Source organism: Pan paniscus, chromosome 5 (genome assembly GCF_029289425.2).
Source record: "Pan paniscus chromosome 5, NHGRI_mPanPan1-v2.0_pri, whole genome shotgun sequence".
NCBI classification, from domain to species: Eukaryota; Metazoa; Chordata; class Mammalia; order Primates; family Hominidae; genus Pan; species Pan paniscus.
Genome location: NC_073254.2, coordinates 61,280,612 through 61,347,108, shown reverse-complemented (window position 1 = coordinate 61,347,108; position 66,497 = coordinate 61,280,612). Strand labels below are relative to the sequence as shown.

The following is a 66,497-nucleotide window of genomic DNA, read 5'->3' as shown; positions in this document are numbered from 1 at the left end:
AAGGTCAAGGCATAGTGGATAACAGAAACCAGGAATGAAAAAAATCTCTTTCACTCCCGCCTCCTAACACTTTTATATTATGATCCTTGCAGAGGAAAGGGTAGTCAGAAAGCAACGTAGGACTGTGGAGGGAGGGAAATCCCAGTCATGTAGTTTCAGTGTGTGAAAGGCAAAGGAAATTTCAGGCCCCCAATTCACTATGCAAAAAGGAAAAAATTAAGATGGAAGCTGAGTCATGCAAGAAACAGCCTTTTCCGTCTGTTGCTAAGCGAATAGCTAACAGATGAAAGGCCAGATACCTCCACAGATAGCTACGCTAGGTTCACCTTTTATGTAAAGTGCCGATTTACTGAGATGAATACATCACTGACTATTCCTCTACCTGCTCCTTTTCTCCTGCAATGCATGGATTATGCATTGTGACCATACCCTCCCTCTTCGCCTCCACTTTTCCCCTTTAAATACTGAAGCCCTCAAAATATCTTTGCAGAAAAACAGACCACAGACTGTCTCTGTGATTCTGTGTTCCTTTCTTCCAGTCGTGTTCTTAACCTTGGCAAAATAAACTTCTAAGTTGATTGAGACCTGTCTCAGAGACTGTTCGGTTTACAAGTGTGCATTGCACATCCGCAGGCAGGCATACATTTCTGAGGCATACTCGCTGGGATAGCTCCTTCCTTTCTCTGTCCCCCCTCACTGACTGAATCTCATTTATGGCACTAACAACAAAACTGAAAGCCCCAGAAATGATCTGGTTCACCCATTCCAGATAGGTTGCTGGAAGGTCGTTTGAGGAAGAAAAATGGGTGCCTTCCATGTTTCATGGGAACCTAATACTTTTTCTATCAAGGCAGCTGCAAAAGGATTAACATAGGTGGCCCTATTCCCTTTCCTAATTCATCCATTCAAAGCCACTGCTGGCCTGGATTTTCATTTTCAATCCATGATGAATCTGCAGATGAATCTGCAGCTATCCCAGGGCAATCTGACAGACCAGCCAGCAGCTGAGGCTGGATGACAAGTTCCTACCCTAGCTTCTGAGCACACATTGCTAACGTGTGATCCGAGAAGACCCAGGAGAAGTCAACAGGGCCAACTGCCAGCAGGGTTGGTCCTTGGAGTAGAGGGACAAGCTGAAATGGCCTTAAGTAATAAGGCAGACAGCTTCCCAGTTTGGGGGGATGTCACGCACCTTGGCCTGTTGCTCCTATCCCCTCGGAATAGCTCTCACACCTTCTCCCTCATGTTGGACATTCCTTTTACAAAAACAGAAATCTCAAGGACAGATAAGGTTAAGAAGGTTAATCTCAGGTTAATCTCAAGGAGAGAAAAGGTATGCAAAGATACTTCTGGGTGAAACACAGTAACTTAAATTTACCCTCGAATGAAAATGGCTGGTAACTATATAACTATGTTAACCAACAGTTTTTGAGCCCTTGCTGTGTACCTGGTCCTGTTCTAAGATTTTTATGTGTATAATTTCATTTAAACTCTACAGCAAACCAAAAGTAACTAAATATTCTTTTTCTTTGCATTTTTAGACGAAAAAACTAAGCACAGAGAGGTAAATAACTTGTCCACAGTCACACAGCTGATGACCAGTAGAACCAGGATCTAAGTGCAGTGTCTGACCTAGAACATGGGCATGTATCCACCTCCTTATGTTGCTTCTCTATGCAACCTGATGCCAGTTACTTGCTTAAAAGTAGGCTTCCATAGCAGGAAAAGTTTCAAATGCACAAAATGAGAGGGGAGAACAATGGTGACAGAGAGGGTGGAGGAGTTAAGGCTTCTCCCAGCTTCAACTCACTTTATAATTCTACCTTGGGGCAGCCCAGGACATAATGACCAATGTTCTGGGCAAACTTCAGAGTGTGCCTGCTTCCTTTTTAAGTCTCTGATGAAACATCAAAGAATTCCTGCTGTGTTGCTTTATTGAAAGTAGATCTCAACTTAGCTATCTCAACCCCCCAGCTTGAGTCTTCATTCAAGTGAGCTTCTTGTAAGGTCTCAATCACCAGTGTTGTTGTTTTTATTTTCGTCTCGGATCTATCAAGAATTCTCAGAGTGTTGGATGGCATTTAGACATGTAGGAAGAAAATATGGCTTCCCAGAAATGAAGAGTGATTCTGAGGCTATGTTTAAACATATCAAGTGGAGAATTGGGACATTTGTCCTAATACATTTAGCTAAGTCATGATTTTCCTTATGATATGCAGACTGAAACAGCAGCTGATTTGCTACTTGAATGCTTTGCACTCTTTGCTTCATTTTGCATGGACAGGTGTATTGGGCTGTTCTTCAGCATTGATTGACAGCCAGTTTGGTAAATGTGGTATGGTGGTTAAGAGCATTGGTTCTAGAGCCAAACTGCGTGCTTTTCAATTGGAGGTCCACCACTTCTTAGTTTGACTTTTGGTAAAATAAATCTTTCTGCCTCAATTTACACTATGTGAAAGGAGATAATAATGGTACAGGCTCCATGGGTTGTTATAAAATTCTTATAAAGCCTACAAAATCATATCTGGCATGCAATTATTGCAGAATAAAGTTAGCCTTTATTATTTTGCATCATACTGTGTGTGCATAAAAATTATAGTAGATATGTATCATACACACATATATACATCACGCATCACGACTTAGCCAAATTAGGGCAAATGTTTCAATTCTCCACTTGATATATTTAAACACAGCCTCAGAATCACACTTCATTTCTGAGAAGTCATATTTTCTTCCTATGTGTCTAAATAATATCCAACACTCAGAATTCTTGATAGATCTTGGTAGAACTCAGATTTAGACACCAGTTCTATTCAGAATCAAACTACATATGCCTTTTACATTTTCACATTTAATTCATGGTTAAGAGCTTTTGAGAGTAACATCAAAGGTATGTGACATCCTAAATCATAACTTTATCAAGGTTTGAGTTTAAATCATGCTCATTAGGAAGCCAGAATGGGTGAATAATTCACATAACAAGTTTGTGAGCCTGGTTAACTTCCCTATGTCTGCATTTCAAATCAGTTTTGGTAATCGTACATATTACATAATTTTATTTAATTTTCAAACTAATTTCATTATTTCTTTTCTTTACAGATTAGCCAATTATGCACTATAACAGTGGTGTTAATTAAGGCTTTCTCAGTTAAAGGTAACAGAACCACATTCAAACTAATTTAAGCAAAAGTGGGCACTTACCATATAATGGGAAAGATACTAGATTGGTACACCTTCAGGTACAGCTAGATTCAAGTGCCCAAACAGTGTTCTCAGAGTTCTGGCTCTTCCTTTTATGTTGTTGCCTCTCTTAGTGTATTTATTTCATTCCAAGGTAGATCTTCAAAGGAGAGAAATTTATGAGGTCCACAGACCCATAGATTGAGATTTAAAAAGAAGACCAACCCTTTTCTTCTCCAAATGTTCATGTGTATGTGGCAGTACAGGGTATCATGATTGGCTTAGTCTAAGCCATATGCTGGCCCCGTAGAAATAATTATATCCATTAGGATCATGTTTTCTGTGAGTACCAGACGTTCAAAATAACGGTGACTTAAAGTAGAAGTTTATTTCTCTAACACAGATAAGCAGCCCAAGACTGGTGTGGCAGCCTGGCTCAGTGCAGTTCTCAGAAATCCAGATACTTTCTATTTTTTAACCTGCTTTTCCCAAGGCCACCACGTGGCCCCATTTGGCAGCTCTCACTCTGGCCATTATGTCCCGTTATCAGTCATTAGGATAGAGGAAGGGACTGCAGGTGTGCACCAAGACTCCTTTAGGAAAGGTTCCCAGAAGATCACATGCAACATTCCTGCTTCCATTCCATTGGCCTGAATTTGATCACACTACCTCACTGTATCAGTCTGTTTTCACACTGCTATAAAGAACTACCTGAGACTGGGTAATTTATAAAGGAAAGAGGTTTAATTGACTAGCAGTTCTGCAAGGCTGGGGAAGCCTCAGGAAACTTACAATCACAGTGGAAGGCAAAGGGGAAGCAAGGCACGTCTTACATGGTAGCAAGACTTGAAGGTGAGAGAGCAAGGAGGTTTGCCACACTTTAAAAACATCAGCTCTCATGAGAACTCACTTACTATCACAAGAACAGCATGGGGGAAACCACCCCCATGATCCAATAACCTCTCACCAGTTCCCTCCCTCCACACATGAGGATTACAGATGAGATTTGGGTGGGGACATAGAGACAAACCATATCACCCATCTACCTGCAAAGGAAGCAGGAGAATGTAAACTAGACTCTGAGTAGCCATTTGACCAGTTGGAGTCTGGGGATTCTATTACTGAGAAAAGAAGAATGGATGTTGGTGACCATTTTTGTTGGGGGCTGGTATCTGAACATCTCCTCTGCCTCCTGCTCTCTTCTCATGCCTTTCTTATGACCCCATTTTTCTATTCTCCTTTTATTCTCTTGACCAGATAAGATCTTTAAATGTTTTTAATGATTTTCATTGAGCTGGTGAGCCACACATGGGTCAATTTGTTCTAAATTTGTCTAGGCCCTAAGGTATGCTATGACCCAGATGAGGCCCATGTCTCAATCCATTCTGGGATTCCAGGACTAGTTCTTGGTAAAACTGTGGAAGGCAAAGAGAGATGGGTCTTGTCTTTACTCTGATATCACTGTTAGCTGCAACTCTTACACACATACACACACGCACACATCTGTTGGGCTGCCCTACCCATATCAAATCTTTCCTATCATATTTTTTTCACATCAGTACTCATTAGAGGTCACTGGCACCTGACTCCATTATCTCCCATCCCCCATTCATTAGAGTTATCAAGAGTTTGCTAAATGACACTCACAGCTACAGGATAACTATAAATCTTTTCAAACTTTTCTTTGCTTAGAGACTTTTGAAAAACACATTTATATTAAAACTGACATAAGAAAGATGTTTTAACCATATTTATAAACATATAGAAATTTGAGTAGGTGACTAATTATCCATAAAACTGATATCCCTAATAAAGAAAACCAAGTAAAAAACAACTTTACATAGTGTTCCATATAGATTAGCCTATATTTTATAGCACCTTCCAAACCTCTAATCTTATTCAGGTTTTCTGTAGTCAAACAAGAATAATAGATTCTGCTATTAAGTGGCTCTGTGACCTGCCTAAGGCACTTAGCCTCTCCAGAATTGCCTCAGTTTACCCAAATACAAGAGATGGACTTCAGAATCTCTAAAATTTAATCAAGCCATAAAACAGATGATACAATTCATGAGAAAGGCAGAGCTCAAGAAGGGAAGGTGTGAGATCCATCTGTAATTTGCTTGTGAATGCCTCCATATAGGAAATACACTGTATACAGCCTGCAGGGGGACTATAATCCACACCCTGGAGGAGGTTAAATAGTATGCAAAGTATTCTGAAAAGGAACACACACTCCAATAGCAGTTAGTTTGTATTTGAAAGATCCTATCAAAAGTCTCTACTGGAAAAATATCTGTTGCAAAACTTTAAATATTTCTATAGCAAGCTACACCAGAGGGTTTGTTATTAGTATAAAGGGTGCTTAAAATAATTTTTGTATTGGTTAAATACAATTATCAAGACAGCTAGAGGTACAATACTCTGGCAGGCCCAGTGAACTAACTTTTGGGGTAGAACCTTAGACTAGAACTCTATTTGGTCCTAGTTTTCCCTCATTTAATACAAGGTTTCATTGGCTGATCCAACTAGAGCAGTGATTCCCAATAAGTAATGATTTTGCCCCCTCAGAGGGACATTTGTCAATGTCCTAGAGATTTGGGGTTGTCACTACTGGAGAAGTGTGCTATGAGCATCCAGTAAGTAGAGGCCAGGGATGCCACTAAACATATCACAATGCAGAGAACAGCCCTCACAGAAAAGAATACCCAGCTCAAAATATTACCAGGGCTGAGGTTCAGAAACCCTAAGGTAGAGTTGACAGATCTTGGCCTTCAGATTATTTGACTGTATGTGTCTAGAATGAACCTTTAATCCAAGAGGCTTGGTGGTGGAGCACTTAAAAGGACAGAGCAGAGACTTCCCTACACCTACAAAACAGGTTGGATGGCTATTTGTGGGCTTGATGGTTTATCAGGGGAACTAGACCCCAATATTTCAACGTAGGTTCTATTTTCCCTAAGTGTTGGCTGGTCTGAGAAATAAAGAGAAAGAGTACAAAGAGGAATTTTACAGCTGGGCCTCTGGGGGTAACATCACATATCAGTAGGTCCGTTATGTCGCCTAAGCTGCAAAACCAGCAAGTATTTATTAGGGATTTTAAACGGGGAGGGGGTATACGAACAAGGAGTAGGTCACAAAGATCACATGCTTCAAAGGGCAATAAAGATCACAAGGCAAAGGCAAAATTAGAATTACTGATGAGGGTCTATGTCCCACTGTGCACGTATTGTCTTGATAAACACCTTAACAGAAAACAGGGTTTGAGAGCAGAGAACCAGTCTGACCAAAATTTATCAGGCTGGAATTTCCCAATCCTAGTAAGCCTGAGGGTACTGCAGGAGACCAGGGTATATTTCAGTCCTTATCTCAACCGCATAAGACAGACACTCCCAGAGCAGCCATTTATAGACCTCCCCCCAGGAAGGCATTCCTTCCCCCAGGGTATTCCTTGCTGGGAAAAGAATTCAGCAATATCTCTCCTATTTGCATGTTTGTTTATATGCTCTCTGCAAGAAGAAAAATATGGCTCTATTCTGCCTGACCCCACAGGCAGTCAGACCTTATGGTTATCTTCCTTTGTTCCCTGAAAATCACTGTTATTCTGTTCTTTTTCAAGGGGCACTGATTTTCTTATTGTTCAAACACACATGTTTTACAATTTATTTGTACAATAGTGGTCCTGAGGTGACGTACATTCTCAGCTTATGAAGATAATGGGATTAAGAAATTAAAGTAAAGACAGACATAAGAAATTATAAGAGTATTATTAGGGAAGTGATAAACATCCATGAAATCTTCACAATTTATGTTCAGAGATTGCAGTAAAGACGGGCATAAGAAATTATAAAAGTATTAATTTTGGGAACTGATAAATGTCCATGAAATATTCACAATTTATGTTCTTCTGCTGCGGCTCCAGCTGGTCCCTCCGTTCGAGGTCCCTGACTTCCCGCAACAATGGTTAACAAATATGAATGTGTAGCAGAATTTAGTTTAAATCTTGATTCATTTTAACATCATCAGAGAGGGGGTTAGAGTTCCCATCCACTTCTAATTATCAGAGGCTCCAGATATTACTGAAAGAACCTGACATTTGTGAATGGCCAGATTGGCTCAGGTCAGTTCACAGAAGGAAAGGATACAGATGGGGATGTATCGAGGATATGGTGGGGGAAGCATGAGACATTCTCAAATTTTCAAGCCACTATGACTTATTCCCACTATGTAAGATTAAAGAAGTCAGACACTCAGATTCAGGGAGGATTTCCCACATTTTTCATGTTGCTCATCTAAATCCCAAATTCCACACTGCCTAGAGATTATGAAATGCTTAATTTCTACCTACTCCCCATCCTACATGCCCTCTGCCATCACCATCCCAACATCTTAAAAGAATAAAGTATCTGCTAGTCCTCCTGGAATTATTGAGGGTTTGGGCTCAAAGAAAAGCTGAATAACATGTCAGATTTACAGTGAGCCAGACCATTAATCAATCAACAGAGGTTTCCATTAATCATCAAAAGTGATAAACATAGATAGTAGGCATGGTGCTGGTTGAGAATCTATAGAGAAATAAATATCAAAATGCTTTACCCTCATTCTGGTACCTCCCTATCATTATTTTGACCTAGCAGTTTTAATTTGGAGTACTAGAGGAAAATACTAGGTTATCTTTGAAATTTTAGCTTCTGCTTCCTCCAGAGAGAAACTCATGTATTTAAGAAATGTTGTCATTGGTTTGGGCTTGGGGCCTTTCCATGTGTGACAGACCATAGCATGCTCCTTTTAATAAAACAAAAGGACAATAACAGCAGCAGCAGCAACAAAGCCTAGAATTCACTTCTGAGGTCAGATATTGAGCAGAGTGTTAAGGGCATGGCTTTCTTTAGGCCTAACTCTGAGGTTAGTGGAGCGTTTGCAGGACTGTGAAGCACAGCGAGAAACAAAGCTGAAATCCATTTCCAATCTGGTCTTTGGAGATAATACAACTGGGCTGGTGACAGGATAGCTTCCTATCTAGTCTGAACATTGAATAGTAATATTTTCATACATATTAAACTCTAAGATAGGTTCATATTCATTATCCCATTGTATTACTCTGCTACTCTGTAAGTGGTAAAGTCATGTGGAAGGAGATAGTCAGCTATTATTTCCATTACAAGTTAGTAAACTATGATCAAGAGCTTAAATGATTTCTTACTAAAATTTACCCAGCTAGCTGGATGGGCAATCCAAGCCTGCAGCCAGGATGCTTGGCTTCCAGACCTGTTTTCTATCCACTACAGCAGTGGTTCTCAAGGTGTCTGTGAGGTGGAGGTTGTGGGGGAGTCAGTAGCAGTAGCAGCATGGCCTGGAAACCTACTAGATTCTGGCACATTCTTATATCTTGCTAGATTCTGGCACATTTAAGAATGCACATTCTTAGATCCCACCCTAGATCTACTGACCCAGAAACTCTGGGTGTAGGGCCTTGTAATCTGTTTTAATCAGTCCTCCCTGGGATACAGATGCACCTGAAGTTTGAGAGTTATTGCCCTCAGGGGTGCTGTTTTCACTCGCTACAAATTGTTCCCATAACTTTGCATTAAAGAAACTCTTGTTGATCTCTCATTTTGTTTCCAGTGCATTTTAACTCTACAAAATTGTCATAAAGGCTCTACTTAGGAAACCTTACGACTTAAAGGACCACTCAGAATCCTTAAAATCTTTTCATTTATTAAACTTCCTGAGCTGACTTATTGCTGATTGGGTATAGAAACTTTAGCTTTTTTTTTTTTTTCACTTGCTCTGTCTTGGAACTTCCTTGCCCCAGCTAGAGTTTATCTCCTTAGGAACTATGGAAAGAAAGCATATCTAAAAATACTTCTTTAAAGTTCTCTGATACCTTCAGTTTGTTAATATGATAATGTTGTACATAAATAGCTATAAAATATGCTATTAAACTTAAAAGATCTGGGAAAGAGCTTTTGAACACCCCCACCCTTCAACACACACATGCACACCCACACTTATATACAATACCAGATACAAAGAAGGTGCTAACTCAATATTTATTAAATTTATTAAAGGCCTTCTCTTAGAATCTCAGAGGAAAGCAAATGCTGTGAAGCCTGGCTGCCCAGAAGTACCTTTATTTGAAATCTTTAACAAGATCTTAAAAGAGTGGTGACACTACTGTATCTAATGAAAAATGAGTATTTGATTCTAACATATTCAACATAAGAATTTCATCATATATATTCGATCTGCAATATAAATGAGAGTTTCTATATCTTAGTTATTCATTCATTTATTGTTTTATTCATTCAACCATTGTTGAGTGCCAACAATGTGCCAGCCATGCATTTAGGTACTGGGGCCAGCATGGTCAATGAGAACAACATGTGCCTGCCCTCAATGGAGCTTACAGTCTATAGGAAAGACAGTCAATAAAACAAGTGATTTACAATGAAGTGTGATGAGTGTTGTCACAGGACACACTAGATACATTAGGAGCACATAGCAAAGTAACAGAATTATGTGGGGCAGAGAGATGACAAGGGTCACACATGGGGCTCGAGGCCTTAGTCCTTGGAGGTCCTATCCAAAGCAAGGCTGATAAAAAAGCTGCCCCAAACTGCACTGACCATGGGAAGGTAAGGCCTGCATGGAGGAGGTGCTGCTGTGGTCTGGCCAATGCCAGCAGGCAGGTCACTTCCTTGGCCTTTGGGAAAGGATGGCGATGATGGAGAAGGTCAAGAAGATCATGCCAGCCGTGCCTCCGATCACCATGCCCAGGACACTGCCGTGCACCTGCACGGCCTGACAGCGCTCCCCCGTGTAGAAGAAAGCATGTCCAGAGATGCACCTGAGGGAAAAGGACACGAAGGGAGTGTGGGAACTACCCAGGCCTCAGGTGCCTCCTAGCAACACTCATCTCCACAGCAATAAAAATGGCAAACGCTCACTGAGCAGGTCCACGTGGTGCCTGGTCCCATTTCAAGTGCTGTATATGGACCAACTAATTTAACCCTGCAACAACCCTTTGAGGTGGAGGCTATTACTTGGCCATTCTCATCATCTTCATCTTACAGGAAGGTTAAATAATTTGCTCAAGGTCACATTGTTAGTAAGTGTTTCACACTTGAAATCTAATCTCAAGAGGTATGCCTCCAGATCCAGGACTCTCAGCCACCAAGGATTCAGGAGGAAGGCCTGAGACACTTAAAGGAATACATTGCCTGACACTGGCTGAGAATATAAGCTACAAAGGAAATTCCCCAGATATAGACCGACTTAGAGCATCAGTGGTAGCTTAAAAACTTCTAAATAATATCAAATAAAATGTTACTGTAAGGTTAGTGTACTGTCACTGTCTCACGAGGTTGCCCTGAAGTTCACATGAGATAATGAGGACACTGTACTTATCAAGGTATTTAACACAGAGTAAGCACATAATGGCCAGCCCTTAGTTTTGTTTCTTAATGTTATCTGGTATAAAGATCAACTAATCTCATAACCAAGGCATATAACTGGTAGTGTCTCATCCATACCTTTGTAACAATTCCAGCCTTTGTTTCAAACATTCCTACTAGAAGGTCTACTCAGCAGAATTCTACAGAGCAGAGTGAAACAATTAGAAGTCAGCATTTTCTGGTTGGGCACGGTGGCATACGCCTGTAATATCAGCACTTTGGGAGGCCGGATGGATCACCTGAGGTGAGGAGTTTCAGATCAGCCTGGCCAAGATGGTCTCATCTCTACTAAAAATACCAAAAAAAAAAAAAATAGCCAGACATGGTGGTGGGCACCTGTAATCCCAGCTACTCAGGAGGCTGAGGCAGTAGAACTGCTTGAACACGGGGGGTGGAAGTTGCAGTGAGCTGAAATCGTGCCATTGCACTCCAGCCTGGGTGACAAGAGCAAAAACTCTGTCTCAAAAAAAAAAAAAAAGAAGTCAGCATTTTCTTTTACTAATCCTGAATGATTTTACCTTCCAAGGCCTCATCTCTATCCTGAGAATTGACTTCTTAGAAATGAGTGAGTAATAGCAAGTTTATTTCATTTTTTTCTGACCTAGTCCCCTCCAAACACAACTTAGTGATATCCCCTAGTGTTACCTTAGAAAAACTTATTCTGCCAACGCTCAGGGGCAGGTTTCTAGGAGAGGAATAGTTTGGCTGAGTAGAGGCTGACATACAAGTGGCAACCCTGGCCTCCCTTAGCCTGGGAAGGATGAAGCCTGTTGGGGACACATAATGGTATCTGGCATCTAAGGGCCTGTCAGGCAAAGATATGCAGACCTATGGCTTTGGAGCCCAGAAACAGATGGGCCTTCCCCAATAAAAGGAACCAGAGGGCTTCTTGGAAGAGTGATTGATTCTATGGGTGGGGCAGGAAAAATTAAAGATGAGCCTAGAGCATGCTATGGTGCCAGAAAGTAACATTGTGTTCATAAAATCTGATGTTGAAAGAGCACAGGAGCCAACCTGGAAGAGCTCCCAAAGGCCAAAGCTGGGACAATAGAAGCAACAAAATAAATCATGAAATTATTGCAACAGAGCCCACTGAATAAAATAAATGCTTATGATTCCTTCGTGATGTGAATAAACAATCACATAAACAAATTAACGGGGTGAAGGTGCCATTCTTCTTTACAGAAGATTATAATTAATCAATGTGAAGGACATAGGAAATCAACATTAGAAGATCTCAGTGGTGAGTATTGCAGCAGGATGTGTCAACAGATGCTGAAATTAGTGTGTGAGGATTTGAGGAAAAGCGGACTGTCTCCATGGTCTTGGAATATCTCTCCCAATATACGTATTAATTACAGAGGGAGAAATGGTAACTCTTCAGTGGAGAGGCCTGGTGGACATGCTGTTGGCCAGATAATGAAGGTTGACATCACCAGTAATGACATGTATAGGCATCATGTACCTGTTCACACGCTGCAGCAAGAAGGCATAGCACATCTTTACTAATCTTGCCACAAATGCGAAACTTCAAACTAATCATGTGAGAACAAGATGAACCAAAAAAAAAAAAAAAAATCCCTGACCAGTAATCTTCGAAAGTGTCAAGGTAATGAAAGACAAGAAAGAACTGAGGAATTGTCCCAAATTGGAGGGGATTAGGAGACAGGAGACATAAAAGCTAAATGTAATATGAGATCCAGAATTGGATCCTGAAATAGAAAAAGAACATTAGTGGGAAAACTGGGAAGAGCTGAATAAGGCCTGTAATTTATTTATTAGCATTGTACCAATGTTCATTTCTTGGCTATGCTAATTGTACTATGGTTTGTGTAATATGCTAACATTAGGGAAAGCTGGGTGAATGGTATAGAGAAAGCCTCTGTAGTATTTTCGCATTGTATCTGTAAGTCTAAAATTATTTCAAAATAAAAGCAACAAAAAGAAAAAAAAAGGAGACTAAAAAGAACTCAGAAGAAATGTAAATTTTTGAGGCAGGCAGAATAGCTCCTACATCTGCTACTGTTCAAATGGAACTGTTGCTTCTGTCATCACATACCTCCTTTTGTGAAACAGTTTTTAGGGTTTTATGCAAGCAAACATTATAAAAAGAACTATAAAATATAGCAAACTGTGCTGCCAGACAGACTTAGATGCAAGTCCCAGCTTCAGCATTTTCCATCTGGGTACATTTTAGATAAATTACTTAATCTTTCTAAGCTTCAACTTCTTGACACACTAAACGGGGATAAGGAGAGCCCTTATGTCACAGGTGGCAGTGAGAATGAATTTAGATCATGCGTGTAAGATGCTCAGGAGACTACATGATGCATAACAAGGGGTCAGAAATATCAGGTGTTCTTACTACTATTATTGAAAATATAACTGTAATAATAGTACAGTGTAAATGACAGACTATAGAACTAATAATAATTAGGAACTAATAACATCTGTAGTCAGCAAAGATTTAAGCTTGGTCTTGAGACCCACCCTCATGGAGTAGAAAGTCCCTAGGCTAGAAGCCATCTTGGGTTGTTAGAGTTAGAAATTCCAACAACATCCAAGATGCTGTTGACAATACCCCAGAAGAGGAAAAGGGGTGAAAGTCAAGAGACAAGGTGACCTGGGAAGCCTCTGTCCTGGCAGCATAAGCCCATGAATCCAGGGCACACCTTCGTAGAGTCAAAGAAAACCGCATTCAGTTGACCATCTGAGGTAGTCTTCGCCCTACTCTGCAAACAGCAGCCTTTACCAGGAGTAAGCATGCACGCGGCCCAGGTCTGCTGGCCTGCCTGTCTCCCCAGCCACAGAGCCTACCTGCAGCTCGCCATCCCCTTCACGTTCACACAGATGCCGTCATTTTGGCAAGGGTTTGGGTCACATGGGTCTCTGAAGTACTGTGGCCAGTTATGGTCCTCCAGGGGGCCTGTGTTCTCCACCGACCGCTTCTGTCGGCTGGGCTGCCCCTGGCTCAGGCTGACAGGTAGGGCTTCCTCTAATATGGCCTTTCCCGAACCTTCTTCGGAGACCTGCTGCTCCTGGCCTTGGAGAATGAGGCCTTGGGGGCTCAGTCTTTTGCCTTTAGTGGGAACTTCAGTCTGGCTGAGGTGGGTGATATCTTCAGGAAATAGAGAGTCATGAGGAAGATCCAGGATTAGTAACTGACTACAATTAACTCCCACTTCTGGTGAAAGTTCCCCAGCCTGCTTCTATCTCCCATCACCCCTAGTGACATGGAAAAGTGGCTTTGAATCCAGCTGATTCCCACAGTATTAGCTACTTTTATTTTAAAGTAATCCAGTCACATTTTTATTTATTGAATTTGCAAAATGAAGCATAAAGTTAGCATGGATAGACTGATGGAAACTAAATCGAAATCAGTGAACAGTTACCTCTGATAAAATTATCAAAAAGATGACACTAAAATTTCAGTTTCTTTCAAGGACAATTAAAATAAAGATGTGAGTCCTTGACCAATTGAATAAAATGTGGTTCTCCTACAACACATTGTTTTAACCTCATCCCCACCCTCCATGTGTGCTTTAAAATCAGGATAAAATCAGTAGAGTGCCAAGAGCATAGGATTATTTACTCAGGAAGACCAACAAAAGTACCTTCAAAGTCCACAAATATGATGAGGTCATCATTTTTCAGGAAACTCCTCCTTTTCAGCATTTGGTGGGAAATGAAACCACTCCAGCCCAAGTCGATGCTTCTAAAACAATTACAGTCTGTATGATAGGTTCCCACCCTGGACGGCCTGTCCCAGATGACAGTGTCATTTATCGCTGCAAAGTTGTAGGTAACATAAAATCACATTACCTCTTTAGACTTCACTTTCCAGTTTGTCTTTAATGAGGATACAGGGCTTTGTGAATCAGAAATAAATAAATAAATAAATACAAAAATAAAAAAAGTGTTGGAAAAAAATTAGGCTATTTACTATTTCCAGGAGAATTGCAATTCAGAATTGAAAGATGGGAGAGGCAGAGAATCACAGCTCTGAGTGATCAGTTGTCTGCTACTGAGTGACTTTCTTAATGAAAAGAGAGGGACAGCTACGGCTTCTTTCTTCTAAGGCTTAAGTCTTCTCTTTTGAAAAAAAAAAATTAGTGCCAGGCGCGGTGGCTCACACCTGTAATCCTAGCACTTTGGGAGGCCAAAGCAGGTGGATTGCCTGAGCTCAGGAGTTCAAGACCAGCCTGGGCAACACGGTGAAACCCCATCTCTACTCGGAAGTCTGAGACAGAAGAATTGTTTGAACCTGGGAGGTGGAGGTTGCAGTGAGCCGAGAATGTGCCATTACATTCCAGCCTGGGCAACAGAGGGAGACTCCATCTCAAAAAAAAAAAAAAAATAGTTTGCCCATTTCTTTACTGATGTAAGTTTACTTCATGAACATAGTAACATTGAGTACTATTTTAGGAGTAAGTACATTAGCTCTGCACAGAGCCCAGCAAGTTCCAAGTATTTGATAAATGATTAGCAGTATCTATTTCCTCAATCACAACGAGCTCAGTGAGGCAGGGATCACCTGATTCACTTGTATTCTAAGTACCTAGCACCGACTTTGGCACATGGTAAGCCCTCAATAGATGTTTGATGAGTGAATTTAGGAAAGGGAAGGAGGATGTGATGGCATTGAAAATCTTGACTTGAAACTCCAACAAGACTATGTTATTGATATTCCCAAGCAGACAATGTGAGGAGAACGTTACTCTTTCTTGCACCACAGAATCACGTCTGTGGGCCTCTCTGGTTCAAGGGGCAGTTCTTATTTACGCTGACATCACCCACCTGGAGATGTGTGCGACTTCGAGGTAGTGAACACCATGCTTGAGGACATCCTGTTCCGGACATCGGGCTCCTGGTCAAGGATGGTAATTATCACCTGTCTGTTTTCTACCGGCCACTCCAGGATAGCATCATTCTCCCCACTGCACACATGAAAAGCAAGTCTCAAGTAGCCAGAGCTTTCTCTGCCATTTGGGTATAAAGTTAACCCAAAACCATATCCCTCCGAATTGTAGAATCGAGGGCTCTGAAGCTTGTCCCCTTTGCTGGTGTTCTCAAGGACTTGGGAGAAATTCCGGACTGTCCAGACCCCTGTGGGGCAGGGGGTTTCTGTCAGAGTGATGTCGTCTAGGTAAATTCCCCCAGTTGAGTTCTGAGGGTCGCCTTTTGTGCCCTGGAAAAGGTAGCGAAACTTCTGTTCCTCTTTAAGCACCACATGGGCAATTTTCCAATTGTGGTCATCATCTCCTGAGGACAGAGAACAAGGCTGGTGAGAACTGTGACCAACATTTAATGAGTACTTATTATGAGTTTGGCACAGTGCCATGTGCTTTCCATAAATTATCTCATTAAATCCTCACAACAGCCCTATAAAATAGGTACTGTTATAAACTGGTTAAGTAACTTTTCCAAAGTTACATACCTAATAAGGAAAAATGGTTTTTTAAAATACTATGATTTATTTTAAAATTCACATTCAAATCTTAACCGTGAATTTGTTTTCCACTATAAGAATCCAGGTTCTGGATTTCCTCCTGAGTTGGCTGGTTCAACTGTAACCCCTAAGGTTAGCAAAGAAAACCCAAGTGTTAGGCTGAATCGTATAAAATAGCCATTTTCTAAGCCAAAAGTAAAAAAAATAGTAACTCCATATGGTCCGACCTGTCACTTGTTGCCAGAGAGCTATAAGGAATGCTGAAGAGCAGATAATAACCTGTAGGACTGACTGGATCTTCCCTACCTGAAACTGACTCCCTCTCCAACATCTAGACTTTTTTCTCTTCCTTATATTATCTGAAAGTCCACCATGTAGGGGAGCGAAGTAAGCCAAATAGAGTACTATTGTCTAGAAATGCACGTTCTAATAAAGATTAGGTCTACTTGCTTTTTCTCTGAGCATGAACTAGAAGTGGGACTTTCGAATTAAGAGCTGAGGAAAGATGGTGAGAAGGCCGTTCTAGAACATAGGATCCTGGGTTGAACAGTATAAGAAGCCAGACAGGAGCTTGGGGGTACTGGAGAGAGGAAACTGCGAAAGCAAAGCAACTCAATTCCGCAAAGAGATGTGCCTACACTGATATTTTTGCACAGGGTATTCCCTAGAGTTGGGCTTGAAGAGGAGAGGAAAAATGCTTCCAAGTGGAAGTCATGTTGGCTAAACTGAGTTCCTACAGATGAGTGTCTTTTTTCCTTCTTCTGTGTCTTTTAACCAGAAATCTACTTATAGAACTATACTTTCCCTGAAAAGGAAAAGACCTTTAATCTCCCTTGTGTTTTCAGGCCATTCTCTCTAAGTACAACTTCAAGGGACAGGTCTAACAATGTTCTGTTTCTTAGGGTGGAGCTGATTATGGCCTGTGTGGTTAGGTTACATGGGAACACAGGAGAGAGGTAGAGAAGGCACATGACCACCTCTGTAACATACAAATCTAGGCAGCTGCCCTCTCCTGCGGAGAGCATGGCAGCCCAGTGGAAGACACATGGACTTGAAGGGTAATAGGTGCCAGAAAGTCTAGGAATAGGAACAGAGATATAGGATTTGAACTATTTATCCAGCAGGTTATAGATCATGGGAATTCTGTCAAGAGAATAGGATTCTGTTCTTGCTGATTAGTACCTGCTTTGTTTTTTCTTAATATAGGATGTCAAAATGATGTTGAGATGGGGGAATCTGGCACTGGGAAGGAGACCCAAGAGGCTATACCATATAGGCAGAAATTCATCTATGAAATTATTAAGATGGTTTCGTTTACATGCTTCCACAGGGCTGCCCTAAATCAGTCAGGCAATAATGCTACTATGATTGTTTGAGACAAATTTAATCCCTGTTAGTTCAGAATTGTCTTCTATAAGGAAGTCCTGGCCTCAGTAAAAACGTGTGTGTGTGCATGTGTGTGTACATACACATAGTTGTATGCCAACATTTTTCATGTAAGTTTGTATATAAGCATTATGTATGTAACATATATTATATACAGATATGCATATGGAGACATTTTGTGTGTAAGTGTTTTGGTCAAAATATACATTTTGCAAAACTTAAAAGCTATTCAAATTGGTTGCGACTGTCTTAAGTTGAATATCACATAAACAACACTAAGTGATATTCAACTAACCTTTTTGAAAAGTTTCATTGACAAACCAGTATCAGAACAGACTACTTAAAAAAACCTTTCATACAGTGTTCCCAGGGAACGTACACAGGCATACTCTGAATTCAATGAAACACAAAGCACAGCAGTGTAAGAAACTAAATTAAGCATAGGATGTTTGCTTGATTGATTTTATGCTTAGAAGTAACACTTTTAGCTTTAGATGAAAGTGAGTGATAATAGGTCCCATCAATATTATTGAAACTTTAACTCATTTTCTCATTAAATATTTACAATCCTTGGTAACATAACACATCCTCAACTCTTAAAGAGTATCTAGCTGTCATCCTTTTATCATATAAACTATAATAAATTTCAACCGGAAAAGTGAACCCCTCAAAACTGTGATTTGTAGAGTTCCCAGGCAGCCCACAGAGTGGCTTGGATATAGGCGATTTGGGCACCTGTTCTTACAAGTGACCTCTAAGGAAGGTTTCTTCTTCAAGAGCAGCAGATATATAAAAAATAATTCCTTTCCCTGGACTCATTTCAATTGATAAATTAAATGCTAAGGTAGGCAGTTGGATGCTAGGATAATCTGGCCATAAATCAAGATCCAGGGTTATAAACAAAGTATTTGCTTTCTTTTGTTATGGTGGTGGTTCATTCATAACTAGGAAAAGGGAGACAGGCTTTCTTACTTTTCAACAAAAATTTCTCTATCTATAATCATTTACATGCTGACCTTCTTATATAAATATACAAAGTGACACTTAGGAACATGTTAGTGATTATAGGAAGTTAACATATACCAATGACTTATTTGCCACCAACTTCACAAGTAGGCTTCAAGTTATTTCAGCATATTAAATAATGGTATCATTTGTTTTTCTGAAACAGATGCAAAACACTTTGGTCAATTTTTTTTTTTTTTTTTTTTTTTTTTTTTTTTTTTTTTTAGATGGAGTCTTGCTCTGTCACCAGCCTGGAGTGCAGTGGTGCAATCTTGGCTCACTGCAACCTCCGCCTCCCGGGTTCCAGCAATTCTCCTGCCTCAACCTCTCAAGTAGCTGGGACTACATGCGCGCGCGCCACCATGCCCAGCTAATTTTTGCATTTTTAGTAGAGACGGGGTTTCACCATGCTGGCCAGGATGATCTCAATCTCCTGACCTTGTGATCCACAAGGCCGCCTCGGCCTCCGAAAGTGCTGGGATTCCAGGCGTGAGCTGGTCAACTATTTAACTACTCTCTCTCCCGAAGCATCAATTCCCACAGGTCTTTTACCTTCTTATCTCCACTCCTGAACCATCCATTTTCTCAGTCTTGGGCTTTGCTTTCTCTAAATTTCCAGTGAAAACTGGATTTGTATATTCTGATTGGCTTCTTACAAAAGTATATTTCATCCCTACCTAAGCCCAAGATACTGCTTCTAATTTCTCAGTGGTTAAAACATCCATAGAGTAATTAAAACATGCCATATATTATGATAGGCTCTGAGAAGAGAAGAAAGTGGGTGGAGGAAAAGGAGGAGGAGAGAGAGAAGAAGGAGGAGTAGGAGGAAAGAGGGAAGGAGGAGAAGAAGCAGGATCCCGGATTTTAACCCAATCCATTCCTCGTGTGAATGCCTCTAAGTACCTTGAAAAGTCTGCACCTTCACCAACTTGCGAACATTGCCTGTGCTGTCATCCCTCCTGACCCAGACAACGAGTCTGTCTGAAGGCCTTCCTGTCATTTTATAGAAAAATTGCAGGCACTGCTGCTTCCTCTTTGGGTAAAGAATCCGAGACTCCAGTAGGGCTGCCTCTTCCGCGGACCCCGAGCTGGTGCTGAACTGCATGAAGTAGCCGGCACCTAAGGAAAGAGCAGCCAAACATCACACGTCTGGCTTCCCACACCCCAGGGTTCTGTCCACCCAAACAAAGTGAAATAGTGAACCACAGCCATTGTCCAGGCAACAAAAACTAGAACTCTTCGGAGGAAAATAAAAAGAAGGACATTTGTCAGTTAATATTCTCTGTCTCAATGGACTTAGTCACTGGCTAAAGCTTGCTCTCCGCTGTTGTGTTTGATTGCCGTTGTTCCAAGATTGTGAAATATATACCTCTGACTTAAAGAAACACAGGCTTCAAGCAATGTTTGATGGAATGTGGTGTCTGTGAGATGAATTCTATTTTTCTCATTGACTTCATTCTTTAAATTAGAGATTCATTCCAAGGAAAAGAGTTGGGTTGGTCTGGTTGTTGTATAAGACACTGGAATTCAAAGATTTAGGATTTGGTTTTAAACATTGACAATGATAAGGGTTCAATTTCCCCTGTTGCTAGCCTAATAACTGGGTGTATTATCAGTGGCAAAAAAGTAATCTTTACTATATTATAAGAAGGGCTATTCAGGACACATTAGAGACTAAATGGAAATTTCCCCTGAATGTAAAGGAAGGCATTGGAAGGACACTGAAGAGGGTGAAAAGTGTCTACATTAGTGCCAGAGATAGGGTTTACCTGACTCAGATATCTCAAAACTCTTTCCCCTAAAAACAGTCAAGCAGCCAAACAAATGTACCGTTTGGTAAACCACACACTTGTCAAAGTCAAGCACAATGAAAAATTCTTGCATATGAAGAGGTTCTTTATACTGTGTTCCAACACTCAACTCCATATCAAAATGCTTCCATCAAAACATTTCACAAGATAAAAATAAAGTGAGTGTACAGTATAGTGCTGGATACTCCAGCGTTGCTCCGTGATGCTCCCAGCTTCATCCTGCCTCACACTGAGGCACGTGCCTTTCATATCAGCAGCAAGCAATGATGGTTTAAATAAGCTTCCCACCAAGCTTAAAATATCAAACGACTTTAATATTAAATCAGGGCAAATTATATTCCCTTGTATCTTCTTCTCAATATTTGAACTTGCCTGAGACCTCTGAATTATAATTATATATTGAATGCCTGGGTTAGAAAAAAAAAAAAAAACAGCGCACAAGGCTATAAAGGTTTCTAGGTAATTCTTACTCAGGAATTCTTGCCCAGGTGTATTATGAAGCATGAATTGAGAGTCAAATAATTCAAGCCCAGAACTCAGGAGGCCTGAATTATCCCCAGCTCTCCCTAGGTGTTTATTTCCATGGGTTTTGAATGGGAGGGATCCTCCCAATGGATCCTTCAAGCTCTTTGTGTCTACGCATCCACCTGTAACTATGCAAGAGCTCTCTAGCAGAGGGACATGTTCCATTAAATACCTCTTGTGAAAGAAGCATAATAGCTGCTCAAGTTAACCTGATACAGCTTTTCCAGATCTTTCTTCTGGGCTGTGGTCCTTTTCTCTTACTAGAACATTTTTTCAGCAGATTCCTCTCACAATAAAGATCACCTTTGTGTTTAGCTGGCAATTGTACATTAGCCTAACAGCAAGCCCACAGAATAGGTTGGATTAGAGGCTACAACAGAAATTTAGAGAGCACTTCAGGCTTGGATCAACCTTTGGACACTTGGGATGATATGTTTGATAATCTGATCTGTGACAGAAGCTTTTACCCTCTTCCAAAGATGGAGGAAAAGTGTCAGTGGCTTATCACCTCTGACATTCCCTGTGGTGGCCTGGTATCTGGGTGACAGGCTGTGTTCCTTCTGGGAAGGGAATCTCACCAACTCTCAGACAGTTATGGACTAAGTGACTTCGCAATAGTCTAGTCTTTGAAAAGCTATAATAATCCGTAACCTCAGCTGTTTCTAAATAGGGTTAAGATGATTTCAATGGCAGGCACAGAATACTAGAAGGCTAAAATAGCAAAACAAAATAAATGGAACCTCTGGAGAGAAAGGGAAGATGGAAAAATGGGGAGTGAAGCTGCTGGTCTGCAGGTGGGGACTTTGTATGCATTATCTTCTTCCATTGTCACTGTGAAGTAGACATCAATATCTTGATGTTTACAGAGGCTTGCAAAAGCCAAGACTTTTAGAAAAAGCACACACGTGACAACAACTTCCTGTGGTCACAATTAGTAAGTGGTGAAGCTATATTTCAAACCAGGTCTGTCTTTTTCACTACACCATATATAGGAAGTATCTGAAGCTATGCTATCCAATACAGTGGCTACCAAACCTATGTGGCTATTGAGTGCTTGAATTGTGGCCAGTGCAAACTGAGATGTACTGTAGGAGTAAAATATGTGTCAAGTTTAAAATACTTAGCCTGAAAAATGTGAAGCATCTCATAATAACTTTTATTTTGATTACATGTTGAAATGCTACTATTTGGATATATTGAGTTAAAAAATACATTATTAAAATTAATTTCACGGTTTTCTTTTACTTGTTCATGTAGATATTAAAAGTCCCATGTGTTATCCATTGTGCCACAGAGCCAGATTCATGTGGACATTAGAAAATTCTACATTACATATGTGACTCACATTATATTTCTGTAGGAGGGTGTGGTTCTAGAGACATTGCCTTTATTTATGAGGTTTTATCTTATCAATCATATACTAATATCAGTTTTGCTTAAATGCATCTTTCTTTTGTGTGCCCAGAGATTGGATGCTTTTTACTGAGTTAATAATGAAGATATAAGAAATGTCTTTTGTCCTTGTTCAGATTTTCAAGTTTGATAACTAACATTCTGACTGAGGCAAAACATAGTGGCTGGCATAACCTAATTGAACCTGGTGAACCACATCAATGTGTTTGCTTTCCACTTTCACTGACCTGTGCATTGTCCCAAGAAGGTGTGATCCACTTCTCCAGCCTGAGCACTGTCCTGATGGACCCAGTCAGTGTCATCTCTGGTGCCCTGAATCATTCCACAGATGTTTGCCTTCTCAAAAGTACAGTGGTCCAAAAGAGTGTGAGTTGTGGCTGCAAATTATATTTTTATCATCTGGTTAAAAATGAAAGATAGTCATTCCAAATAGCTAATGTCTTAAGCCACTAAAACCTCATTGTTCAGATATGACAGGATCACAAGCTTGTTATCTTGACTTTTTCTCAAATGCAAATCTTACTGTCATCAGATCTTAGTACTTGCTAATATATAGACACAGCCCTACCTACCTCACAGAGTCAAGATAAAAAAAAATCTATAATCATTCTCTGCCATGTAAATACCAACCATAAACTCCTTTAGATCAAGAACAAGATACCTATAATATTTGGCTTTGTACTTAGTAGGTCTTTTGTACATACTTATTGAACAGAATCAAACATTTTATCTCTAAAGGCTAGGGGGATCATCTTTAGAAAACACCCTGCCCCAGAGGATTAGATTACTCTAGGAATAACTAACATAGGTAAAGAATTTTACAGGATACAAAATGCTTTCAAGTCCGTCACCTATTTTGACCTTTACATAATAATGCATCCTCCAAAAGAAGCAAAAGAAGCTAGACAATAACATCTCCTTACATTTGTCCAGTACTTTGACTTTATAAAACATAACTACATAATTGGTTTTTATAACCATCCTGTAAGGTTGGTGTTATAGTTTTGTTTGTTTGTTTTTTGTTTTTAACTACTCAACTCTGCCATTGTAGCGCAAAAACAGCCATAGACAATACTTAAACAAATGGGTCTAGAGGTAGACCAACAAAAGTTACGCAGTTTGTTCTTATTCTTTTAGCTAGTACATTAAAGAAGAGTAAAGGAAAATGTAAAGGAAATCTCTAAGGCTGAGGGAATCTCTGCTGAGGCTAGTTTACCAAGTTCTCAGAAACTGAGATACTCACTGCAATTGTACATTCGGTTCAGCCTCTCTAAATCAATGGCACTGAAATCCAGGCGCTGTCCGATAATGGAGTTAAACTCAGGGATCTTGGCTGTGATGGTAGGAACACTTGCATTCTTGTTAAATGAGAAAGGCTGGTAGTGCATCAAAGACTCATAATCATAGGGTGTATTGAGGTCTGTGATTAAGCTATCATCATAGGTGTCAAAGTTGTGCTGGTAACCTGTTAGGGAGAGAATCCACAGGTCCTTCTCAGTCATGTTATTTTCCCCATGCTACTCTTTGACTAGATACCCAGAGACCCTCCAAAAAAGGGAAATAGTTCTATTTAAATATATATATTAAATAGATTTATTTAAATATATAATTTATATATATTTCAATAGATTTATTTAAATATATAATTTATATATATTTCAATAGATGTATTTAAATATATAATTTATATATATTTAATTAGATGTATTTAAATATATAATTTATATATATTTAATTAGATGTATTTAAATATATAATTTATATATATTTAATTAGATGTATTTAAATATATAATTTATATATATTTAATTAGATGTATTTAAATATATAATTTATATATATTTAAATACATCTAATTAAATATATAATTTATATATATTTAAATACATCTAATTAAATACATAATTTATATATATTTAAATACATCTATTTAAATGCATAATTTATATATATTTAAATACATCTATTTAAATACATAATTTACATATATTTAAATACATCTATTTAAATACATAATTTATATATATTTAAATACATCTATTTAAATACATAATTTATATATATTTAAATACATCTATTTAAATACATAATTTATATATATTTAAATACATCTATTTAAATATATAATTTATATATATTTAAATACATCTATTTAAATATATAATTTATATATATTTAAATACATCTATTTAAATATATAATTTATATATATTTAAATACATCTATTTAAATATATATAATTTATATATATTTAAATACATCTATTTAAATATATAATTTATATATATTTAAATACATCTATTTAAATATATATAATTTATATATTTAAATACATCTATTTAATATATAATTTATATATTATATATATAATTTATATATTATTTAATATATAAATTATATATTAAATAGATGTATTTAAATATATAATTTATATATATTTAAATAGATTTATTTAAATAGATTTATTTAAATATAAATTATATTTTATAAGCAATATAATGTAAAATTACTATGAATCATTATTAATATTAGTTAATATATTAATATAAAATAACATATATAATATTGTACTAACTATAAAATACATATTGTAAATTTAAATAAATATTAGAAATGACTAAATACATGTACATGTTTACACCAAAGATACATTATAAATATATATAAATATGTGTGTATCTGGGTGTGTGTGTACGTGTGTGTAAGACTTTCAGAAAGAGAAGGTAAAATAGCAAAGCTGAAGAAGGTATTCCAAATGACAGGAAAAATAATTTTTGAATTCAGGAAAATGTTCACAATCGATTATGTTCAAGACACATCGTTCTAACAGCCAAGTACCTCATCCACTGAGTCTGCCCGGAGCTGTACCTGGCCTACTCTTCATGGGTTAGGAGAAGGAAATCTGAGGGGCAGAGGGAAAGGTAAGCAGCTGAAAGCAAGCCAGGGGATCCTGCCAATCAAGGCTCACATCCTTCTGTTTCAGAAATAGACTCATGGAGAACAAAAATAAAATAGGAAGAAGAAAACTTATTTTCCTATCAAAAGAGGAAAGGTAAATATTTTTCTGAGATTAGTGAAAGTGAGATAAGATGTGCTGCAATGTAAAAAGCTGAACAAAATAACTGATCAGAGGGTCTTTGAATTGACTAATAACCATCGGGAATTTACTGTTTGGGCTGCATTAATGGAAAGGTTTGCAGATTTTTTTGATTTTCTTCTTGTGGAGTGATAGGAAAACTGAATGCAAATGCGGCTAACTCTTCCAGTCATAACTTCCAATCCTCATATTCTTCTCCTTCTCTAGCTCCTTGTCCAGTCACTTTTTGTTTGTTTACTTGTTTAGTTTTGAGACGGAGTTTTTGCTCTGTTGCCCAGGCTGGTGTGCAATGGCAAGATCTCAGCTCACTGCAACCTCCGCCTCCTGGGTTCAAACAATTCTCCTGCCTCAGCCTCCTGAGTAGCTGGGATTACAGGCACGTGGCACCACACCTGGCTAATTTTTTAATTTTTAGTAGAGATGAGGTTTCACCACATTGGCCAGGCTGGTCTCAAACCCCTGACCTCAGGTGATCTGCCTGCATCGGCCTCTCAAAGTGCTGGGATTATAGGCATGAGCCACCGTGCCTGGCCTCATCCAGTTACTTTGAACAATTAGAAGAAAATGTAACTGCCTCATACAGAGCTATATGCAGGACTGCAGAAGTGTGGTGTGGCCAGGCGATGCTCCAGCAGGTGCCTGAGGGAGTCTCTGAATGCTTTTGGAAAAGCTAAGGAGCAAGACCACGTTTGAGCAATATCTTGCTTTAACTGTAAAATCTGAATACTGATGTTTCATTCTCCCAAATCATGGGGATTATATTGGGGATTACTTGAGAGGGATCAAAGCATTTTTGAAGGTGGGACAAGTCTAAAAGAAACAATGGCTCTAACAGGGAAGGAGAAAGTTAATCCCTCTAGAGTACTTGGTCCTAGGATGTCATTTGAGGTAATGGAATTGTAAAGAGCATAAGAGTCTACAATCTCTTGGTAACTCTCAGTGGCACCTGAAGCAAAGCACTTTCAACTCACTGGATGTGCTTTACTTAATTTTCCATAAAACCATCTGATTAGAGGCTGGGCACAGTGGCTCACACCTGTAATCCCAGCACTTTGGGAGGCTGAGGCAGGTGAATCACTTGAGGCCAGGAGTTCGAGACCAGCCTGGTCCACATGGTGAAACCCCATCTCTCCTAAAAAATACAAAAATTAGCTGGGCATGGTGGTGGACGCCGGTCATCCCAGCTATTCAGGAGGCTGAGGCATGAGAATCGCTTGAACCCAGGAGGTGGAGGTTGTAGTGAGCTGAGATTGCACTGTTGCACTCCAGCCTGGAAGACAGAGCAAGGCTCTGTCTCAAAACAAAAACAAAAATCCTATCAGGTTAGAATAGATTATTTTAATCTGTATTACTCATGGATTCTTATGAGAATACTTAACAAACAACTATTTTGAATAATATTTGAAAATGTATTCAACATGTTTTTGTTGGGCCTAGTATCTACTGAGAGCTGTGCTAGGTTGGTAGTGCCCCCAACAGTGAATAGGATAGGGACTCACAGCTGAGAGCTGAAAAGGGGCTGTAATCCAGGGCATGTGATCCTGTAAACCAGGGGTCAGTCAGCAAACCTGTTCTAGAGTAGATAGAAAATATGTTCTCTGTTGTAACTACTCAACTCTGCCATTGTAGCATGAAAACAGCCATATACAATACTTAAACAAATGGTTATGATTGTGTTTCCATAAAGCTTTATTTACAAAAGCAAGTAGATATGGCCCATGGACTATAGTTTGTCAACCCCTGCTAGACCTCAAAAGTTGAGTTTTTTCCCTAGCATAAGGAAAGAAATTTCAAAAACACAATTCTGATTCAAGAAATGGAGATGGACATTGGGAGAGAACTACATTGCCAGTACAGTGTCTTCTTAAGTTAAACAGAAAGCTTGTTATTGACCAAAGTTAAATCAATAAAACTCATAAATTACCCTGATAAAAAATACTGCCTATGTTGATAATCTTATTGGATTTGATGTCTCTTTTGAGAACAGTTCTCCCGTGGTTGCAGGCAATTTAGATATACGGAATTGTACCTGATGAAAACACAGATAGGAGATGAGCAAATATGTGTTGAGCAACCCGTGCTCAAACCAGAGCTGAGCAAGTCTGCACTTGACCCTGGCAAATGTCCCTCACTCCGATAAAAGGAACCTCATTTGGCCTAAAACCATTTTAAGAGCACTAAGTATTGTCTTCTATAAGACTTGGAAATAGAAATGTTTTCTGCTTCCTTACAACATTTTCATCAAAGCCCAGTATATGTACAGGAAGGTAAGAAATTGAGGCTTACAGGCAAATATAGACAAAGTCTAATAGTCCCCTGAGTAGTGCAATCAGAGATTCAGTCCTTTGACCTATTACTCCATTTCCTTCTTCCTTCTACACACACACACAGTTATAACACAATTACTACTGAGAGATAGGTACATGAAGTCTGAGTTATTATTTCATCTCTGGGTGAATATGCTCCAAAACTTTTCTGGATTGGACTGGGAGGCAAAGAAGAGTGCAATCTGGCCTCTGGTTCAGTGGGTGGTGGTAAGATGGTCGGAGTATATGGTTAGGCTCAAAGCTGGTGACCTATTAGACTATTATAAGTTACAGTTTTCTTCCTTACTACACCAATCCACATTCATAGAATTACCAGAATATAAGAGACTGGGAAGGCACAGGATGAGAAACCTCACAGGTGATTTTGATTAGCCCTCTCTACCCTCATCTCATGTGAAAATCATTGACCATCTTACTCCAAAATGAACTATTACAGTCCTGGCAGAAAACTTTTGAGGATTCATATTTAATTATAAAGCTTGGTCAGTTCTTCCAAGCCCCCAAAAATAAAATTATTATAGATGCACTGCAATATATGAATCCGCATATAAAATTGGGATCTAAATAAAACAGATACCTACACAAGGCTATTATTTGTTTTATAAAAGCCATGCCGGAAACAGTTAAGGCGTTTTAAATATATTAAAGTTTCATTAATCTCTTACTGCCAAAAACAATGTTTTTGCATTCTCTTCACTAATTCCTTCTTAAAAACTAGGTATCTTCAGAAACATAGCATTGACTTTTTTTTTTCTACCACATCAGGAAGCTGCTCAATAGATGTTTTAGTGTACTCAAAAGCACTCTACTTCATTGTCTCAAACAATTAAGGAAAGTAAGGGCCGGACACGGTGGTGGCTCATGCCTGTAATCCCAGCACTTTGGGAGGCCAAGGCAGGCCGATCACCTGAGGTCAGGAGTTCGAGACCAGCCTAACCAACATGATGAAATCCCATCTCTACTTAAAAAATACAGAATTAGCCAGGCATGGTGACACACACCTATAATCCCATCTGCCTCCCTGAGGCAGGAGAATCGCTTGAACTCAGGAGGCAGAGGTTGCAGTGAGCTGAGATCACACCATTGCACTCCAGCCTGGGCAACAAGAGCGAAACTCTGTCTCAAAACAAAACAAAACAACCTAAAGAACAATGAAATAGTTAGAATAATATAACTGAATAATACGTAAGACAAAACTGTTGTCTTTTGCATTGTATGAGGTGGGGGCAGAAGAAGCAAGGTGCTTAGAAACAAGGAAGAAAAAAACATTAACCTTTGATTAATCAGAACCCAGATAACTAGCTAGAATTAACATAATTGGGATGTTATTTCAGATAAAAGCATTTATTTTTGTTTTTGTTTTTAAACATTTTTTATTGATTTGGTAAAGCAACTGGAAAAAATACTTCTTGAGTATGCCCTATAGTCATGGAGTAATCAACTAAACCTCAAACAGCCTTCTAGAGGCACAGGAGATTTCACATCCAGAGAAATGACTTTAAAATCTGGATTCACTTTCCTCATTAAGACAGGAAAGTAGAGTTTTAGATAGAGTTTTAATGAAAACACTGATATAAAGCAAAGCTTCTGGTTAACTTTCAGTTGACCCCCACAGTGAGTTAACACCATTCCTTGAGGCTCTTATCTGCGATGAATTCCGGTCAGATCAGCACAGCCCACATAAAGGGCCAACAAATCATAACCTCTTCAGAGTCTTTCTTCCCACTAGAGAGGCTGAAGCTCCTGTCCACACAGATTTGGCTTGGTCATCTCAGGATTGGTCTCAGCCAGTGATAAATGTGATAGCAATCTCCGCCCAATCACACCTGAAAGAATTTGGTCCCACCAGATGTTCACATAATCATCCCGGTCCGTCCTTGACTGCTCGTGGTAAAATCCCAAAGCATGCAGGATCTCGTGTTCTATGATGGCCTTATAGGCACATCCTTGGCCAATGGAAAGGTTCTGTCCCACATGTTGGTCACCAACCTCAGACCAGCACCTTTAAAGAGGAGAAGAGGAAAAATTTCTTCTAGAGAATTTTTAAGTGGCTGTCATTCACAGTACTCCAAAACACAAATTAGGAGGAAATTAGGCTTCATTTTAAAAAGAAATTACCAACAGCATTCTCATATGCTAATGGTCCAAAGATGGGGACTGCTTAAAGAAGGAGCATTCCCTAGAGGGAATACTGTGCAGGCTTTAAAAGTGAAGATATAATACATTATAAAAGTGGCACATACTCAGAAGCAAATCAATCCTATTGTAACAACTCGTCAAGGTAGAAAGCAATAAACATTGGCATTCCTTCTCACCTCCACAAACCCACAGGGCACTCCAAAGAATAACACTGTTGCCTTTATCTAAAAAATTGTTGTCTGAGGGAAAGCTGTGGTTGATTTAATTTTTTTGAGATGGGGGGTCTCACTTTATCACTCAGGTTGCTGTGCAGTGCCAGAATCACAGCTCACAGCAGCCTCAGCCTCCTCTACTCGGGTGATCTTCCCACCTCAGCCTCCTGAGAGGCTGGGACTTGGAACCACAGGCATGTGCCACCACACCCAGATAATGTTTTTATTTTTTGGTAGAGACAGGGTTTTGCCATGTTGCCCAGCCTGGTCTCAAACTCCTGGGCTCAAACGATTTGCCCTCCTTGACCTCCCAAAATGCTAGGATTACAGGTGTGAGCCATCGCACCTAGCCCTTTTATACTTTAATAAATTTTCAAATTTCCTATAATGAACAAGCATATATTTTATGACCATAAAAAGATCCTCATTAAAAAGCAAATTAATAAAATCCATGTCTTTGGAAATAGCAGATCTATAGTGTTATGACAGCACAGAAAAGGCTGCCTAACTTATTTCTGAAGGGTATCAGGCAAGGAGGACCTGTAGCTTCCCTCTGAAATCAGTGGGCTCGGGAACCTCTGTCAGATTCCCTGAATTCCTTGCGGTAGAATGTCTTCCTCTTTCATCCTCCCCCCAATTATTTTTTCTCTTCTCATAAACTCAATTTTTCACCTCTATTAGAAAACCCAAAGCTTTCCACAAATTTTCTCCTATTGACTTTAAATTGTCAAATGAAGATCTATATTTTAACCAATGCTGAGCAGAAAAGAAAGATTTCCTGATAGTCATAAATGCAACCAATGGATTGCAAGTTTCATGGTGACAGTCACAGTGTCTTACCTGCCACTGTTCTTCCCAAGACTACTGACACAGTATACCTTCAAAGGCTAACAGATTTGATTTTTACTCAAAGATGAATCTTAGTTATTTATTTTCTAATAACTTTATTAAGGTATAATTTATATACTATAAAATTCTTTAATTTTAAGTATACAATTCAATGACTTTTAGTAAATTTACAGTGTTATGCAAATGTAACCATGATCAACTTGCCTCTCTGATAGTGGCATTTTATTACCAAATCAGAGTTTACTCTGCAAAATATTCACAACTCAGAGAAAGCATTTATTATTTATCTTTCTTTTTAAATTCCTCCCCCAACAGAAAGACATAAGTTGCAAAAATACCATACATTCCACCTCACTGAGAACTTTTGACCTTGTCTTTCTGAAAGAGTCCCAGTTAGCCTCCAACTTCAGGAGACCAGTGCCCTGAAGGGCTTAGGGGCACTTTGGGCAAGTCCCTTCCCAAAATATCTTCCTCTCTTTTTCCCTCTCTTAAATTATCTGTAACAGAGACATCTCCTGGCCATAGGTGATTAGGTTTCCCAGATTCAGTGCTTTTACAAAGAATGTCTCTCAAAGCTGACCTACCCCTTAATCAAGTAGTTGGGACTCACTTGAAAACAAAAAAGAAGTTGGGAGAACTTCACTGTGAAAGTGAGAATTTTGGAAAGTAATTATGTGGATTTTGTTTTATTTTTAAGGAGTTTCTTTGTGAAAAAAGAATGATGCAAAAGTGGTAGCTGAAGAATGGAAATAAATTTGTTAATAAAGTTAATTGTTTCTCTGATGTTTTCAATGAAAAATTAAGGGTTTTAGCACTTCCTTGAAGGTCGGAGATTGCCAAGGGACAAAATGCAGTAGTCAAAAGCAGAGAGGCCCTAAAATGTGTGGTCTTTGCAAGGCCTGAGATATACTTTAAATGTTTCCCCTTTACAGAAAAATAAACTATCCAACTACTATTGGTTATCTCCATTTATATGACCTGCAAAAACCTCAAGCAATAAAACACATGCAGTAAGATGAGTTTACTCTCCTACCTCATCCCCAAAGTTATTCTTTCAGCAATATTCCCAGCCTCAGCAAATGAAGTTACCACTTGCCAGTCATCCAAATCTGAAATCTCAGAAACTTTTGACTCCTCTCCTTTCCTAACCCCTCCTCCCACTAACCAATTTGATAAGGTTAGGTTCTGATAAATCTGCTTTTTCACAGATTTCTGAAATCCATTCCCTCTTCTTTATATCACCTGCCTCTTCCTTGGTGTAGGTACCTTCCATTTTTCCCCTAGAAAACTGGAGCATCTGTTAATTGATCTCTTGCCACCAGTCTTGCTCTATTTCAATTCTTTATCCACTGTTGATCAAGTCATCTTTCTACAATGGAAAACTGAGCATAGAATGAACCTTGCACCAAACAATATGTTCCCTCACACATGGCTCTCCATCACCAGGCTCCTGCTCACCTTCCTGGCTCTTGCTCATTATGGGATTATGGCTGCCCCTGCTGAGTCATACAGGTTGCCAAGGAAGTGGGGAAAAGCCTACAGTCACAGGCCTCAACCTGTTCCCATGCAGCCCACAGTCCTAAAGGCTGGGCTTATTCCCACTGTGCCCCTTCAACAGCACTGAGTCCATGAAAAGCTCCTGACATGAAAAGCTCCAGGCACTGAACTTAGGGGGTTCTCCAAGTAACCAGGTTCAGGTTCATGTTTGCTCTCTCCTCACCCTCTCCCTCTCCCTCTTCTTCCCTTTGATCCTCTCCTCCCCTTCTTCTTCCTCCTTCTCCTCCTCACCCTTTCCCTCTCTCCCTCTTCCTGCCTCTGATTTGTCCTCCCTTCTTCTCTCTAACACTCATCTCAACTCTCCCTGATGCTTCATCCCACACTTTCTCAGTGGCCCCACTCCTGCCCTGCTGCAACCCAGGACACTCATTGTCATGTATTAAGACAATATACTCATTTCTCCACCACCCCCACCTGGTAACTGTAAGCCTGCTGAGGGCTAAGACCATATTGCATATTTTGTTGCACCTACAGTCTAGCACACTTCCTGGAATGTAGTAGGTGTGCAATTTTTTTAAAAATAGAAGAATGAGGCCAGGCGCAGTGGCTCATGCCTGTAATGGTGGCTCACGCCTGTAATCCCAGCACTTTCGGAGGTTGAGGTGGGCCGATTACCTGAGGTCAGGAGTTCAAGACCAGCCTGGCCAACATGGTGAAACCCCATCTCTACTAAAAATACAAAAATTAGCCGAGCATGGTGGCACACGCCTGTGATCCCAGCTACTCAAGAGGCTGAGGCAGGAGAATTGCTTGAGCCCGGGAGATGGAGGTTCCAGTGAGCCGAGATCATGCCACTGTACTCCAGCCTGGCTGACAGAGAGAGACTCTGTCTCAAAAAAATAATAAATAAATAAATAAATAAGCTCCAAAAGTAACTACTCAGGTAAGTTAGGTATTTAATTTGTATCTAAGTAGTTGTCAGTATTTTTCTTTTATTTAACTGCTATTTTTTGCATTTTTTTTCCTAAGAGGCTAAATCATGTGCTAACTACCATTTTCATCATACTATCCATCCATCATTATCAAAACCCCATGGTCAGGACTCAGGATTAAGATGGGGGATGAGAGGCAGGATTAGCTTGCAGCTGCCTGGACAGAGCAGTGTAGGGAGACTCACATCATGAATTTTTGCTCCGAGAACTACTGCAGGAACATACCAGGAAAGCCAAGACAATCCTAGACCCTTTGAAGGAACTGGATCACAACTGCAGGTTGCCTGAGATGCTGAAAACCTGTGAGTCTGCTTGCTTTCTCAACAAGGAGGCTTGTGGTCCGGGACAAGTTCTCAACCCTGGTCACCAGCCGCCTGGAAATGGACTCAGTGCTGTTGAAGGGGCAAGGTGGGAATAAGCCCAGCCTTTAGGACTGCGGGCTGCATGGGAGCAGGGTGAGGCCTGTGGCTGAAGGCTTTTCCCCACTTCCTTGGCAACCTGTATGACTCAGCAGAGGCAGCCATAATCCCTCCTGGAATATAACTCCACTGGACTGGAAACCACACCGCCATTCCCCACAACAGCCACAGCAAACCCTGCCCAAGGAGAGGCTGAGCTCAGACATGCCTATCCCTGCTCCAACCTGGTGATCTTTCTCTACCTGCCCTGGTAGCCAAAGACAAAGGTCAGAATCTCTTGGGAGCTCTATGGACTTGCCCACCAGCTGAGAAACATGAATACTTAACCAGGTGTCCCTAGGGCAGGTTTGCATCCTCCCTATAGGACGGTAGCTGATGCACTCTTGCTCCTGGCTGGAGGATTGCCAACACAAAACCAGCACACTAAACAAAAACACAACCAAGGACCTTCACAGAGTCCACTTCATTCCCATGCTACCTCCACTGGAGCAGGTGCTGGTGTCCATAGCTGCAAGACCTGAAGACAAATCACATCACCAGACTCTTTGTACTCCTCAGTACCAGCCCAGAGCCCAGTAGCTATGCTGGGTGGCTAGATCCAGAAGAGCAAAAACAATCACTACAGTTCAGCTCTCAAGAAGCCCCATTCCTAGGGGAAGGGGGAGAACACCACATCAAGAGAGCACCCTGTGGGACAAAAAAATCTGAAAACAGCCCTTGAATTCCAGATCTTCCCTCTGACACAGTCTACCCAAATGAGAAGGAACCAGAAAAACAATTCTTGTGATATGTCAAAACGAGGTTCTTTAACACTGCCAAAAGATCATGTCAGTTCACCAGCAATGGAGCCAAATGAAGACAAATCTCTGAATTGCCAGAAAAAGAATTCTGAAGGTCAGTTATTAAGCCAATCAAGGAGGCACCAGAGAAAGGTAAAGTCCAACTTAAAGAAATCAAAAACATGATGAGAATATGAAAGGAAAATTCTTCAGTGAAATAGATAGCACAAATAAAAAACAATCACAACTTCTGGAAATCAAAGACATACTTAGAGAAATGCAAAATGCACTGGAAAGTCTCAGCAATAGAATTGAATAAGCAGAAGAAAGAACCTTAGTGCTCAAAGACAAGGCTTTTGAATTAACCCCATCCATCAAAAACAAAAAAAATTTTTTTTAAATGAACAAAGCTTCGAAGAACTTTGGGACTATGTTAAACATCCAAACATAAGAATAATTGGCATACCAGAAGAAGGAGAAATCCAAATATTTGGAAAACGTATTTGAGGGAATAATTGAGGAAAACTTCCCCAGCCTTGCTAGAGATCTAGACATCCAAATATAAGAATCTCAAAGAACACCTGGGAAATGCATCTCAAAAAGATCATCACTTAGGCACATAGTCATCAGAATAGAGAACCCAGAAATAAACTCAAATACTTACAGCCAACTGATCTTCAACAAAACAAACAAAAACATAAAGTGGGGAAACGACATCCTATTCAATAAACAGTGCTGGCATAATTGGCAAGCCACATGTAGAAGAATGAAACTAGAGCCTCTTCTCTCACCCTATACAGAAATCAACTCAAGATGGATCAAAGACTTAAATCTAAGACCTGAACCCATAGAGGTTCTAGAAGGTAAAATCAGAAAAACCCTTCCAGACATTGGCTTAGGCAAAGACTTCATGACCAAGAAGCTAAAAGCAAATGCAACAAAAACAAAGATAAATCAGTAGGACTTAATTAAACTCAAAAGCTTCTGCATGGCAAAAGAAATAATCAGCAGAGTTAACAGACAACCCACAGAGTGGGAGAAAATTTTCACAGTGTATACATCCAACAAAGGACTAATATCTGGAATCTACGAATAACCCAAACAAATTAGCAAGAAAAAAACAAACAATCCCATCAAAAATTGGGCTAAGAACATGAATAGACAATTCTCAAAAGAAGATACAGAAATGGCCAACAGGCATATGAAAAAATGTTCAACATTACTAATTATCAGGGAAACACAAATCAAAACTATAATGTGATACAACCTTACTCCTGCAGAAATGGCCATAATTTAAAAATTTTTTTTAAATTATATATATTGGTGTGGATGCAGTGAAAAGGGAACACTTTTACACTGTGGTTGGGAATGTAAACTAGTACAGTGACTATGGAAAACAGTGTGGAGATTCCTTAAAGAACTAAAAGTAGAACTACCATTTGATCCAGCAATCCCACTACTAGGTATCTACCCAGAGGAAAAGAAGTCATTATACGAAAAAGATACTTGCACATGGATGTTTATAGCAGCACAATTTGCAATTGAAAAAATATGGAACCAGCCCAAATGACCGTCAATCAACAAGGTGATAAAGAAAAAAATATATATGTAAAATATATATATACACACACACACACCATGTATTACTACTCAGCCATAAAAAGGAACAAAATAATGACATTCACAGCAACCTGGATGGAGTTGGAGACCATTATTCTAAGTGAAGTAACTCAGGAATGGAAAAAACAAACATTGTATGTTCTCACTCATATGTGGGAGCTAAGTTATGAGGACGCGAAGACAAAAGAATGATACATTGGACTTTGGGGACTCAGGGGGAAAGAATACTTTTTATGAACCAAAGTATGCATGATTTTCACTCCGTAAAATTTCATACCAACCCATCAAACTGTTGAAATATGATATATGAGCTCTCTCCTTCATAGGGCTTGAAATCCACACAGGACTTGAGACGGAACATCTCAAAGGCATACAGAATGGCTCCTTTAGCATTCAGCCCTGCAGAAATCAGTAAAAATATCAATGAGCATTATTTGGACCTTAGATAATATCTATAACTTATAGTTTAGAGAAAACCATGCTACCACATTAAATCCACAGAGGTGCATGATAGGGTTTTTGGTAATAAATAGATTTCCTGGTAACTAAAACTGCAAAATTGTTTGTGGACATCTGCAAAATTAGTTGTGGACATAAACATTAAGTGCATACCTTAAATGCACAATGCAAATATGTCTACAAAATAAGAATATACACATGTGTATATGGCTAAATAAAATAATAAAATAACTTCCACACTTTCACCTTTTGCCTTTCCCCCACTGAAGCGGAGATTTAGAGTGCATTGCCTCAGGAGAGTCACATGGCAGAACAGAAAACAGAAGTGGCTTGTGAGTAGCTCTGGCTTTAGTTGACATAGATAACGTAACTTAGAGTGAGGCAGTGAGAATAGTGTTCCTTACCCCAATCTAAAAAGACATTCTCTCTTTCTGGTGGAGGAAAGCAGAGCTTAGAGAGGTTTGTGGGTTCTGAAAGCATAAGAAGCACATACGGTATTTTACCCTGCTTCCCAGCCAGATGCCTGGGAGATGGCAAGACTAGACAGCTAGTACTGCACAGAGCCTTAGAAGAGATTTCTGTATCCCGAGCTCAGCACCCAAGCAGCAGAAGCCTAGTGGACTTGAAGGGGCAGGAAAAATAGATACTGACTAGTAACCTGTGGGGACCAATGACCAAAGATCAAATGCCTTTCCTTTCACCTAGCATGCATGCACTTTGGCATTGTAAGACAAAGATGGGGTAGAAAAGAAAGATACTCCAGAGAAACTGAGATTATGTTTTACTTTGTGTGCATTTTAACCTCCCATCAACTCATTGAAGATTAGAATCTAAGTTAAAAATTAAGCCAAGTTATATAAAATAAAATTACATTTCTTGCACATTTGATTTAGTGCTTTCTCTCAAAGAGTTTATAACTATTGGCCAGGAAATTACATCATATTTTCTGGCCTTTATTTCATTTAATAAACTATCAAGTTGGAGATTCCACAGCCTAAATGTCATATAATGTCATATCAAGATCATTAAAGAAATAGTCATGGGAATAGTCAATAAACTAATTGTGGAAACTACACAGATAACAATAACAAGAGCATTAATTACATCTGCTGGGAGATTTTCATGTACTTTTACCTATTCTTACTTAGTTACATCTGTAATATGAAGAGATGTACCCAAGATAGCTGTGGTGTCACAAAAATGTGAGAAAGAAAAAGTGATTATACTGAAAGCAAGCTTCCTAGAAGGCTATTTGGCTTTTGTTATTCTCAATCCAAACGGTGGGATTTCTGAGAGTGATTAATTTTAAAATTATACCTTTTCTTCCTTCTCCATACCTAAATAAGTTGTAAAGAGGGAACTAAGCAACTCTGTAATAATTTTGTAAAAACTACCTCAACATTATTGGGATAAATGGAAATAGAGCCCATTTGAAGTCTTCCTCTTCTCCATGAAGGCAACCCTGAGTGCTCCTCCTCTGAATGCAGGAGGCACATTTGACTGATTTATTTTCTTTCTTTCTTTCTTTCTTTCTTTCTTTCTTTCTTTCTTTCTTTCTTTCTTTCTTTCTTTCTTTCCTTTCTCCCTTCCTTCCTTCCTTTCCTTCCTTCCTTTCCTTCCCTCCTTCTTTTTTCCTCTTCTTCTTTTTTCCTTCTCCTTCTTCTCCTCCTCCTTCTTCTCTTCCTCCTCCTCCTCTCCTTTCTCCCTTTCTTTCTTTCCTTCCTTCCTTCCTTCCTTCCTTCCTTCCTTCCTTCCTTCCTTCCTCCCTCCCTCCCTCTCTCTCTCTCTTTCTTTCTTTCTTTCTTTCAGATGGGGGTCTCACTTTGTTGCTCAGACTCGACTTGAACTCCTAGGCTCAAGTGATCTTCCTGCCTCGGCTTCCCAAAGTGCTGAGATTATAGGTGGCCAAGGCTTGAGTTGTCTTTATGTAGGTGGTTTGCTACACTTAAGATACTATTAGCTCCTTGAGAGAAAGAGATAAACTTTTTGTCTCATTGTAACTCGTTCCTAGCCAACTGCCCTGACATAGTAAGTTGTACATAGTTCTGTGTCAAACAAGTTAGTTTTGAAAACCACTAGCATTCCTTTAACCTTGGATCAAATAATATAAGAAGAGTTAACTTTATTTGTTCTTTTTTTTTCTTTTGAGAAGAGTTAACTTTAGATACCAATGGCTGTACATATTAGAAGATAAGCATAAGAAGGCTACCTAGATTCAGTTTAGGAATTCCTTTGAGAGAATTTCTGGTGCTCAAAATTGTCAAGGAGCTTGAATCTAATTAATCCTCCCACAGATAACAGTTGTAAACTTGAAAAAATAAGAAAATAAACTCTTTAAATATGCTGGAAAATGGCTAAAACAGGCAGAAACTAGAGGATTTTTTCTTAAAAGAAGGAAAATTTTATTGGGTAAGATTCACATTTATACAGCTTTTTGCATGAGGGCATGCTCTAATTTCTTCAATGCAAGAAAGAGAACTCAAGTATAAATCTACAGTTGTATTTTCTTAACATACCACAAGGACAAGTTTGGGGCTGAGTTTTAACCCGAGTGGCTGAAAATCAAGGGAGAAAGTCCTAGAAAGGAAAGTCATGGTAGATGAAGAGGAGATTCATCCCAAAGTCTGTGTATAAGTGCCCCTTCAATACTTGTCTGACTCATTAACTTTCCATAAATGGGAGAAGGCTCCAAGCTCCTCAGTAGGAAGTAGCCATTGGAAGGCTGAGCAACCTGAACAGATACATCAGTTGCTGCCCACTGCAGTGGAGGAAGAATTTGGAGTTTGAGTCATGCAAATTTACAGGGGTTGGGGAAACTCGGGCATTCCATTGAAATCCCAGAAGGACCATGACTTAACAGTAAAGACTATATTCCAGCACTAAGAGATTTGCCTTGAACTAAAGGCAAGACCACAAAATCCTCCACAAATTCCAGATGATCATGCAGTAATTTAACTGCTCTAACAAAAATTAACACAATTCAGAGGAGAATGAAAACACCCATAATTACTACAATGTAATACAATGTCTAATATATAATCAAAAATTACGAGGCCTGTGAAGGAACAGGAAATTGTTATTGATAGATAATAGTAAAAGCAATAACTAGAAAGAGAAACAGACCCCAAGGTGACTAAAATGTTAGACTTAACAGACAAACACTTTAAATCTCTATTGTATACTTGTTAAATAATTTAATGGAAAAAAGATGAACATACAAATAATCTCAGCAGACAAATGGGAATTATATAAAAGAACCCAATGAAAATTCTATCAGTATTATATCAAAAATAAAAAATTCACTGGATAATTTTAAAAGCTGACTGGTGATGGTAAAAGAGACAGAGAGAAAAATGTTCAGAAAAATGAATAGCGCTTTAGTGACCAATGGGAAAAAAATCACCCAGTCTAAGATATGTGCAGTTAGAGTCTCTGATGGACAGGAGAAACACAGAAAAATATTTGAGCAAATAATGGCCTAACATTTTTCAGATTTGGTTATTTAAAAATCACCTTAAAGATAGAAGAAACTTGGTGAGCCCAAACAGGATAGATAAAAAGAAAATCAGCATAAGCATACCATAATCAAACTGTTATAAAAACAAAAATAAAGAGAACGTATTGAAAACAACTAGAGAAAAAAGACATTACATACAGGAGAACAATAATATGAAAGTTTGAAAGATGGATGATTTATTATCAGACACTGGAGACAAGAAACAGTGTATCTGGAGCAAAATATTTGCAAAATATATATCTGATAAAAGACATATCCAAAATATATAAAGAACACTTAGAACTCAATACTAAATAACAACTCAATTTTTAAAATGGGTTAACAGAGCAGATATTTTATAAGGGAAGATATACAAATGACCAATGAGTAACTTTAAAGGAGGTCAACATTACTAGTCATAATGGAAATATAAATCAATAAATTAATAAAATAGCACTAGATGCCCAACAGAATGACTAAAACTTTAAAAATTGACAACACCAAATGTTAGCAAAGGCATGGAGTAAACGAAACTCATGTACATTGTTTGTGGTTGTATAAAATGGTACCAGCACATTGAAAGGGGTCTAACACTAAACCTACACCTATACTATAACCCAGCAATTTTATTCTTATTTACACCAGAGATATGAGAATATATTTTATAAAATAATATGTGCAAGGCTACTCATAGTAGCTTTATTCATAACAGCCAAAACATAGCATCAATCCAAGAGAATGATTAAACAAGCTATGATATACTAAATTCAATGAAATGACAGTAACAAAAAAAGAACAAATTGCTTATAAACACAGCAACATTGATGCATCCCAAGAACATTTTACTGAGTAAAACAAAGCCTTACTCAAAAGAGTATATAACATATGATTCCATTTACATGAAATTCTAGAAGAGGTTAAATTCACCTATGAAGAAAAAAGAAAAAATAGAATAGCACCTTCTTTTTCTTGAAAAGTGAGAATAACTTGGAAGGGCCATAACAGAACTCTCTGGAAGGATAACAGTGTTCCATCTCTTCATAGGAAGTTAGGTTTCAGAGGTACATACATTATAAACATGTTCCATCTCTTGATAGGAATTTGGATTACATAGGTGCATAGATCTTTAAGAACTCATTGAATTGTACATCTGAGACTCATGCATTTTACCCTATATATATTTTATGTAAAAGGGAACTATATACAAATATTGACCTGTAGTTAATTACATGCATACTTAGGTGACTGGGGTAAAGTGTACTAGTGCCTGAAAGCGACTTTGAAATGCATCAAAAATACAATGGATTGATAGATTCATAGAGGGATATTGGGATGGATAGACGAAATAAAGCAAATAAAACTGTTAATTGTAATTTAGGTTATGAGTATGTGAATGTTCGCTGCATAATGCTTTTAACTTTTTGATTATTTAAAAGTTTTTATAATCAAATGTTGGAAAACAAAAAGACAATGTATTACAACTTAAAAATGTTAAAATAATAATTTTTAACACTACTATAAACCGAAATTCTATTTCCAGTTAAAATATCCTCAAAATTTAGGCAAAATAAAGATCATTTTCAGGTAAAAGAAAAACCAGAATTTGTCATCAACAAATCTGCTTTATAAGAAGTGCTAAAGGAAGTTCTTCAGACTGAAGAGAAATGATACTAGAGAAGAACTCAAATTTACAGGAGGAATGAGGAGCACCAGAAATTTCAAGTGTAAAAGTAAATACGAAGACTCTTGTTTTTCATCAATTACTTTAAAAGATAACTGTTTAAATCAAAAATTCTAACACTATAGTGCGAGACTTATGAAGCATGTAGATGGAAAATATAAACCAATAAAGTACAAAGGGCAGGGGTATAAATGGAATTATACTATTGTAAAATGCTTGCATAATATTAACGCTAAGGACAATATTTTTTAAAATGTAAACATACTTTTATCCCATCCATGGATGAAAATATTCACAAGATAAATTATGAAGTATCTATTAATAAACTAAATTTTAATAAGCATACACCATATCAAAATTTGAAGAAGGCAGTAAAGCAGTGCTTCAGATAAAATTTATAGCTTTAGTAGCCGTGTTGTAGAATATATTACATTAGAAAAAATGAAGATTTAAAATAAGTGATATGAATTTTCATCTTAAGAATGTCAAAAAGAGTAAACTAAACCTGAAATAAGTAGGAGAAAGGAAATAATAAAGGTAACAGAAAGCAACTAAATATAAAGCAGAGAAGCAAGAGAAAATTAACAAATCAAAAGTCAATTCTGTAAAAATATTAATAAAATCAATAAGCCCCTGGCAGGACATGTCAAGAAAAAAAGAGGGAAAACACAAATTGCCAATATCAAAAGTGAAATAGGACTATCACTAAAGATTCTACAGACATTATAAAGATAATGAGATATTATGCCACTATTTTGACAACTTAGTTGAAATAGTTGTTGAATTTTGTCAAATGCTTTTTCTGCATCTATTAAGATAATCTTAATTTTTTATTACTGAAAAATACAATTTAATAAAAGCAGCATAATAGAAAATAAGAATAATTCTATAATTATTAAATGAATCGAATTCATTATAAAAATACTACCCCACAAAGAAAATTCCATTACTTGGTTATTTTATTTTATCGGTGAATTTTACCAACAAACAAATTTATTATTTATTTTATTGGTGATTTTTACCAACATTTAAGAAAGAAAAAATTTTGATCATACACAAACTTATTCAAAAGATAAAAGAAGAGGAAAAATTTTCAAGATGGTTTTGAGAGCTACATAACTTTATTACTAAAGCCTAATAAAGATATTACAAAAAGGTAAATTAGAAACTTATACTATTTATGAATATAAACACAAAAATGTATAACAAAATATTAGGAATCCAGCAAAATATGAAAAGGATAATACATCATAACCAAGTAGGGCTCATCTGAGAAATGCAAAGTTGATTTAGCATTCAAATTTGATGTTATTACCATATTACACAATAAGGAATAAAAATTATACTTAATTGTTGCAGGAAAAGCATTTGATACACTGTAACAACTATTCATGATGAAAACATACCATCTGACAAAGGGCATCTGTGGAAAACCTATAGTGTCCCACATGAATGAAGTATTGAATACTACCACTAAACAAGCCAATGAGGCAAAGATGTCCACTCTTACCACTTCTATTCAACATGGTAATGAAGGTCCTAGCCAGAACAATAAGACAAGAAAAAGCAATATATGGTGTAAAAATTGGAAAGGAACCAGTAACACTGTCTATATTAAAAGGCAAGAAGAATTTTTACTAAAAGTCCTAAAAAAATCTACAAATCAACAATTAAAATTAATGAGTAAATTTAGCAAGGTAACAGAATACAAAATCAATATATAAAAATCCATTGTATTTTTATATATTAGCAGAAAACATTATGTAGTAAAATTTTTTAAATTTCATTTTAATAGCATCAAAAACATAAAATGCTTAGAAATGAATTTACCAAAGACACACAAGATCTCTACACTGAAATTTATAAAACACGGATTAGATAAATTAAAGAAGACTGAAATAAATGGACTGATGTACCATGTTTATGGATTATAGGACTCAATATTTTTAAGAAATTAGTTTTCTACAGATTTATGTACAGAATCAACACATTCCTATCAAAATCCCAGCAGGCTTTTTAGAGAAATTGATTGTAAAATATACATGAAAATGCAAAAGGTCTGGAGTAGGCTAAACAGTCTTGAAATTGGAGAGCAAAGCTGGAACACTCAATTCAAGGTTAACTGTGAAGGTAGAGTAATCAACATAGTGATTTTTGACATGATGATAAACAAGTAGAATAAGATAGGAAAACAGAGATACCAGATCAAGAAATGAGGAGTCTTGGCAAACTTGGCAAACAAGACTCTTGTGAAGAGTACTTAATGAGGAAAGCAAAATTTTATAGCAAATGTTGCTGGAACAACTGGGCTAATAAATACCAACCAATCAGTCTCAATCTCTTCATCCTGTTGTACACAAAATTAGTTTGCAATCAATTATAGACAAAAATTGAAACCATACAACTTCAAAAAATATTGGAATATATCTTTGTGACTTGGTTTAAGCACATATTTCTTAGAATATAAAAACACAAACCATAAGTTAAAAAATTGATAAATCACACTTTATCAGCATTTAAAGCTTTTGCATTTCAAAATTCACTGCTTGAAAAACAAAAACAAATAGGTAAGTAACAGACTAACAGAAAATATTTATAATACATATATCTGAAAAAGGGCTTTAGCCATAATATATAAAATCCTACAAATAATAAGAAGACAAAAAATATAATTTTTAAAACTCATGAAGGAGTTGGACAGACCTTTGTAAAAGAAGATACAAAAATAGCCAGTAGCATACTAAAATGTGCTAAATATCACTAATCATTAGGGAAATGCAAATTAAAATCGTAGGGAGATACCATTTTACAACTACTAAAATGGCTATAATTACAAAGATTAATGCTATCAATATTAGCAAGGATGTGGAGCAAATGAAACACTCATATATTTTCAGGAGGAGTATACAACGGCACAGCCACTTTGGAAAACTGTTTGGCGTTTCCTTACATAGTTATCCATATGACCAAGCAATCATATTCCTAGGCATTTACCAAAGATAAATAAAAAATGTATTCACATAAACTTGTATAAGAATTATCACAACAGTTTTCTTCATACTAGCCCCAACAGAAAAATGGACAATAATTTACAGTATAGTATTACAAAGAAATATTACTGAGTAGTTTAAAAAAAGAATTTACTGTTGATCTACAACAATATGGAAGAACTTAAAAAACATAAGTCAAAGAAGCCAGACACATAGTATTTATAAAACAAATACTGTGGTATATGAGCTCATTTATCTGTAAATCAGTTGTAAATCAGGCAAAACTAATCCATAGGGGAAAATCAGAATGGTGGTTGTCTCTTAAGTAGTGGGGATGGGAACTGCCTAGAAAGGAACTTTATGGAATGATGGAAGTGTGCATTATATAGGTATATGTGTTTGTCAAAAGCCTTATATACTGATTTGTGTATTTCACTCTATGTAAATTTAACTTGAATAAAACAATTCTATACAAATATTCAACTCTAGTTAGAAAGTTTGCTTTCACAGTGGTCTGGGTCTGGGCATCTGAACTTTAACACTAAAGGTGACCTTCACGTGGTATTGCTTGAGAAATACTGCTGTATCCTTAATACCTTTATCTTACGTCAGTTCACTTGTCTCAAATCACTCTCAAATATAATTTCTTACCTACCTTGCAACTAGAGAGACCTTACTACTTAAGCTGTGGTCTGCGTGGGGACCAATAGCATCAGCATCACTAGAGGACCGTTGGACATGCAACATCTCACACATCAACCTTGACCTACTCTGTAGGTTAACAGGATCCTCATCTGAGTCCTATGCACATTAAAGTCTGAGAAGCACTGCCTTACACCTTACAGAGGCATGGTAAAGGTTACATAAAATATCAGATGAAGGCACAGAGCCTGGCACATAATAGGGTGGTGCAGATGTGACAACCAGGATAAAACAAATTGTAATGGGAAAGAACCCCTTTTAAAGTTGGTGTTTCTTAAATCATGTTCCATTAAGTATTGGTGTTCTGTGAATTTGCAAGGCAAACACTGGAGAAAACAACTCAATTTTCCAACTAATAGCTGAGAACAATAGCATTTGTTTATATCTATCTGTTCTCCATAAACAGGGATTCGAGGCAGCACTGATAAAGAGGATGGAAAATACTGAAACATAATCTACATCTCCTGAGAGTAGGAGCAGCCTAGCAGCCCAACAAGATTAAGCAACCTTGTCCTGGCTTCCCTTCTTCACTCTAATCTTGTTCATCTGTCTAAGCAGGAGGGGCCTTGCAGACATTGAGTCATCATGGCTGCTCAGCTGTCAGTCAACTGCTTGAGGGTCAGCCAGTGCCTACATGTGGCTTCTAATATTTACTTATTTCTACCAGTTGCTAGTTCCATATGCAACCTTAGCTAAAAGGCAGGGAAGTCATTCTACTAGTCATTATTTCTAACAATGAGTAAAATGTAACATATTCAGATCTTTTTCTTAAGAGAGAGAAAAGAGTAGGCATTAATAACACCAAGAAAAAAGGATTGTGAACATGTGAAATATGGACTTTCCTATTTCTCAAAGTGTGGCATGTTTCTCTTGTAAGAAAAAGAGAAGAAATCAATATGCTGAAAATAGTATCCTCACACTACATTTAGATTCACCTAAACAAAGTGCAAACTTTTCCTTGTTCTGATGCAAATTATATTTCATTAGGTTTTGCTCTTTTATGTTCTTCTGGTTATACTAATACTTTAATGTGTGTTGCATTTTAAAAGTTATTCTTGGATTCTGTGTATCTCAGACTGGTTAAGCAGCAATGGTTTTGATGTAATGTTATGTCTTTCTCCCCATTAGATAAAGATGCATCAGGACTTGAAAACTCTCTTAGATCGTGGTGGTTACTCCCAATGTGAAGCCCGTGGACAGGCTGAGAGGAGAGAGAGAGTTAAACTGAAACTTCCTAATTAAGAACAATTAATATTACCCAAATTATCAGCCAAGATGTAAGGAATGGGGAACGTCCACCTGGTGTTTGGGTCTCTCAGGCCATTTCTGGTTTTCTGTGAAAACAAAGGTAAAGGTGAGTGGGAAGCCTAGTCCTCAAGGTCACCTTGACCTCCTCCTTCACTAAACTCTCACACAGCAAACAGTCTATCACACAACTCAAACAGTTTAGTGGCAATTTGTCTTTTGATTATGAAAGCAATAGAAGTCCTTGAGAGATAATTTGGAAAAATCAGAGAAATTATTACGAACAAAATAAAGGGGGCCTGCAATCCCAAGAAAACTGGATAGATAAGCCATTTAATCATTTTAGACCCTTTTGTGCTGTTTACTTATTTTCCCTCTGTTTTTGTCCTTAGGAACTACAGTGGAACTCCTCACTGGAACAGATTATAGATGAGATTTCTCTCATCTCCTTCACAGTGCCCATCCCAGGGCTGGCCGCAGAGCAGAGACTCACACCCAGTGGTACTGCCTGTCCTGAGGAACTTATTGCATCATTGACAGGTACTCACCTGCAAGAGGATGTCCCCTTGAAAGAGGTCCAAGCCTGCAGCTGGAAGTGGAATTTTTTTTAAAAAAAGAATATTTGAGTGAACATTATTAAAAGGCATCTTTCATAATAAAATTAATCTTTGCCATTATAAATCTTTGACTATTAATCTTTATGTGGCAAAACTTTTTGAAACAATGCAAAAATTCCAGTTAAGCAAATGTGAATGGCCGATGAGTATCACATATTGTCATAGCCTCTGTTTTCAATGTTGGGACAAGAAATCTTGTCTAAGAATCTTAGAAGTAAGACATAAGTTAGAAGGGATTTTACTGATCACTGATTATAAAAAAGGGATTCGATGCAGCACTGATAAGGAGGATGAAAACTATTTAGAAAATGGCTGGGGGTGGTGGCTTATGCCTGTAATCCCAGCACTTTGGGAGGCCAAGGTGGATGAATCACCTGGGGTCAGGAGTTCAAGACCAGCCTGGCCAACATGGTGAAACCCTGTCTCTACTAAAAGTACAAAATTTAGCTGGGCATGGTGGCATGCACCTGTAGTCCCAGCTACTCGGGAGGCTGAGGCAGGAGAATTGCTTGAACCCGGGACGCAGAGGTTACAGTGAGCCAAGATCATGCCACTGCACTCCAGCCTGGGTGACAGAGCCAGACTCCGTCTCACGAAAAAAGAAAGAGGAAGAAAAAAGGAAGGAAGGAAGGAAGGAAAGAAGGAAGGAAGGAAGGTAGAAAGAAAGAAGGAAAGAAAGAAAGAAAGAAGGAAAGAAAGAAAAAGAAAGAAAGACTATTGAGAGAAATGGAGAAAGAAATAGAGTCCAGAGACATGAAGTGATGTACTATGTAATCCAGTGGCCAAGTGAGCATCAAAACTCCTGCCTTTCCATCCAGGGCTCTTTCTGCCAGTGTACCATTCTGCCTCTTGTCCCAAAGTAAATGAGTGTGTTTTGCTCTTTCCCATGAAAAAACGATGATACCCTCCAAAACCAAGCTCAAGGTGCTGCCCACGTCATGAGGAAGACCAGGGGAATATGGATAGATCCATTCTAAACCGTATCTCCAAACATCTGTTCTCAGGTGCTTAGCAGAATATACTCTCCCACTGCTGTTATTGCTTAATCCTTGCCTCATCCTGTTTCAGTAAGCAAGACTCTTAAAAGGGAAGATCTTTGTAGGAAAATTTCTCAAGCATTAAAAGAGCATCACTTATCATAACTCTCATGTGACATGAAACATTTTCTGTAAAATGCAACAACTTCAGACAGAATCACTGGATTGTACTTCATTCTGAGGACAGCCCTGATTTACAGGCTGGGAAGCCAAGGCAGAGATTAATTACCACAGTCTCACAAGCCAACAGAGGCCTCATTTGGCAAAGCCTGTGGCTCATTCAGGAACCAGCTCCGTTTATGCATAGGACACCAAGGAGGTGTTAGGTATTAGCAGGCATCATGATTTCACTTGCCAGTGAATAACTAGGGCTATCCCTGTATCATTCCCTTCCTCATGCACACATTTCTTAGATTGCTTAACCTCTTTAACCCTGACCTATTCCTATGGTAGCAGTACAATTAATCACAAACAGTAATGACATCACTGTCCCACTGTCAGTAGGACCCAGATTTGAATCATCTTTTAAACAGAGGGACTTTGTTCTGGTCCATCTATTCTTACATTGAGGTTTGTCCTGAGCAAAAATCTGTATTTCCTGACACCTGGCCTGGATTATAATGGGATTGAGGGAGCTCTTCCAGAGTGAAGTGAACAAGCCCACTCAGACTTTGGCCCCAGTGGTCAGTCAGAATGGATGGGGTCATGGGGGGCAGGGAGAACCTCCCAAAGAAGTGCACATCCAGTGAAAGCAAGCATCAATCTATTCATTACCCAATTTGTTCATGTAGTGTACACTTACTAAATGCCTAATGTGTCTTAAGCATTTTTCTAGATGCTGGGATATAGCAGAGAATAAAACAAGTCCTTAAGGAGATGACTCTCTTGATTGGGGGAAGAGGGAGACATACAAATAAACAAATAACTGTAAAGTGTGACAAATGGTGACAAGTACAATAAAAAAGAAACAAACGAAAGGTAAAGTGGGAAAGAGTGCTGAGGTGAGATAGGTTTGCTATTTTATTAAAGAGTGGTCAGGCAGGGCCTCCCACAGGAGGTGGCATTTTAGCAGAAATATGATAGAGTGAGGGAATGAAGGAAGAGTAGGGGAGGTAGAGGCAGCACCAGATAGAAAGGTCCTGTGGCAGGAAAGCCTTGATGTCTTAGGGAAGTGGTCCTAAACTTGAGCATCAGAGTCCCTTGGAAGGCTTGGTCAACACCCGTTGATGAGCCCCCACCCTTGGATTTCTGGTCCATTAAGTCTGGGGTGAGGCCTGAGAATGTTCATTCCTAACAAGTTTCCTGATGATGCCGATGCTGCTGGCTTGGGGACAACACATCGAAAATCACTTCCTTAGAGGAGTAGCTGTGCAGTCAGGGTGGCTGGAAAGCTCAAGTAGGAAGGGGAAGAGTAGTCAGGGGCAGATTGACTCACACTCTGATGTGCATAGAAACCACTTGGGTCTGTCAAAATGAAGATGCTAATTCTGTAGGTCTGGGGTGGATCCTCAAATGCTTCATTTCTAAAAGAAAGCTCTTGAGTGACACAGATCACTTTGGCCTGTGGACCACATTTTGGGAATCAAGGCTCTAGGGCCTTTACTTTATGTTGAAGGAGAAGTCATTAGATGGTTGGAGCAGAGAAATGACATGATCTGAAGGATATTAAAAGGAGAGCTCTATGTTGTGCAGAATAGTCTGTAGGGAACCAAGTCAGAAAGGGAAGCACAGTTATGAGGCCTGTCAAAGGACCAGCCCAGACATGAGGTGGCTGACCAAGGTGGGGGCAGTAAAAGTGCTGAAAAGTCTCAACTGTGGTATGATTTGAAAGTAGATCTAGGCCAGGCGTGGTGGCTCATGCCTGTAATCTCAGCACTTTGGGAGGCTAAGGTGGGCGGATCACGAGGTCTTGAGTTCAAGACCAGCCTAGCCAATGTAGAGAAACCCCATCTCTACTAAAAATAGAAAAACTAGCCTGGCATGGTGGTGGACACCTGTAATCCCAGCTACTCGGGAGGCTGAGGCAGGAGACTCGCTTGAACCCGGGAGGCGGAAGTTGCAGTGAGCCGAGATGGCACCACTGCACTCGAGCCTGGGTGACATAGCAACACTCCATCTCAGGAGAAAAGAAAAGAAAAGAGAAAAAAGAAAAGTAGATCAAGTAGATTGAATAACATTTGCTGACAGATTGTGTGTCAGGTGTGAGAGAAAAGCAAGAGTTAGGGGCAACTCTAACATTCTGAGCCAAAAATCTAGAAGGAGTGAGTCACATTTACTGAAATGAAAAGGACTGAGAGGAGCAGGTCTTGGGATGGAGGATAAGAAACGTTAACTCAGCCTTGTGAGGCAAAAAGATGGTAAAAAGGTGGCAATTTTCTCTATATGATTTTCCCAATTTATGGTGTTAGAATCTGGCCATATGGCTAACCCAATCAATCCTGGTGGTTTGGTTGAAATGGCCTAAAAAGAAGATTTACATGGTAATGAGATTTCTCCACTGGGGTCAAGGATCAGAGGTGGTGGTGGGCCTAAAGAGTACAAAATGGCGAAGAGGTAAATAATTAATTTTTATTAGATAAATAATGATGAGATTAGAAAAACTCTAATTCTAATCCCATTTCTGTTGTAAAATACAGCAGATTCTCTGAACTGTTTACACAATAGCTAACTCTAAAGAGAGATATTTTAGTGCCTGGCTCTGAAGTCTTGGGACCAATTTATGCATTCACCCATTTACCTTCCTAAACTATTTCTGCTCTGCCTATGCAGCCATTCTCCAGCTATTCCAATTAAATATCAACTAACTGGCTTCTCTGTGAGTGAGACAAAGCCAGAAAAATTGATTCTTAGTTATTGTATGTTAGTTTTGTAGCCTTCAGATAGCACTGAGCTATTAAGGTATGGGCTACAAGATCTGGAAGTAAGCCCCATCACTGCTACCTATGATCTTGAGCAAGTCAACCCATGAGAAGCCACCTGTCCCTTCCCAAAAAAATGAAAACAGCACTTACTCCACGACAAGACTGGACAAATAAATATGCAATTGCATATAAAAGCTTTTGTAAACTGAAGGTACTTATGATCATGAATAGCTCTGCTTCCACAAATCCTGACCTAAGACACTGGGAATGCAGAGGCTTCTCTCTCATTTCAGAAGCAGGACAACAGAGAGAAAACAGAGATGATGACTCAGCTTCTCTCTCCTCTCAGTAATGGATGAGACTGATGAATTTCTTCAAGAAATATATTTGTAAATGAGATGTCCAAGTGGAGATTGCTTTACACTCACCTCTAAGTCTCAACCGAGGAGTTGTTAGTGAATATGATGGGCCAGTGGAGGGGTTGGGTTTTGTTTCCCCACTAAATATAACCAGAGGCTTATTCTTATATTTTTCTTTAACAATCGGAATAATTATCTATTTGCTTTCCTTTTCCTCCAAATACAAATTGGAAAAATAAAATTTTTCTAAAGAGAAACTTGTTACGTATTTCTAGATCCATTGAGGACTTCCTAGCTCTCCTAGAAAGTCTGGTCTAACTATCTTCTCTTTCCGCATTTTTATCTTTCAGAAAATGCAATTTCTCACAAAGCACCAAAAAATATTTCTCCCCCAAAGAATCACAATACAGTATTAGGAAGGAAAGTGTTCAGTAATCCCACCACTGGGTTTTAAGTAATTTCAAGACTTTAATAACACAAAAATTGAACTCACCTAAATTGATTTCTGAAATATCCTTCTGTTCACCAAAATCTGCATCATGTACTGTTAAAAGTGAGAAAAAAAATTATTATTAGTCTTGCCGAATGAAAAAAGTTCAAAAACACTCTCTGTGCATTTGAACTAATTCTTACCATTTTCTTCAGGAAGATACTTAATCTGAAAAAAATAAATATACAGAAAATGGATAATGTATACTAGAATTAATATTTCTAAATATCCAAAAAGCAGGACTCGACTTACCGGTACAGCTGCTATGTGGGCAAAAAGCAAGGTAAAAAAGAGAATGCAAGTGGATCTAATCCAAGCCATTGCTGCAAGTGAGCTGATTTTAGCACACACCTTGTCATAAATACCGTTTAGACTTTACCCTGACGGTCGTATTAGAAACTTTGACCCTTCCATATGTACCGTAGTGCCAATAAACGTAGTCAAAGATAACATCATTGACTCTTTCGAGGACAAATACTAAGTTTACCTTAAATGCTTAAGCTCCAAAGACTGGGGAAAAGTTTGAAAAATTAATACGGAAATGAGCATATAAGAACTAATAACATTCCTATAGGGCAGCCATAGCCATTCATATCATAAAACAGGATAGACGATCCCCTTAACAATAAAAATAAAAATAATTTATAAAATTATTATTATTTAATTCTAATAAAATATAAATTCAAATTTTATGGAAATGTTATAAAGCAATTACTGAAGGACATAAAAATACCTGACTCTCTCTATATATGTACATATGTATGAAATATTAATAGATTGTTTTAATATTAATCTATAAATTCATTGTCATTCTAGTAAAAAATCTAACAGGGTTTTCAGTGGAACTTGCCAAGCTGACAAATGGTTCAATTCACATGAAAGAGTAAACCTTGAAGAATAGATAAGAAAATTCTGAAAAGGCTGAATAAAGAGAAAAGAATTGCCTCAAAAGAATATCAGGAGCTTTGGTAAAGTTACAGTAATTAGAGTGTAATAGTTCCAAAAATAAAGATAAAATGAATCTATAGACTGGAATAGGTAATATCCAAATAGATGCAAGCATATGTGGGGCTTTTATGTATAAGAGGAACCAAAAAGGCAAGAGGGAAACTTGGGTCTCTTTCATAATAATGTGGGAATAATTGCATTTCCATATGAGGAAATACATTAAATGTACACCTGATACCATTGACAAAAATAAATTCTAGATAGATTAAAAATTTAAATATGAAAATATAAACTTCAAAAAAGAAAATATAGGAACATATTTTTAACCTTTAGGTCAAGAAAGATTGCTTAAACATGAAAAAAACATAGAAATTACAGAGGAAAAGAATAATACATTTGACTGTATCAAAATTTAAACTTCTTTATGACAAAAACATAACATGATTAAAAGACAAGCCACAGGTGAGAGATGATATGTATACTGCATATAATTGAATAAGAATAAGTATTCAGGATATGTAAAGAATTTCTACAAATCAATAAGAAGAACAGGAGATTATCTAAGGAAAAAATGAACAAAAAATACGAGTAGCAAATTCACAAAAGACCCAGATGGCCAATAAACATGTAAAAAGATTTTTAGCCTCGTAAGTAATCAGAAAAATTATAGGTTCAAATAGCAGTAAAATACCACCTCAAGCTAAGATTAGCATAAATTAAGAAGACTGACAATATCAAGTGTCAACAAGAAGGTAAGAAAATAGGAAATCAGTAGGACATCAATTTGATGCTATCTAATGAAGTTGAAATGTGCACAGTTCATAAGACAGAAACTTCACTTCTAGGTCTATATGCTAAAGGAACTCACACATATGTGCACAAAATTCCACATAGCATATTCATTGAAGTTTTTTTGTTATGGTAAAGAATGGGGAAAATGTGTTTATACTAAAAGAAAAGATAAATTATGGAACATATTCAGCCATGCACAGGTAAATGTTTAACAATCGGCTCTTTTAAAAAAAGTAAAAACAAACAAGCAAACAAACAAAATCAAGCCTTTATTTGTAGTGTTTGTTGATTGCCATGGTCAATTTCAAGCTACCAACACCATGTCACTGAATGCAGTGTTGGGAAGAGATGTACACAGTGGGCTCCATCTGCGCCAGCACAATACTAAATATATGCACACACCCACCTATTCTTGCCTGCACCAGATATAAGAATCTTTGGTATTAGAGCAATCTTCAAGGTCTAGAGCCTGCATCTCTCTACCTCAGACTTACTACTGGGCAGGTGGGCTAGTCCTGCTGTCAAAAAAGCATTTCCTGTCACAAAAGACTTTTAGAAGGTGAACAGTAGAGCTTCTTGAGCTGTAAAATAGGAGGCATGTCAACTGGGGGCCTGCTTCTGATGGGCAGAAGCGTTCTATGGCTGATTTTTGTTTTACCTAAGCCACTGATGGTGAGGTGATAAAAGGCCATCTTCCACCGTCTCTAACCACTACAAACCACTAATATTATTTTTTTAAACGAAACAAAACAAAAAGCCAAATTTGCCCAACAGCCACAATGACTTAAGTGAGCAACTACAATCTAGACCATTTAAAAATTGGGCAATAATCAAATTTTAAAACTGGCCAACATCGTAAGAATAATTGGCTTTAAGTATCAGTGTGGAAAATATATGAGACTTTTATTTCTTAAATGTGTTGTTTAATTTTTCTCAAATTCTGAAGCAATTATGGTAAAACTGAATATTTGGTAAAACTGAATATTTGTTAATCTTGGAAACCAGGAAGTAGGAGTTTGTTATTTTATTTTCTAAAGAAAAAGGCAGTGCTGTTGCTTTGGTACACCTCTCTACTAAATCTCAGTTATCAGGATTTCAAACAGGGAATAGTGAGGCTGTTTAATTCTCTCCACCTTCTCTTGCTTCCAGCCAGATGTGTTTTTATCTTTCCCTGCCTTCTTAAACTTATCTGAAGGATATACTACAACAATGGCTTTGGAATCAGATAAGCAGGAACTCCACCTCTACCATTGACTAGCTACAGTAATTTTAGTACCTGCTTTTTATGTGTAGAATGGATAGTGGTGCCTACTTCATGGGGCCAATGTAAAGATTCAATGAGATAACATATGTAAACCACAGCTACTAGAAACATAGGAAGCACTCAATAAACTGCTCCTTCTACCTGCTAGTTAGCAACTGCCTCCTAGCAAAACATGGGCAATTAAAACACAGTTCAGCCCACTCCTTGCTCAGTAGAATCTCCAGTGATGAGAACATAGGTCTTCAGCAGACACAACCTGCCCCCAATTATTTTATTGTCACAATCTTAATGGCAGATGTTAATTAGTTACCAGCTATTTGCAATCCTAGTCACTTCTTCATTGTGTCAGGGTATCAAATGAGTAAGGCTGGGGCCTTAAGTCCTTCATTTGAAGGGTTCATGGCTTTTCAGTTTAAAGAAGATTATGCACTCTGTGGTCAAGGTCCATGCTTTATTTCCTGTATTTGCCCCAGTGTTTGGAAACATAGTAGGTAATTAGTTCTCATTTTAACTGAAAAAAGTAAATAGAAATTTCTCTGAAGGTATCGGATGGGGTGACTTGCTTTGATCTCAGGAAGGGCATTTCATAAACTGACCAGTTGAGAAAGTGGTCTGAAGCTTAGAGGAAGAAAGCCATTGACAGGTAGAAAATGGAAAAACCCGCCCCCAGCTATTTCCACACACTCTCCAGCTTCATAAAAGCTCAGGCAAGGAGTTGGGCTAAGAGACTTGCAAAGTCCTCTCACCCCAAACCCTTCTCAAGGATGTTCTCTGCCCTCTTTCTACTCTATTGCAAGATGCTGATTCCTTCTGCTTCACTCACAGAGTTCTGCCTTCAACCAGCTGTCAGCTAACCTGAAACACAACAGTCCTTGTTCCTCCCAGGGCAATCAACATATTAACAGGGGCCCAAAGGTGTATAGAGCAAGAGTCGGCAAACTGTCTGTAAAGGGCAAAGAGATATATGTCAAGCATTGTGGGCCATATGAGCCCTGTTGTAGCTATGTAACTCTCCTGTTGTATGTAGCATAAAGTAGCTGTAGACAATAATGTAAAGGTGTGAACATGGCTGTGTTCCAATAAAACTTTATTCACAAAAACAAAGCAAAGGGTCATAGTTTGCTGACCCCTGGGTTTTAGAGAATAACCCTCAAGGTGGTGGAAATTGAGATGGTGATAATAATTATAACAGAAGCAGTAGCAGCAACCAACATGTACATAGTACTTACTGTGGGCCAGGCAGTATTCCAAGTATCTAAGGGTAATTATCCATTCAATCCTCACAACAATCCTACGAAGAAGCAACTATTATTATCTCCATTTTATATATTAAGAAACTGAGATGAAGAAAAATTAAGGAACCTTCTCAAGGTCATGCAGATCCTGAACAATGCTCCTAAATGCCACCTGAGAGGCAGTTCTTTACACCTATGTCTGGCCTTTGACAGCCCAGGAGTGAGGCCTCCACCATTATGCTGTAGCATGCAGACCCCTGGTTTCACAGGGTTCCATCTCTAACAGTTTACTAAGAAGAATTAACCCTGAGGGAAACAGTTCCCAAGCTATAGATTCCTTCAAAATCCTCTGGGTGGTTTGTTGAGGTACAAATTTCTTGGCTTGGAATTTGGAAATCCTGACTCACGTCAAATGGTGAGTTCCAGAGATCTGCATTTTTAATAAGCACCCTTGTGACTCTGATGCAGGTAGTCTGTGGAACACACTTTGATGAACAGGACACTGTGGAATTTGCATCAGTCAGATGCTTCCACTCTCACTGTGGTTATTGAATAGCTTTCCTCTGATTCCCTTTGTATAAGAAAATCAAAAGATCATAGAACCTTCAGTTTCCTAATAGGGAATACATCAGATGTTAAGAATTCGAGAGATCATCAACACAGAAGTCCATTTCAGAATGCCTCCAGGAAACAGCCCCTCTGCAGTGTGGTTTGAGGATCTGCATTTTTAACAAGCTTGGGGGTTATTTCTATATGGAAAATGTGAGACCTGCTGACCTGGGCAGGCAACTGTGTTTTGGAGTGTGTACAGACACCAATCCCAATGGTTGGAGAGGCAAGGGGTACTTCTTACTCAGCTGGGCACTGAGGACCCTAATAAGCCACTCTTTAGGGCCAGGTGGGCATTCAATGGATTTGGTTCCAGCCTTTTCTCTTTTATAGAACCCAAAGAACACATTGTTATCTTTCTCTTATGACACAAGGAAGAATCAGACAAGCAGCTTACTTTATGTTTTCCCAATTCTCTTTCTACTTATCGAACCCTCATAAAGTATTTAAACTGAAGCCAACTCAGCTATGAGCTACAAGGTTGTCCCCTGATTTCAGGAAAAGTCTCCAACCTCTGCTAATTAGTGGGATTATCACTGCTCACGCGGCCTAGTTGGACTGTGACATCTCGGAGAGAATACTTAACACATGGAAATTGTTGAGTGAAGGGAAGACACAATTGAGCTGGACTTTTCTCTGAAAGGAAACGTGATTCCTATGAAGAAGTTTTTCTACTGCTTCTGAAATAAGGGTACAAGGAAACAGGCTTAAATTGCAAAAGGGACACTTGATCGTTAGCTGTGAAGACCTTCCAGGGCATCTGAGGATTCTTGGATCCTAAAGTATTTTAAGAAGGGAGACAATGTTAGTCATAGAAAATAGTGCCATGGCTGCAGGCTGGGTGTGAGGCAGCCACAGACAGATACAATTCTTCAGATAGGGGTGGTATTGGAGAAAGAATGGGTAGGGCTTGGTTTGGGGATTTTTTGTTTGTCCTAGAAAAGTCATTCAGTTCTGAGGTCTTTTAATGGAAGCAAGATGATAGTAAGTTACACATGGAGCTTGATCCAGACAACAGGAGGTTTAGCCATTTAAGAAAATAAATAGTATCTGTAATCCCATTTCCCTTTGAAAATGGCAAAATTGTTTTTGGTACAGCTGATACTTTTATGCAAGTGGACAACAGCTCTGTTTAGGGCCAATTGCATTATCTGCCACTTTAACAGGAATGTCAGTTGAAGTAACAAGGGGAAGGTGATAGGAGGCCTGTTGTGGGTATTTTTGGAAATTCTCAGAATAATCGATCAAAGTTGATAGACTGGCAAAGGAGACTTCCTGAATTGGTAGCAGGTGAGATTATACTCACATTCTGAATCAAATTTTAAAATATAAGTTTACCTTCTAATTGCCAATGATGGGAGTGGGAAGACTGCAATGGCAGCCACTTTCTAAAACAATGTCACATGTTACACTAATAAGGACAGCTTTGCACAAACATGCAAGCAAGAGTGTCAGTCACCGAGGACCTGTGAGTAGAAGTGTTACATTTCTTTACATACCAGGAAAGGAAGAAAGCTATTAATAGCTACACCTTGGTTTTTCAGTTGAATTTGTTTGCCAACCCCCATCGAAGTTCCATAGCTTGAATGGCATTTCTTCTTATTAAAATAATAGCAATTATTATAATACCCAGAGGAGTTATTAGGTGCTTATTACATGGTAGGCACTGTGTAAAGTGTCTTACATAGGTTATCTCATTTAATTCTCACAACAATCACATAAGATAAGAATTGTTTCTCTCAATTTATGAAAGACTGAGCTTAGTCTAAGTGCTCAGAACCTGAAAAAGGTCAAAATAGAGAAATTAGCTAATAATGTGTTCTTTTCATAGGTCAGTCTCCGTTCTCAGTTTATTAGCTAAACCAATATATTGATGCATGTGTTCATTCATTCATGCATTCATTCATAAAATCTTTACTGAGTGCCTCGCCTGTGCTGAACATTGTATTAGGCACTGGGGAAACAGTCGTGGCCCAGACAGACACTGTCACTGCCCTTATAGAGATTACATAAAGATGGGGGAGGCAAGTACCCACCAGCATTTTAGTAGATCCCAAAGTAAAGGTGGGTCAACAGGTAAACAGATGAACAAGCTGTGATATATTCATATATTCCCATAAAATTCTACTAGAATAAAATACACAACAGAATACTGTCACCATGGACTACTACTCAGCAATAAAAATAATTGAGCTACAAATACAGCTAACAGCATGGATACATCTCAGAAAGTGTTATACTAAGAGGCCAGACACAAGACCATATGGTGTGTGATTTCACTAACATAAAATACAAGAAAAGGTGAAGCTATAATAATAGAATCCAGATCAGTGGTTGCCAGTGGCCAAAGGTTGGGAGTGGAAGGAGATTTGACTACAAAGACAAGAGGAAACTTTGGGGGTGATGGAAATGTTGTATATCTCGATTGTGTTGGTGGTTACACATCGTAAAAGTTTGTCATAACTCATGGAATTGTACATTTAAAATTGACAAGTTTTCTTGTATGTAAGTTACACCTTAATAAAGTTGACTTTACAAAAAATTAGGGACCCTGGGAGCCATATCCCACCTCTTCCACTGACACACCAGGTGACATTGGGTGAAACACTGAATCTGTGTTTTTGTTTCTTCTTTTCTTGACATGGGCTAATGAGACCTTGTCTGCCTCTCTTATTACTAGGTCAAGAGAATTTCAAATGTGCAAGTAAAAGGCTTTGCAATGTATTAGATGCTATGTAAATATTTAACTTCATCGTTATTGTTCCCTCACTGAGGACTATGCTTTCATGATTCTCAGAGGTCGAGTCGATTTATTTTGATGGATTTCATAACAGTTTGGTTTTGATCTCCTTGTAAGAAGGGCAGCTTTGGAGGCTGAGCCCGGGCTTTGTGGTTCCAGGTCAGCACGTTTTAGGGAAGACCCAACCCTTGGCTCTGGATTTAGCCCATCAAGTGGCTGAGCAGATGGGAACAAGATCTTTGGAAGCTTTTTACCAATAACCACACATCCCTAAATAATCAACAAGTCCATGTCCCCTGTGTGACTGGACGAGAAACCAATGCTGAGGGTGATCCGTGCAGAATCTGCTCATGGAACAACATGAGCAACTGATGGTTAGCTTTGTGGTTAGAAACTTCCTTGATTCTCATCCAAGGATTTATCTCCTTACTGCTGGCTGTTTTCCTGAAGAAGCAAAAATGTGTTCTCCATTCTGAAAGCAATTCTTCTCCCACCAATTTTTATTTTATTTTTTTGTTTTAGAGCTCAATATGCCACTGATTTCAAAACTGTTCACACTGTAAAGAAACATGAGTAGCACAGATAAATCCATCTTGACATATCCAGTCAGTATTTGATCAGGTCACCAACATGCACTTGGGCCCATATTGGATGCTAAGAGGGAAACTAAGAAGAATATTGCACTTTCCTTGTTCTCAAGGCCTTTAAATTTAATTTTTCCTGAAAGTGCAGTCCCTTCATTTACTGAGTCAGTGGCAAAAAAAATGCTATGACATTAAAACATGTCCATTATGAAATAAAAGCTTTCTTTAAAAATATAAAAAGAAGAAAAGAAAAATCACTATAAGTGCCACTGTTGACTTATGCTCTGATTCCTTCCAGTTTTTTATTATTTATATAGACATATTTTATAATAATATAAAATTTATCCACTTACATTTTGACCATTAGGGCTTTCAAAGAGTCACTGAGTTGGAGTGTCACCCATTTTTCCTAAATTACCCTCCTCAGGAGCATTCATCAGTGCTCAATTCTTCCCCAACAGATGTTGACCAAGGCAGAACCCCACTGAAAATACTGTGGGTCTCCAGATGTCTCAGCTTTTTAAAAAGTAATGCTTATTAAGTTAGTTTATATTTACAATTAATAGTTAATACAAGAAAATTGGAAGAAAAAAACACTAGGAAAATGCTAACTTTAATCTCAAAGTAACCACTGTCAGCATCTCAGGGTGTGTCCTAGATTATTCCTCCGTGCCTATTTTTCTTTGTAAAAATATTGGTGACATTGGACTTACAGCCTGGCTTCTAAATATTTCTGCATGTCGACAGATATTCTTTAACAGCATGCTTTTCAGTAGTGACCTATAATTTCATTAAATGGATATGCTGACTAAGCAAGCCTGTGCTATGAAATGTAGAGGTTACTTCCAGTTGATTTTGCTTGTCACAGGCAATGCTACAGGGAATATCCTTGCATTTGCAATCTTAAGTTATTGCCTTAGAACAAATTCCAAGAAGGGGAATTGCTGAGTCAAATATATTTAGTTGTTTTTTTTTAAAAAAATAAAGGAAGAAAATATAATTACATAACATCCCCAATTTCCCCACTCTCTGAAAGCACCTTAAAGAAAGGTGAAGGCAATTTGAGCTCCTTCAGCCAAAGATCCTAAGAATTCAGGAATTAACTCCTCAAGAGGGAAACAAAGTAATCATACTATGATTTGGTGGCTTACAAAAGGCAACACAAAAATGAGGAATATTAGGACCAATAAAGTGGAGAAAGCAATTTCCACTCTTCCATTCTTTGATAGATGCTGTGTTACATGTAATAACACGTTTAGCAAGAATGGCAAAATATGTTTCCTCTAGTAGACCCTTCAAATGGAATGATAGTTATAAATACAATAGACATGACATGTCTCTTAAGGGGCAAAGGAAGTCAACTTCTGTTATCTGTATTCTACAACCAGAAAAGAGTCAGGTATTTAACACCATTATATTACTTAATCTTCACTGAGGCTCTTTGACATTTGTTAGGGACTGAATGTTTATGTCCACCCATCCTCCCAAAATTCATATGTTGGAGTCCTAACCCTAGTGTGGCTATATTTGGAGATGGAGCCTCTAAGGAAGTAATCAAAGTTAAGTAAGGTCAAAAAGGTGGGTCCATGATCAGGCAGAATATGTCCTTAAAAGAAGAGATAACAGGCCAGGTATGGTGGCTCACGCCTGTAATCCCAGCACTTTGGGAGGCCAAGGCAGGTGGATCATGAGGTCAGGAGATCGAGACCATCCTGGCCAACATGGTGAAACCTGGTTTCTTCTAAAAATACAAAAATTAGCTAGGTGTGGTGGTGCATGACTGTAGTCCCAGCTACTAGGGAGACTGAGGCAGGAGAATGGCTTGAACCCAGGAGGGTGAGGTTGCAATGAGCTGAGATCCAGCCTGGGCAACACAGCAAGATTTTGTCTTAAAAAAAAAAAAAAAGCCCCCACTAAAAACCAAATTTGCCAACACCCTGATCTTGGATGTCTTGGCCTCTAAACCTGTAAGAAAATACAATTTCTGATGTTTCAGCCACTCAGCCTGTCATATGTTGTTATGGCAGTCTGAGAAGTTTAATACAACATGGATATTATCATCATCTACATTATAGATGAGAAAACTTCAGGTGAGGAAGGCTAACAATATACAGCAGGTCACACAGTAAGGATCTGACAGTTTTTGAACTCACCTCTGTCTGAGGCCACAGCCCGTGGTCTATCTGCTTTATCTTCTTGACTCTACAAGAAGGAAAAAAGTTGGTGACTGACTACCTTTCAGGTGTGATTTGAGACACTCTAGTCAACTGTTCTAGGTCCTAAGACATGTTCATTATTATCTGCCTCCATTCCTGAAATTCCACCATTAAAGAATCTGTGCCCAATGTTCCAAGGTTTACTCTCTTTCTGGAACTTTTCTCTGAAATTCTGAAACCTCCCAAAAAGAATAATATTTTAAACCAAGGAATCTGACATATAGTCCCCTCCCCAAATGTACAACTCGCCTGTACATTACAAAGGTAATATTTTCAGAATATTACCTTTGTCTAATAATCTAGACAGTAAATAAGGAGAACAACCAGGCCTACCCAGTTGCCCATCATTGCAATTATGTTGCAAAACAAATGTCAAGCAAGAAGGCTAAAATAAAAAAGTAATCATAATTAAAACTAAATGCAATTATTATATAATTTAGAGCTACTTAATTCTATTATAATTATATCTTAAAATTGGGGTATTTTGAAGGTTTACTGACAAAAAAAATGACAGAGAAGAATAAAGCCTCCATTATACCCTTGATTTTTTTTTGTTTCTGTTTTTGTTTTTTCGAGTCTTATCAACACGTGCAAGCCAACCAGGCAAGAACTTTCTCTAATTCCTTTGCTGTCAGTTAAATATTCTTGCAGATACACTCTCACATATCCTCCACTTCCAATACATGCAAGGTTTCAGATTATGTGGCCCAATCCTCCTAAAGAAAATGTAGACAACAAGCTAATAACTTTTTTGGCTCATTCAAGCCTGTTCTTGCTCTCATATTTCCTACGTCAATTGCCATCCACTTAGTTGCTCCAAATCAGAAATTTTGGAGCCATTCTTGCCTCTTCCTTTCACAGCAACCAGTTTCAGCAGGTTCTGTGGATTCACCCTCATCAAAACTCTCTAAACCATCTGTTTACGGTCTTCCTGATACCCCCACCTCATTGTAGGTCAAGGTCAGCATCATCACCCCCTTCCATCAGGGCATCAGCCTTATCATTAGCCTCCTCCACCAATCACTCTTATTCAAGAATGTCTAAGGGATGAAGAACCATAAGGTATTATTAAAAGTATTAATTTTTAAAATTAATTAAATTTATTAAATTAAAATTTATTACATTAATTTTAACAAAAATAAATTAAAATTTATTACATTAATTTTAATAAAAATACATTAAAATTTATTACATTAATTTTAATAAAAATACATTAAAATTTATTACATTAATTTTAATAAAAATACATTAAAATTTATTACATTAATTTTAATAAAAATAAATTAAAATTTATTACATTAATTTTAATAAAAATACATTAAAATTTATTACATTAATTTTAATAAAAATAAATTAAAATTTATTACATTAATTTTAACAAAAATACATTAAAATTTATTACATTAATTTTAACAAAAATAAATTAAAATTTATTACATTAATTTTAACAAAAATACATTAAAATTTATTACATTAATTTTAACAAAAATAAATTAAAATTTATTACATTAATTTTAATAAAAATAAATTAAAATTTATTTAATTAATGTTTAATTAAATTTATTAAATTAAAGTTAAAAATTAATTTTAAAAGTATTTTAAAAGGTATTATTGAAATATTTGCCATGCTATATATTTATCTTGAGGCATATCTCTTCAGGATCTTTTATGCACACTCACCGTGTTAATGCTATTCTCATGAAAGATCTTACATTCTTAGCAGGATCTCAGATTGTTGATGTTTTATAATTTGAGGATAAGTCACTTAATTTCTTTGAAATGTGTTTGCTTTATCCGTCAAATGATGTTACACCTTGGTGATGTAGTTCTCAAATTCTAAGGCTCTCGGTTGTCTTGAGTAAACTTATCTACTAAGATATTATTTGCTTTTCTAATTTATTTCTAAGGGTTCAGTTCATACATTGGTGAATGAATGCTGCTGTGCTTAGACTGTTTAATCCTTTTTGATGCAAGTCTGCTTCTCTTTGGTATTAAGTGTTCCACAAGAGGGAGCCCACTTTCTGGCAAATTGGATATTATATCCATAGGCCTCAAATTTTAGGGAAATCCCCGAGGGCAATTTAAACAGCAGTTTAAACTTGTAACCTATTTAAATAGTAAATATAACTTGCTTAAATGTTTCAAAAGATAATTGTTAGTTAAATTTATTTAAGTTTTTAAAGAGTATCTCTACAAATGGGGTGAACTGGTGATTTTTCAATGATATTGAAATGATGAAAGACATCAAATTTATATGAAGACATACTTGGGGTTCTATTAGACTTTCTAGAGAACCTTCATTTTCTTAACTTCCTACTTAATAGGCATGCTTCCTAATTGCATCTGAATGGTCTACCTCAGAGGGTTTTATGGAGGTTGATTTAAAGTACATGAAAATGATTTGAAACATTATCTAAATATAGGCTATTGTTTTTAGGCAAGAGTTTATTGCTAAAAATCAAGACTCAGGTTTTGTCTTAATTATCTTAATCATCATTACATATTTATAGCGGGAAAAGTTAAAACAAAATTATAAAAGTTTCAGTTTTTCACCTTGAAATGTCTCTACTTGAAATTCCTATCAAATAGATGAAAGGTAACCACGTAAATAGCATGTCTGCACTCAACAGCAACAAACTTTTTATGCTACATGGTGGCTTTATCAAAATAAAGCCACTGAGTCAGACATTTTCAATAAAAAATAATTTGGGGTAGAATTCTTCACAAAAACAATAAAGCACTCTGGAGAGCAAATAAGCAGTTTCGAGGAAAGATTCTGCTACCCATTGAGAAAATTTGATTCAAGGGTCCACATTTATAAACTTTAGGCAAATTATAATGGAGTCTGATGGTGGAGATGATGGTGATGGTGAAGGGAGTGGGGCAAAGTTGATGGGAATAAAGGAAGGGAAATGAATGAAGTTGGGAGATTGGTAGGGGATGGGGAAGGAGGAACAAACTGATAGTCAAAGGGACCCTGCAGGCAGGAAGACACTAGGTCAGGACAACAAAAACAAGACAGCAGCTTCTAGCCTCACTGGAAACTCAAACTTGCATTTGAGTCCTTTGAGAAGGACTCAAAACATCACATAAAAGGCAAAGCAGCCACCCAGGAGGCTAGCCAGGGCATCAAAAGATGCGAGAGATGACATCTATATATGAGGTTATAAAGTTAGTAGGAAGAGTATACGTTTCTCTTTCAGTATGGGTTTGAGTGACTTTGAGAAAGTTAATGTTTCTGAGCTTCCATCTCTTCAACTTTTTTTTTTCTATTTTATTTTCATTGACTATTATTATTTTTATTATTTCAATAGTTTTTGGAGAACAGTTGGTATTTTGTTATATGGATAAGTTCTCTAGCAGTGATTTCTGAGATTTCAGTGCACCCATCATGCAAGCAGTGTACACTGAACCCAACGTGTAGTGTTTTATCCCTCACCCCCTCCCATCCTTCCTCCTAGAGTCCATTATATCTTTTTTTTTTTTTTGGATGAAATCTCGCTCTGTCTCCAGGCTGGAGTGCAGTGGCGCCATCTCGGCTCACTGCAACCTCTGCCTCCGAGGTTCAAGCGATTCACCTGCCTCAGCCTCCCGAGTAGCTGGGACTATAGGCACGCATCACTACGCCCAGCTAATTTTTGTATTTTTAGTAGAGACAGGGTTTCACCATGTTGGCCAGGATGGTCTTGATCTCCTGACCTCGTGATTCTCCCGCCTTGGCCTCCCAAAGTGCTGGGATTACACGCATGAGCCACCACGCCTGGCCCATTATATCATTCTTATGCCTTTGTGTCCTCATAACTTAGCTCCCACTTATTACTGAGAACATTCGATGTTTGGTTTTCCATTCCTGAGTTATTACACTTAGAATAATGGTCTCCAATTCCATCCAAGTTGATGTGAGTGCCATTACTTTGTTCCTTTTTGTGACTGAGTAGTATTCCATGGGATATATACATATATACATGTATATACACATATATATACACATATATATACACATATATACATATAT

At 38.0% G+C, this 66,497-nt stretch overlaps 1 protein-coding gene across 2 annotated transcripts; it reads right to left on the bottom strand.

The window, feature by feature from the left end:
• Nucleotides 1–9,219: 9,219 nt before the first annotated feature.
• Nucleotides 9,220–52,415, bottom strand: MEP1A (meprin A subunit alpha). Of its 2 annotated transcripts, XM_057302511.2 has the most exons (13): nucleotides 52,238–52,415; nucleotides 52,098–52,148; nucleotides 47,279–47,319; nucleotides 46,744–46,819; nucleotides 36,439–36,556; nucleotides 29,477–29,652; nucleotides 23,470–23,691; nucleotides 22,454–22,603; nucleotides 19,381–19,596; nucleotides 15,435–15,899; nucleotides 14,252–14,425; nucleotides 13,455–13,755; nucleotides 9,220–10,030 (listed from the first exon to the last, which is right to left on the bottom strand). In XM_057302511.2, the coding sequence occupies exons 1-13, from the start codon at nucleotides 52,413–52,415 to the stop codon at nucleotides 9,874–9,876; spliced, it is 2,325 nt and encodes a 774-aa protein (XP_057158494.2). In that variant the 3' UTR covers nucleotides 9,220–9,873. The 2 variants fall into 2 exon arrangements, with proteins under 2 accessions (XP_057158494.2, XP_054969641.2); XM_055113666.3 differs by lacking the exons at nucleotides 36,439–36,556; nucleotides 46,744–46,819; nucleotides 47,279–47,319; nucleotides 52,098–52,148; nucleotides 52,238–52,415 and adding an exon at nucleotides 31,884–32,291.
• Between the last annotated feature and the right edge of the window lie 14,082 nt (nucleotides 52,416–66,497).

Excerpts from the sequence above, each read along its gene's own strand:
- MEP1A (XM_057302511.2), bottom strand. The coding sequence starts at position 52,415 with ATGGCTTGGATTAGATCCACTTGCATTCTCTTTTTTACCTTGCTTTTT. Across the intron at positions 29,653-36,438 it reads ATATTTCAACAGTTTGATGG|GTGCTGGTCTGAGGTTGGTG; the intron begins GTTGGTATGAAA and ends TCCTCTTTAAAG. Across the intron at positions 14,426-15,434 it reads GAAGTCGCACACATCTCCAG|CGATAAATGACACTGTCATC; the intron begins GTGGGTGATGTC and ends ACAACTTTGCAG.